The 72089-nt window shown below is 32.5% G+C and overlaps 2 protein-coding genes and 2 long non-coding RNA genes across 13 annotated transcripts; 1 reads left to right on the forward strand and 3 right to left on the reverse strand.

Moving 5' to 3' along the window:
- Positions 1 to 15225: 15225 nt before the first annotated feature.
- Positions 15226 to 16220, reverse strand: LOC105798767 (uncharacterized). The gene is made up of 2 exons (XR_001135332.2): positions 16056 to 16220; positions 15226 to 15628 (listed from the first exon to the last, which is right to left on the reverse strand). It is a non-coding gene; the product is annotated as an uncharacterized LOC105798767 (long non-coding RNA).
- Positions 16221 to 22042: 5822 nt separating this feature from the next.
- Positions 22043 to 22561, reverse strand: LOC105797876 (transcription repressor OFP12). The gene has a single exon (XM_012627766.2). The coding sequence runs from the start codon at positions 22559 to 22561 to the stop codon at positions 22043 to 22045; it is 519 nt and encodes a 172-aa protein (XP_012483220.1).
- Positions 22562 to 23488: 927 nt separating this feature from the next.
- LOC105798768 (uncharacterized) lies at positions 23489 to 27182 on the reverse strand. 5 transcript variants are annotated; one of them, XM_052620398.1, is made up of 11 exons: positions 26839 to 27182; positions 26624 to 26743; positions 26269 to 26317; positions 25780 to 25922; positions 25570 to 25643; positions 25385 to 25464; positions 24970 to 25051; positions 24742 to 24831; positions 24452 to 24506; positions 24151 to 24271; positions 23489 to 23709 (listed from the first exon to the last, which is right to left on the reverse strand). In XM_052620398.1, exons 4-10 carry the CDS (start codon positions 25872 to 25874, stop codon positions 24259 to 24261), a joined length of 489 nt encoding a protein of 162 aa, XP_052476358.1. In that variant the 5' UTR covers positions 25875 to 25922; positions 26269 to 26317; positions 26624 to 26743; positions 26839 to 27182; the 3' UTR covers positions 23489 to 23709; positions 24151 to 24258. The 5 variants fall into 5 exon arrangements, with proteins under 5 accessions (XP_052476358.1, XP_052476359.1, XP_052476356.1 ...); XM_052620399.1 differs by having other exon boundaries at positions 24151 to 24506; positions 24742 to 24818; XM_052620396.1 differs by having other exon boundaries at positions 24151 to 24506.
- Positions 27183 to 31840: 4658 nt separating this feature from the next.
- On the forward strand, positions 31841 to 35914 carry LOC105798769 (uncharacterized). Of its 6 annotated transcripts, none has more exons than XR_008188536.1 (4): positions 31976 to 32406; positions 32489 to 33448; positions 33792 to 34023; positions 34314 to 35631. It is a non-coding gene; the product is annotated as an uncharacterized LOC105798769 (long non-coding RNA). The 6 variants fall into 6 exon arrangements; XR_008188538.1 differs by adding an exon at positions 35701 to 35914 and having other exon boundaries at positions 31977 to 32406; positions 32489 to 34023; positions 34314 to 34418; XR_001135333.2 differs by having other exon boundaries at positions 31977 to 32406; positions 32489 to 34023; positions 34314 to 34418; positions 35555 to 35643.
- The last annotated feature ends 36175 nt before the right edge of the window (positions 35915 to 72089 follow it).

Below are 72089 nucleotides of genomic sequence, written 5' to 3' on the forward strand. Positions count from 1 at the left end.
TATCCATAATATACATTTCATGTCCCTTTTTAAGAATTTTAACTTTTTTATCAACTTATTCTCAAAAGGTGTAATTGGGTAAGCTCATGATTTTAAAGTGTTTAAACTGAACCAAATAAGCAATATCGTATTCTTGGTAGAAAAAACAATAGCTAAGAAAATATATGACAAATTAAAAAGGGTTAGAGATGACAAATAGAAAGTTCCTAAGGATTGAAAAGAAATTAAAGAATGAGACTGGTGTACCAAAAATAGACAAAATATGATACTATTAACCTTTCATAAACTAGTTAGAACCTCTACAAAACTCTTGTACATGTTCTTCTTCAGATAATTTCTTTTCACCTTCTTTCTTCCTTTCGACCCCATTTGTTACCTTGCAGACAGATGTTTGAGCAATAACCGAAGATTTCAACAAGAACTTGGGTCTGCGGGTGACCCATAAGGTTTGAAAGCCTTGTCACATTGTGATTAACTATCTCTTTTGTGCCTCTAACAACAGTCCTTAACATTTGTGCTTAGTCCATATATACACATATAGAAGTAAAATAAAATTAAGTGACAATATAAGAAAATCAAACAGCTTATTTTTTATGCTATCAACCTAAAATTTCAAACCGCATTGATCTTTTAAGAGATCAATTAACTTATATATGTGTGGAACATAGGCAAAGTCCTTCAAAAAGTAATGATGTTGCTTTTGAAGATCTAACTTTCGTGACCTAAAAGTTTTTAACTAAAAATGTTTACATTTTCCATTTATTTATTCAAGTAGACATTACTTATGAGTAATAAAATTTATTTGATCTAAAATTATTATCATTAAAGAAAAATTAACTAATTTTGAATAACTTACTATTGTTACAAGATAACTCTACCACAACCAATGTCCTCCCTAGTATATTACTAAATCAAGGAAACTATGATACTTATAGAGTATAATGATCATAAACTTCAAGAAGATTTAACACAAGGCCATATTTCATGGTGAGCAAATTTCTCTAGTTATCCTTAAATTCATATCACAAGATGACTTGATTTTTGAATTTTTATTGCATGGGATGCTTGTTTATATGTGATTTCTCTTGTTATCCTTAAACTAAACATATTTGTTTTACTATGTTTTCATCGTTTTACAACTGAAACAAATGATGGTTTTTTTTCTAAAATGCAAAAAAATCATTTATCTACCAAATAATTTTAATGATATTAATAGAAGTGATTTAATTTATTAACAATAAAACATAATGATTTAATTTGATTAAAGTAAACGTTTATGATGTATATGAAACTTGAATTTAAGTTTAGTGATTTAAATTGTAAATTACACTAGATAAGAAAACATCCACTCCTATCCGCCACATTATAGTACTAATACGTCTTATCAAATTTATTCAACACTATTTCCTTTTCGTTCGCATTGCTCCAACTACTAATTACAATATTCAAACTATCTATTGCAGGTTATTAGTTTATTAATCCACTCGTTCTATAAAATTTAAAAGCATAATGATATATTTAACGGTACATGATTTTGTCGAAATTTTTAAAATTTCAATTTTTTTGTTAGGATATTTTGTTTGTTGATTATTATCTTTTATTGAGGTTTGATTTATTTTGAACTCTTATTTTGAACTATTGTTAGCTAATTATTTCTCTACAAATACTTTAATTTCAATCAATAAAAGTATGCTTTCATTTTCCCTTATTCTCAGTCTTTATGGTAATTGGAGCCTTCAAAACTCAAACGAGCAAAATCTATTTTTTTTTCCTTTTCTTCTCTTCAAATTTTTTTTCTCTTCCTTTCTACTACCTCGGATAAAAATGATCGATACTATAGTTATTAATGCCGATAACACAACCAATACCAATAGCATTATCCAATTCAATCTTGCTTTTCAGCTATCGATCAAATTAACTGGCAACAATAATTTCACAATTTTGAAAGCAAAAGTAGAAATGCTAATTTATGGTCACAATCTTTTTGGTCATCAAGATGAAACAACACCTGCACCAACCCAAACTTCAACCAATTAAAACTGCATCACACCTAATCCCACATATCAATAGTGGTTTTGTCCAGACAAACTTATTCAAAATGCTACATTGGGCTCTGTTAATCCTACACTTGCTTCCATTATAGCTCTGTCTACCACTGGGATCAAGCTTGGTCTTTGCACACAACATTTGTTAGTAAATTACAAACCAAAATTATCAGCCTTTAAGATTCTCTAATTCGCATCACTAAAAAAAAAAGGTCAGATACTGACTATCTTTATGAAATTAAATCAATTGTCAATGAATTAGAAACTAAGAGGGAATTGATCACAAATATTTAGCTAGTTGTCTTGGCCCTAAGTAAAAAGATATATTTACTGCCATTTGTTCTCATGAAAGCACTATCACCTATAAAGAATTGCATGAAAAACTACTTCATCATGAATTTTTCTTAAAAATGGAAAGTGCAAACAAAAGTCTCCAATTACAATTTCAATTGCCCAATGGCTCAACTTAGGTCATTTTCGGCCTAACAACAATAATGGCCACTGATAACCAAATAAGTTCAACAATTTATCTCTAGGAAATCAACTGTGGCATTTTCCATCTCCTAATCGGAAATAATTAATGGAATCCTCATCAAAATTCGCAACAATTTTCACCACAATAGTTTTCATAGAATATTGTCTATTGTCAGCTTTGTAGCCATCTTGATCACTCTGCAAGAGTTTGTCACACAACATCACATAATCATTACCAAGCTTGAGATAATTATGTTGCTTAGTTCTATTCACAACCTAAACCTTCGGTTGTAGACTCTGGAGCTTCTCATCATATTACTTTTGATGCGTAATCACTAGCTACTACACAAGACTATCGTGGTCCGAATCACAATGGGTAATGATCACACTATTCCAATTTTCAAGCAATACTCATATAATTGCTTCTAATCATCAGTTTCAATTACAAAATACCTTTTATGCTCTTGATATTAAGTGAAAAATCATTTTTGTCTCTTAATTTTGCTATGATAACAAAACTTCCATTAAATTCAACCTCTTTGATTTTGTGTGAAGGATCTAAAAACGGGGAAAGTTCTAGCTCGTGGGACGGACTAAGCACAACTTTATGAATAACTTGGAAATATAAGCATACTTCCCCAAACATTTCGAGTGAAAAAAGACCCTTTGATGGACTTGTGGCATCAACGTGTAGGACACCCAAATAGTAGGACTTTAAATAAACTTTTGAATAATTGTTCGATTCCTTTTGCATCTTCTACAAGTTTAATTCCTTGTAACTCATGTCTTTCTAATAAGCTGCACAAGATTCCCTTTTCGAAAAAAAAAACTTTACAAATTCAATTTCCACTTAAAGTCATTTATAGTGATTTGTGGGGACCTTCACCTATTCTGTCAAAAGATAAAAAAAACGATATTATGCTATTATCGTGGATCATTTCTCTAAATATATGTGACTATATAACTTAAAAACCAAAGGTATAGTTCAATATGTGGTAAAAGGTTTACATCCCTTGGAAGGAAATTTCAAACAAAAATTCTTTGTTTTTATAAAGATGGTGGCAGGGGAATTTCAATGCCTAAACTTCTACTTTAGTACACACTAAATTGAACATTTATTTTTCCCTCCTTATACACCTGACAGATTTTCCTAAGTTGAATGACAACATCGTCATGTTGTTAAAAAAATCCAAAACATTGATGCATCAAGCCTCATTACCCAATGATTTATGGAGTTTTGCTTGCCAGTAATCTACATATTTAATAAACAGATTACCTACTTCAGTTTTAAAAAATAAAAGTCCTTTTGAAATTCTTTTCAAAGAATAAATTGTGAATTCAAGTGCATCTCCAAATCTACTCTGTGTGTCTCCTTAGGTTAATCTAATAAAAATTACTACCATATTTGCTTCGATCTAATAACGTCAAAAGTTTATTTTTCATGGGATGTAATATTTTTTTGAAATTTATTATCCTTATCAACCTATATTTTCCCATATAAAATCAATATTTAGAACTGTCTTGAGAATATGTTGAAAAAGATCAATACTCAAAACCATTATACACAACTTCAAATCTTATTCTAAAACTTCCACCAATTGCTTGTCCACTAAGACAGTTTGTTGCTGCCCACCACTCACTAGCTCTTGCAAATTCAAGTACATCTTCAAATTTCAATTCTTGTGAAGTTGTTGTTCTTAATATTTTTTCTTTATCTCCCCCTTTTAAACAAAAACAAACATATCATCATTGAAATTTACAAAACAAAAAATCAATGGGTTCTAAACAATCCATTGATGCTCGCACTACTACTCACCCTTTATACTTTCATATGTTGTGACACCCTTTACTCCACCCGGTTCTTGGATCTGAATGTGTGATGTCAGATGACATTGCGTAAGTAACTCAAACTATCTAATTCATTACATGACTAAATTGGCATACAATCATATTAAGTCCCGTAGATTCTTATTTACATGCATAAACATTATTAGTTAATGTTATATAATCTTATATAAAATGATTCAGAATTGAACACGACCAAATATGGAGCTAGGATGCGAATCCAAACTAAATTTTAAAATTCAACAATGTGTCTCAATACATAGAAGTTCATGTCTCGAGACTTGGTCTTTTATGTCTCGAGATATATCTCTCTTGTTTCAAACCTCTAACTGCGATGCCTTGATAAAAAAGGGTTCTTGTTTCGAGACCTAAAACACGAAAAAATTTATTTTAGGTTTAATGTTTAGTAGTCTCGAGACAAGGTATTAATGGTCTCGAGACATGGAATGTATGTCCTAAGACATGTTCAACATGTCTGAAGACCATTGCTTAGAAATAATTGGAATGGTTATTTTGTTCTTAGCGTCTCAAGAAAATGGCCTCCTTGTCTCGAGACTAAATGCTAAAATGCCAAATGTGCAATATCTCAAGCATGAAAATGATGTCTAAACGCAACCTACTTCATACCAAAGTTGCACCAAATCACACCCATTCAACATGCAAAAACTCATTCAAACATCTTAAATCATGGCATTCAATGCATCGAAACTTAACCTAATTGAACCAACTATCAACTTGTGCGAAATTAATCATTTAACTAAAGATACTTATATATGTATACCATTGGATAGGTAATACCAAAATCATCCAAACATTCAACACACGCATCATTATGATAATTAAAAATCAAACATCATAAGGACCTCAAAATACTTCCTAACGACTTAGGTACATGTCGTATATAACTTATAAAAATAATTATATTACAAAGGAAAGATAAGTTAGAGAGTTGATGGCTTGGATGTTGTCGAACTTGCGATCACCTCAAGTACCTAATTAAGGCTTGTTCATGGAAATAAACAAATTAATACGTTGAGTACTGTATACTCAATGGTACTAACATAATTTAAATTCAAAATATAAGAAAATCAAACTCATAAACATGCTACTAATACTTTATATCAAATCATAAAATCAATTATACTATCTAGCATTTTATCAACAACATGATATCATATTCCTTTGCCCATCTCATTATCAAAATAGATTTCAAATTTGCTATCTGTACGACCAATTTCACATATCATTCTTCATAATAAGGATGACATTTGATTATAGGATCATCATGACATTTCATCGTCAAAATCAAAATGACATGTCATTTTTAGAATCAAAATGACTTGTCATTTTCAAGATAAAATGACATTTGATTATAAGGATCAGAATAACCTTTCATTACCAAAATCAGAATAACATATGTTTATTTACTATTAACCCCTATTAACTGTATGTAGATACAAGTAAAAGTACGTGGATTAATCCCCTTACACTCCACAATAAGCATTGAATGTAACGCCCTATACCCGACCCAATTTACTAGATCCGAGTATAAAACACCACAGATAACTTACACACTTAACTAAAATTTTCAATCTACTAAAAAATATACTGACTATACCTCTTATTTATTAAAATTCCTTCCAAAGATAATAGGTTTGAATAATACATTTACTTAAATAAACAGACACATTGTGGAAGGTATTACTATTTTTCATTTGAAAACATGTTTCAGAAAGGGTTCCTCTATATGCATAATATTGCCCTCGATCTACTACCATGACACATCCCAGGCTTGGTCCCTCTCAACGGATTAGTCTAAATCACATACTTGCATACCAAAAACATGTATATAAGTTTCCAAGGAACTTAGTGTGTCTCACTCATATTTACCTTTTAAAGGAGATATAGATTCTTTTGACTCAATGAGTTTAGGTTCCCACTCAAATACTGGCAAGTAAAGTTCTGATTCTTGGTTAGCGAATAACTATACATCAAATGTTGTGCTTAACCATCATATGCTCCTTTCACTTAATTGGCGGATCCCAAACATTACACCAAAATTTTGAATCCCATTATTCGATTCCTTTTCAGTTCATATTTGGATCCCAAACATGCAACTACTTAAACGATCATAAGATTTTCATTAGAATCCTAATTACATACATTTTATTAATATTTCAACTATAAATTACCCCCATGCAAGGCCTTCCTGTAACACGCTTTACTTCTATACTCGTAATGTGCAAAGCTATAGGACTTACTAGAAAGTTTAATCATCTATTTTAGTTTAACCTTATCGAATAGGAAGAAAAGGATGTAGAGGATAGAAAGAACCTAAACATTAAACCGATAGCCCCCAAAACCATTTGAAATGTTCGCTTCCCATAAATATATTCTCGATCCCTTGATTTCCATACCGATTCCAAGGTAGGTAAAAAAATTTGGTGAATATTATCCTTACTGTTGACCAGTCATGAGGAGGTCAAATCAATCTAATTTACTCTTATTGAGAAATGGCCAACCATGTTACTTATGAGGATTTATTTAGTTTTTTTGTTTTAGTGTACAAGTAATCTCTCATTCATTTTGCTACTCTTTTCTTTCCTCTGATCTCTACCTTCTATTATTGCAAAATGCCAACAACTTCCAATTAACCCAATATGAGATCCAATCTGAACAATACTCATACAAATCAGACATACTATATCTTGGCAGAGACTCTCGTTCGGAGTGGTCTTAAAGACAATTAAGTCTCCTACAGTTTCTTCATACATCTAACAGTCTCTTAGGGTTCAAACAAACTCTGGGTCATACCCCCTTCATAGGCCCACATCTTTCTTCTCTTGGAAATATCCTGCGACCAAATCCTTAGCTACCACAAATGGGTAGATGCTTTAACACTAGAATGCGCCAACACTAACTCACCAACTAACAAGCTGAGTGGTTGATTAAGTTGTCATAGTGTGCCCAAAACACAATTAACATACATTATCTCACCCCTACTTGGATTCGTAAATCCTAGGGTATGACACTGAAGTGCTAATTAGGCATAAATGCATTGATCTCCCTAACAATCTACAGATGAATCGCACTGAAGTACCAGAATAAATCATATTGAAGTGCCAGAATACTCCTACTAACAACATATACAAATCCTATGGCATGCCAACAATACCCTGACCATGCCTAGCGTCATTTAATAGGGCGATCTCATTATTTCATATCATTGTTACCTATAATAATTATAGCTTCAACTTATTATATCAAACCACACACGTATCAATTTCTCAATATCAATTTCTATTTATTTATTTAACAAGAACATGATATTTCACATATTTCTCATCAGTAATCAACATCATAATATCATAGTGAGATTAATATATACATACGTGGAAACTTGCCAAGTATATCAAAATTCAACAAGGCATTGTCAAACATATTTAAAGTGTCATTTATCATTACACTTTAATAAGCTTAGTTACTTAATTAAATTCGTGAAAGAATGACAAATTATGGAAGTACAAACTGATCTTGCTAATTCTTGACGACTTTCGTCTTTTTCTTTGTATTTCGATAGCCTGGCTTTGTCTTTAGCTATGTTAAATAATTTAAACACAAGGAATATGTTAGAATAACACAATTAGACATTAAAACATTCAAATCAAATATGTTATGCGCTTATTTAATTTGGCCCTTAAAAATCCTATGTTAACTCAGAAGGATTAACTTGAGATCAATGATAGGGAGGTTGAATCGGCCTTTGAGAAATTGTGGTGGAAGCAACAAAAATTTTGCAATAAAGAACACAAGGATTTATAATGGTTCAGCCCGAATTGCCTACTTCACTACCTTAGCTTTCCACAACTAACAGCATGTTTGGTTGGGGGAATAGGAATGCATTCCCCCTATTCCCTGGGCTCACCACCAAACAGGCGTTTGGTTGGGTGTAGTCCTATTACACCTCTATTCCCTTCTGTGGCTATTACTGATATTGGCTGTAATAGCCATTCTAAGTTTGAAGCGGGGAATAGAGATTCCCCATCAATTCCCAATTTTATTTTCCTTTTTCTGCCTCATCCTCTCCTGACGTTTCCCAATTTTTTCCCTTCCAGATTTCTACTTCTTCTTCTGGTACAATACGCTTCTTTTCTTCTCACATTTCTTTTCTTTTATCCATTTTCTTTTCTCTAGATTTCTACTTCTTCTTCCAAATTTTTTCCCTGTTTTTCTTTTCTTTTCTTTTCTGTAAAATTGATTTTGATTTTTTTTTATTTTGGTTTTGCTTGTGCTCAAATCTGGAATATTTCTTTTCTGTAATGTTTTCATCGCTTTATAGCTTTATTAATGTACTATATTTTATAATTTTTTTAGAACGAAAGTTCTTTTTTTGTTGTGTTCTAGAATAGTCCTTCAGGAAAGCTAGTTCAGATCGAGCACGCCTTGACAGCAGTAGGATCGGGTCAAACATCTCTTAGAATCAAAGGTTTCTTTATTTTCTTTTTAAAAAAGGGTTTTGGGATTTTATAAGTAGTAAAAAAGTTGCTGATGGTTTTGATTTTTATGCTAATAAATGGTTTTAAATTACAGCTGCTAATGGGGTAGTAATTGCTACTGAGAAGAAATTGCCTTCAATCTTGGTTAATGAAACCTCTGTGAGTATATTATTTAGTACCATACACTCACACTTTCTATCTGCATTTGAATTTCTAGATTTTCCCATGTTACATCGACCTCAGTGTCAATATGACCTTAGGTATTGGGTTTACCAAAAATTAGGGAATGGTTGAATGCACTCACTTCCTAGCGATAGAAACATGCAATGCTTGTACTTGCTTAATTACATTTAGTTTTTGTTTTGAGAAAATATGTGAGGCTCTATGTTATCATGTAAAAAGATAATTGATAATTGATGATGCTTTAGTTTTCTTTTCCTGGTAGAATTAGTTAGTTCTTTTGAAGCAATTCAACTTTATAATGTATGAAGATTAAAAGCCTAGGGTATTCAATTTCTAGTTCCATGCTGATGATTTTTTGTTAATTACCACAAAATGTGGACATTTGATGTTTGATTTTAGGTTCAGAAAATACGTTGTCGACACCAAATATTGGAGTTGTTTATGTGTTTCTTTTCATTCTGCAATTATCTGGAAAGCTCGGTTATTCTGTTCTTTTAGTTGGAGATATATTGGATCTGATTAACATGCATATTGCATTAAACTGCTTGAAAATCAAATCTGCAATTATCTCTGTGTTTCGCCAATGTCTTGAGCAAGTACTAGTTCATGTGCATCTATGACATTGTTGACTTACCAAACAGGGAGTTCAAAAGGAGCACCCTAAGTTACTAACTTCACGTTTCATAAGTTGGTCTATCGTAGAATACTCATTTTCTAAATATCGATTATCCAGTACATGACCATTTTTTGTTTCATGGAATTTATTCCTTTTTTAAAAAGCTTTCCTTTCTTTTCTTTTTGTTCTATGCCTTGATTGATATATGAAGAATTCATTTACTCATATCCTATTTGTCAGAGAATTTTTTATTTATGATCTTCTTTGTCTTGTTATGGTTTTTTGTAAGGAAGCTCGTAAGTTGTTAACCATGTAATATAGTTTTTTTATGGTTTAATATTTTGTGCCACGTATTGCTATATCCAACAAAAGAAAGGAGACTGTGCTTTTGATTTTGAAAGACGGATAGGCATGTAGAAAGGTGAAATGTGTTTCTTTCAAAATACGTAGGTTTGATTACTAGGCTACTAAGTAAGTAGCTCATCACCATTTCTATGTTTTAATACGTTTTTCTTTGCTAATATAACTTCTATATTTCTTGATATATAGATTCACATAAATCTTCATATTGTTCAGTAGTGGTATGGGCCCCGATTTTTGAGTTTTGGTTCGAAAAGTAGAAAGCAAAGTAATAAAGATCATAGATTGTATAAGGTATTGATAGCTCTTAATGACGCTTAGTTTACTTAATTTCTAACCTATGTGCATCTGGGAAAAAATTATGTCAGATCAAATCATGGTATTGTAGCTTTGGTTTGTTCTATTGATCAAAGTATATATTTTGGCCTTAATATTTTTGCATTATGTCAAAGCTGAAAGTGGAATATGAGAAGGGAACTTCAGAGAAAAATGGCAATGTTGTAGATCACTATTTTTTCACATGCCTTATGATCCATAGCCTTGCTGCTATGTTTTGAGTCCGTTTGAATTGGACCAAAAAAGTGGAAATGCTAAATTGTGCAATCCTCTTGCTTTGATGGTAAGTTTGATTTATCTTTCTTTCTCTTTGTAGTGGTGTAAAGCCTTTTGGTGTATCTCTACTGGTTGCTGGATACGATGACAATGGTCCACAATTGTATCAGGAATTTCTCATGGATAATAGTTGATTATATTTCTCATAGACCAAAATTAATGGTCTTCTTCACTGCTCCATTTTTGGGCATTATTTTTGTATCTCTTTTATATTATCAGGGTTTTGGATTTTTCTAAGCTCGGGTATATGTGCACAAGTCATAGAATTTTAAAAGTTTTCCCTTGGATCATGTTTAGGACGTGAAAGCAATTGGATTAACACAGGGTGATGCGACTATGGAATCTTCCCCAGTTTCTCAAACAACAGATTTGAGGCCTACTTTTTCAGATAATGTACCTAATCTAGGTAATGGTGGAAATGTTCCGGCAATGAATGTGAATAATAAACTGCCCACATTATAGATTTGTAACATTCTATACCCGACTCGATTGTCGAATTCGAGTTACGAGATATCATACTTGTTGTCGGAACAATTATGATCATTTTCAATTCAATTTAACAATTAGTACATATTATAAAGTTCAAAATATCATTTTGTCATGTTATACAATCGTATACGAGACTTGTACAAGTTTAAGGAGGCTCAATAGATAATTTAAGATTGAATAAGGATCAAATTGTAAAAAATTTAAACTATCGAGTTGATGACATGATTTTGGGGGTTCTAGGTCAAGATGTAACTCATTAACTTGTCCTCATTGTGACATTGAGAGCTTGACATCATGATGCTTGTGCAAAGAGTAAACAAACCGCACGCTAAGTGAAAAAGCTCAGTGGTACTTTCAAGGCTCAAATCATATAAATTAAAACATTAACATAATAAGCATATAAGCGATGTATAATTCAATTTTACCAATTCAAACAATGTATTCATGATTCATATGCTAATTTCATTCACTATCTCATTTAGCAATTCAATAAAAACATGATATGACAAATTTTCTACCATTAAGGATGTATGTGATACCATTTGATTATACCAATATCACATTTCTTTATCGAATCTACTGATTCGCTAAGTTTCCATATCGACCCTCCAAGCTTTTATAAACCGATTTGCATGGTCTTTTACATGCTACTGATAATCACATATCACATATATGCATTAGTAGTACTATTTCATATTATCAAATCAATTCAAATATCATTTAATCGATTCAAATTTTATTATTTTAAATTATATTTTATAGTATTATATATTATGATTTTAGTAAATTCTAAGAATATTTAATATTAAGAGTTTTATTAAAATATATATATTTTACTAAATTATATTTTTAATAATTATTATTTTAAATTATATTTTATAGTATTATATATTATGATTTTAGTAAATTCATTTAAGAATATTTAATATTAAGAATTTTATTAAATTATATATTTTACTAAATTATATTTTTAATAATAATTATTTTAAATTATATTTTATAGTATTATATATTATGATTTTAGTACATTCATTTAAGAATATTTAATATTAAGAATTTTATTAAATTATATATTTTATTAAATTATATTTAATAATAATTATTCTAAATTATATTTTATACTATTATATATTATGATTTTAGTAAATTCATTTAAGAAAATTTAAATATTAAGAATTTTATTAAATTATATATTTTATTAAATTATATTTAATAATAATTATTTTAAATGATATTTTATAGTATTATATATTATGATTTTATTAAATTCATATAAGAATATTTAATATTAAGAATTTTATTAAATTATATATTTTATTAAATTATATTTAATAATAATTATGTTAAAATATGATTAAATTATTTATTATTTATATTAATAAGCTTATTAAAATTTAATAACAATAACAATAATCATTTACCTAAAAAAAATTCTGCTAAGGGTATTTTAGTCATTTTAGTTTTTTCCTTATGCTATTACACCTTTATTCCATTCAACCAAACACAAGAATACCATTACGCCTCTATTCCATTCCATTCAACCAAACAAAAGAATTACCTATTACACCTCTATTCCATTACGCATCTATTCCATTACACCTCAATTCCAATACAGTGAACCAAACGTGCTGTAAAGAGTTTGCCAATAATTTGACAACCTTTGAGGACAAGGTTTAACCTTACAATCTCTCTTAAGACTTATATCTCAAAATATTAATGTACAACGCCCTTAAGGTTTCTACCCAAACCTCAAGAATAAACCATTTCTCAAAGGAGATACAAATAAGTAAACAAAAAAAAAACAATCCTCACAAGATCAGGATGTTTTCCAATTAAGCACTAAGATAAAGAAGAACACTTGATCTAAATGAATATAATGAAAGCTCAAAAGTGTTTACAAGAAAATGTATGAAACAATTAAGCTCTAGGCTCTTTTGATTGATCTTTAAGCTTTTCACATTGCTATTCTTTTTGCTAGACCTTTGGAAGATGGTATTTATACCATCTAATTGATTTCCAACCGTTGTGGTTATTGTAGAAGCGAATATAGCCATTGGGTATGAAATAGAAGGTCATTAATTGCACCTGCAGCAACGAGTATCGATACCTAATAAAAGGGTATCGATATTTTTTGTATTTAATGCAAATTTCAGTGATTGTTGGAGTAGGAATATTGATGCTTTTTGGAAAGGTATCGATACTTTTAGTGAATATTGAAAATAAAATGTCAATTTGGTATCGATTTAAAGAGGGGTATCGATATGCTGTAAATTACTAATACTTGGACAAAGAGTATTGATACTTTTTTTATCTTAGAGCAATTCTGACTTGTTTGAAAATGGTTAAAACATAATAGAAAATGTTTAATTTAATTGAATCAACTTGATTTTATCAATTTGCCCAACTTAACTTTTATTCAAAAACACTATAATTAGTTATATCAAAACATATTATCCAATAAGGCTTAGTTTAACATCCTAATATCTGAAATGTTGGTTTTTTATAATCCACCCAATAAAAATCATGATCCGACCTCATATTTTCACTCTAGGGACCTCAAGCTATCAATATATAACAATTTCATCCAAAGTTCTCATCTCATCTCTCTCTCTAACATTCTTTATCAAAGTTCTATCACAAATCAAGAAGAAAAACCTTACCAATTTTTTATTGAAAGCTACAATAATGGAGGAAGAACGAAAGCCAATTTTCCTTTCTTTCTTTCTTAGTTCGATGGGAGAGAATATAAGAATGAACATGAAAACCAATATTTTAAAGGCTTTTCTCTTTCCTACTATATTTTATTCATTCAATTTAATATTAATTAACAAATAAAATTAAAATAAATCAATGGCTATTATCACTTTAATTATGGTTTAGTGGAAATCAATGGTCAAAACCATGTTAATCCACTAAGCTATGTATAATCATGGTAAATTAGATAATGAGGCTCCATTAAATAGTAACCTACTTAATTCTTGATCAAATCTTATTAGTTTAATCACCTTGCAATTTAGTCCCTATGCTATATACTTAATCTTTTAATCACTAATTGACTCTATTTCTTAATTCCATATTTAACTTGTGAACTTTTTTATTTAACTTTTTGAATGGCTCGACTTAACAAATTCAGTCTCAAACTAATTTTTCTAACACCGATGAAAATCAAGTCGTTGCATTTATCACCTCAGTAATACCAACCCAAAGTTACATCGAGCCAAATCTACCCATTCCTTGATTACACGTTCAAAAGCCAAAACTTAAGTTGATTATATCATTCCTACAATACCTTCCTACTCCCCTTCAACATAGCAACCAAGCCAAAAAATATCTGCATTGGGTTGATGCTATGAAATCTGAATATGAAGTTCGTATGGGAAATGCAAATTTGGTATTGGTCCCTAATGATCCCTTTCAGAACATAATAGACTGTAAGTGGTTCTTTCACATTAAATACAAATAACATGGCACACTTGACAAGAATAAGGTAAGACTTGTGGTGAAGGGCTTCACTCAAAGACCATGTCTTGATTATGGTCCTACCTTTAGCCCTATTGTAAAGCCCACAAAAATTAGATTAGTCTTAACTATTGCGACTCAGTATGGGTGGCCTATTAATCAACTTGATGTTAACAATGTCTTCCTTCAAAATCATCTTAAGGAAAGATCGCACTCACCCTTCTTATGTTTGCAAGCTAAAGAAAGAAATTTATGGCCTTAAATAGACTCCTTATGTTTGGCACACTAAACTTAAGAATTATCTAGCTGTTGTGGGCTTTTCTAGGTTCAAATCTGACTCATCCTTATTTCTTCTTCATAATCATGGATTTATCATCTATGTGTTAGTATATGTTGACGACATTATTATCATTGGCAATACTTCAAGTGGTGTCAAATCTATTATTGATGGTCTTGCTTGTTGATTTTCCCTTAAATATCTTGGGTGTCTTTCATACTTCTTAGAAGTTGAGGTAATTTACTCCTCTACTGGGATTCTTTTATCCCAACAAAAGTATATTCGAGATATTCTCAATGAATTTCATATGGTTTCAAGTAAGCCTACAACCATTCCTATGAGCTCTACCACAATTTTTACAACTCCTACTGGTGCAACTGTTGATGGATCTTATTATTGACGCATCCTTGGAAAGCTTCAACATCTTTCATTTACTAGACCTGACATTGGTTTTACAGTAGAAAAGAAATCTCTCAATACATTCATTCTCCTAAAGAATGATGTAATACCCAATTTTTGCCCAGCCCGTTAAGGCCAAATAAAACCAAATGTCCAATTCCAAATTCCATTTACATTTGTCCAAAAGACCCAAATTACATCAACCCAAATACTAGACCCTAGTCCAAATACAATATGACCCAAAACAAGCATTCAGAAACCCTAGTAGTAGCACACGACCCCTAGCGCCGCAGCGGCCAGAGTTTCCTTCGCACGAGTTGTGCCTTCACGCGCGTGTGCACCTCCGTCCGTTGCTCCAGGTTGGCCTTCAAATCTACAAACAAATAGCAACAACAGAAAAAGGCAGCAAATAAACGCAAAAAAGGGAAACAAGATCAAAGATTGCAAATCAAGAAGAAAATCAAACATATTTTTTCCTTTTATATTTTTATGGCTATAAAAGGGCCATTGAACAGACTGTAAGGGGGGATTTTGGAATGTAAAGAAAAAATACAGAGACAAAGAAAATAGAAAAAAAATATTTTGGAATGTAAAGAAAAAATACAGAGACAAAGAAAATAGAAAAAAAATATTGATAGGAAAGAGATATAAATTTTTTTGAATACAAAATGTGATTTTCCATTTTATTTACTCAGTGTTCATCATTCTCAGTTTCGTTTTGTTATTTTTTTTCTTTTTTTCCCTTTTAGTTTTTATTTTATTTTTCATTTGAAGTATAAAGAAAGGAAGAAGAGACTTACCTAGTCGTCGGAGTCATCGAGCCGGTGTCTTCTCCGTCGAAATCGGGGCATGAGCACTAGGCTTGATCGGTGGCGTAAAGAGTGGGTTAAAAAAACCCTAGCAGAGCCACTGCTCTCTTTTTAGAAAAAAGAACAAAATGATTTTATAATGTTTTTCTTTCTGTTTTATTTATTTTTAAGGAAAGACAAAAAGACGCCATTCAGTTGGGGAAGGCATTTCCACCCTAAATGGGAAATTTTCTCATATGGTCCCTCCGTGTTTTCAATTATTTTAATTTAGTTTTTTTTTATTTTCTTCAATTGATTCTTTAAATTTTAATTAGCTTCTGATTTGGTCTTGATAAAACGGTGCTTTTCAGGGGGCTGGGATAATTCCCCAGTCAGTCCCTTCAAATTTTTGCGCCTTTCAAATTGGGTCCTTATTTTAATTTATTTATGCTTTTCCTCTAATTTTGTTTTAAGTTCATTTTAATCTTTTCTAGTTCAATGTTTACGGTTTCTAATTTACTTAAATGTATATTATTTCATCACTCTTTTTAAAATATTTTTTATCCAATTTAGCAAATAAATTTAATTACTAATTTAAATTTACTTATTAACCCTTTTTTGATTTACCGTATATTATTAATGTCCATTTATTGTTTTATATATTTTTTATGCGATATAATTTGTCTTTGTAATTTATATTAAACTATTTTTATCATACGTATATCTATATATTATTGATTTAACATTTTTCCGTATACATATATTTTCAAAATATTTTACAATGTATATACGCACCTATATATATATATTTTCTTTGCTTAACGAATATTCTTTTATATTTATATAAACACGTACATGTTTATGTTTTTTTATTTATCTTGAAAATGTTTAATTACCTACTTATATTTTTAACATATATTTTATGATTTAGGTAGATATGCATATATTTATATTTTCCTTATTTTCATAAATGCATTACGTGTATATATATATATATATATATAAATTCTATAACCCAAAAATTTGTTTGTAAATTATATGTATATTTTTAATCTTCATAATTTCCATGTGTATATTATGTCTTCGATCTTTATTTATTTTGTTTGCTTTTCTCATTCATTGTATAATTGTGTTTACATTTAATATTTTGCATGTCATGGATTATTGTTTTTATTTCGTTTATTCATTTGTTTATATTATTTTTATGTTATTGATGTATTTATTATTATAGCATTTGTACGTACAATATAACGTTACATCATCTTTTACTCAAATTTAAAAATAGAAAATTTTCAAAATTGAGATAATGCTAGTATTTAGGATTTTCAAGGAAATTGAGCCCTAACGTATTGGGTTTCGATTTTCTTCGTTAAATCTAACGATCGAGCATTTCTCTTTAATCAAAAAATAAGATTTCATTATTGGGAATTCAACACGTTGTGTCCTAACGTATTGGATGTGACGCATTGATTTCTCGAAGTGAAGATTTTTTTAAAAAATAATAAAGGAAATATTTCGAGTTTGAGATTTTAAAGGAATTGTGCCCTAACGTATTGGGTGTGATTTCTTAAATCTTGGATAAGTGGATGTTCTTTTAAAGTAAATGAAATATTCCGAGTTTGGGATTCTAGAGGAATCGTGCCCTAACGTATTGGGTGTGATTTCTTAAATCTTGGATAAGTGGATGTTCTTTTAAAATTTTATTGTACAAGTATTTTGGCCCAATTCATTTTGGGGAAAATTAGAATGCTGTGCCCTAACGCATTGGGTGTGATATCTTCTTTCTCTGAAATAATAAGGGTCTTAATACGTAGCCTTTTAAGTTTTGCTAAGGATTATGTTTTTTTCAAATTCTCGACCTTAAGACACTAATTAATTAACTAGGTACCAATTTTGGGCGTTACGAGGGTGCTAATCCTTCCTCATACGTAACTGACTCCCGGATCCGTTTTTCTAAAACTCGTAGACCAAAGCCCTTTTTTTAGGTGATCCAATCACACCCTAATAATGATTGGTGGCGACTCCCAATTTTAATTTTTTAAAAGGTCGACAACCTAAAATATTTTTGTTTTTCAAAAGATGGTTTCGACAAATGCCATTGGAAAACTATAAAGAGAGTTATTCGATTATGGTCTTAACATTTCCAATGACCTTATAGTAACTTGCTCGTCTATTCTCATTCTAATTGGGCAGGTGATCCCAATGATTGTACTTTTACCATTATGTGGTTTATCCTGGGAATACACCCATTTCATGGTCTTCTAAAAGACAATGATATGACTGTCGATCATCTATAGAGGCTGAGTATAAAGTAGTTGTTTCTTGCAGAGACCAATTAGATCACAAATTTGTTATAGGAACTTCGTTATAAGCTTACTAGTGCTCCTCGGATACTTTGTGATAATGTTGGGATTGTTTATCTTCGTGAAAATCCATTCTTTCATAGTAGGATGAAGCATATTGCAATTGATTTTCATTTTGTTCGTGAACAAGTTCAAGTGAACTGCATCGGTATTGCGCATCTTCTTGCTGCAGACCAAGTTGTAGATATTCTCACGAAATCGCTTACAGCTCCTACCTTTGATAAATCCTTTGTCACGTTGGGAATTGTTCCAATCAATCCCAACTTGAGGGGGCATTACAGTATATGACTTTGTCAAAATTTTTAAATTTTGAACTTCTTTTGTCATGATATTTTGTTAGTTGATTATTATCATTTATTATGTTTTGATTTATTTTGAATTTTTTTTTGAATTCTTGTTAATCGAGTATTGCACTATAAATAATCTAATCCCAATCAATGAAACTATGTTTTCATTTTGCCTTATTCTTTTTTTTAATTTAGTCCTTAATATTTACATTTTTTGTCTTTTTGGTCCTTATTCTTTTTGTTAGCTAAATTTGGCCTTTAATCTTCTAAGAAGAGTCAAATTTAAGCCATCAGGTTTTCAAAAAGAGTCGAAATGTTGTTTTTTTAACGAAAATATTGTTTAAAACATTGTATTTTTTAACATGGTAGCTTGCTAATTTTTGTTAATCGTGTACTTCTTGCTAATTTTTTTTTTGAATTTTTATGAATTATTTATATATATACATATATTTTGAATCTTTTATAATTTTATATTATTTGTTGATGTAAAACAAAAAGTGTCATGCCAGCATGAAGTATACGGAGACTGCCACGTAAGTTGCCATGCCAACATCATTAAAAAATGTTTAAATTTGGCTCTTTTTGAAAAGTTGAGAGTCTTAACTCAATTGGTATCGGCATTCTTGCCTATGCAGGAATATGTGAGTTCAAGTACGTTGAAGCGCATTTATCCTCCTATTTAAGAGTTGGAGATGGACTATGGGTAGTTCTAGATATTTCTATTAAAAAAATTGAGAGTCAAACTTAACTAAAAAAAAGATTAAATAAACAAAAAATATATATAAACATTAAAGGCTAACTTTAGCAGATTTTTGTTTTTAGTGAAAACTTTAGCCGAAAATTTAAAACTTAATTCTAACCATTCAAAGTTTTAGCTAAGATCAGCATTTAGTTAAGGAGTGTATATAAATACTAATTAAAAACTAATAATTTCCATTTTATAATTAAGGATTTACGGTTGGTTGGGGCTGAGCTCATATCAAATATGGATAATCGTTTTTAGATAATGGTATGATTCATGGAGATTTTTATCACTGAATCATTTCTCCATGTAAAATCGCCGTAGTTGTAGACTCAAAATAGTCCCAATCTAAGGGATTATTTTCCTTTAAACTTAAATTTCTTTTTCGGGATGTGATTGAAAAAGTCTTTAAATTTACCCTTTGCCACCAAATCTCCAACTTGGGTTTAATCTCCGTAAGATCAAAATTAGATCGCAACACTTCATTCCCCTTAATACTAAAAGCAAAGAAGAAAAAAACTGGTCACATCACTTTAATCTCGGAGCGATTCTTTGATAAGATTTTTAGTAATTCGGATCAATCTAATCCAATCCAAATATTCTTTAATTAAAATATTTTGAATCTTTATTATTAAATAACGATTTCTATTTTATAATTATATAAATTATAGGTATGAAAATCGCTTAAATCCCTTAACTCAATTTGCATTTCAATTAAACTTTTGACATTAATAAAAATATCAATTAAATCCTTTTGTTAATAGTTTTGTTTTTAATTATGTTGACCTTAATCAACTAAAACGACAATTGAATAGCAACACCTGGTAGCCCTCATTTTAATTTTTCATTTTCTCATAAAAATCATAAATTATAAAAAAGCATTAAAATATTATTTAAACTTATAAAAGTTATAGAAATTTATAAAAAAATCATAATAAATATTATAAAACAAATAAATTTGTAAAAAACATGAGCAAGCAATAAATGGATTTTAATGCTAAGTTTAATTTCCAAATGGAAGTAATAAATGGTTTTTAAATAATTTTATAAATTCTATATTTTATAAATCATTAGAATTTTTGAATTTTATAAGTGTTTATAATGTTTATGATTTTTTATAATTTTATAAGTTTATATAAATTTTAAATATATTTTTATATTCCATATGTTTTATTATTTTATAATTTATTAGAACTTTTATAAGTTTTATGACTTATTTATAAGTTTTATAAGTTTATATAAATTCCATGATTTCTTTTTATATTTTATGAAAGAAAATAAAAATTTATGCTAAGGATTGTTATATATCACTATCTGATTAATCTTGTAATCAATTTTAAAAGTCAATGTGAATAAGGATAAAATTGTTAATGAAATTGTTTAATTATTATTTTAATTAACTGTAATGCGAATTAAATTAATGGATTTAATTGATTTGTTTTGAAGGGATATTTATACAACCTAAAAGATATACTTGTTAAATCAACCCGCGGCGCATTAATAGATTTAGTTATAATTAAAAGTCAATCTCTTGGCAAAGAAACAAAAAACACTTCACTTTGAATTTGAAGTGGAGGAGATATTGATATGTAAAATTTGGTTGGGTTTGCATTCTCTGTCCTTTTGTTTTACTACTATATACAGTGAATAATCACAAAACTGCAAACTATATCCTTATTTTTTATCCATATTTTGCATTCCTTATAATTAAATATCTAAATTGCACTATAGGAATACTTTCTTTTTTCTTTTTAACTTACAAGCATAAATATAGTATGACCACAAGCAACAAAATTACTAATACAGGTAGTGACTGTATAGGCCAGAACCAAAATAATAAAAATACAAACAAATGAAAAATCAGATTATAATCATTAAAACCTATAAATATATCAATTGCCCAACTTGAATATTTAATTACTCATGACTTTAGTTTTTGTCAATAATATTGTCAAATTCTCATTGACTTACAAAAATCGTTTTTAATCATAAGAGTCATAATATTATTTTTGTCATTGGATAACAAATTGGTTTAGATTTATCATAATAACTAATTTAAGTATCGTCTGTGAATTTTCTCTTTGGTTCTAAGTTTAAGTCTTATTATGATCTATCTATTTTTCTGTTTTATGTCAAATATATTTTAGATTTCAACCTCATATTTAATTTTATTCTGATTATAGTTAATTAAACATGTATTATTTATAATTGTTAAAAATTAATAAAAATCATATTCAACTCCTAAAATTATTTATATTAAATGTTTATCATATGAGATAAAAATATGTAAAAATAAATTTATTAAAAGTTTATGTAAGTATTAAACGAAGCTGATGAAATTTTATTTACTTTATAAAAATATTAAAAAAACAATGTAAGTTAACTAATAAAAGATATGATTTATAATGTATTATATAGGCGTAATTCATAATAATGAATTATTTCCGATCATCAATCATTTGCAACAAAAACAACTAAAACAAAAGGAAATGAAAATATGATAATTCCCAAGAAAATAAATCCTAAAAATAAAAACAACAGCCAATGTTACCATTTTTTTGCCACAAACTTGAAAGAGAAAGAGAGTATCAGCAATGGCGGCGGCTTTCAGATTCTAGAGTTACACAAAGATGATGAAAGTAAGCGAACAATAATATCAGCAAAAACCCTAATGATAATGTCATGGGTATTTTTAGGGTTTAAACTAAGGTAACAAATGAGAAGTTCATGGAGGAACTCCCAATCTTTCTTCACGTCACTTATATTTCTTGCTTTGATCATTTCTCTCATCGAAAACGTGAAATCTTTGTATGGATCCCGCGAGTATTTCTTGATCGCAACCGTACCATCCAACAATGCTGGTGGTGGTAGTGGTGTCGTCTTAAGTGACTCGATGATGGAGTCGGAACGGCCTGGAGAAGAGAAGAAAAATCGCTGGGAAGCGAATGCTGCGGCCAAATCAGGCTGCCAGTCGGCGTCGGATTCCGAGTAGTTTCCGGTATCAATGAAGGTTGGTGAAACGGCGATGTGTTGTTTAGTAGGTGATGGTGGTCTGATCGGAGACTGAGGATCCGATTTCTGCTTTGTGAAGCAGATATGAATTTTTTTCAAGAATATGTTCCGCATTTTTCGTGTGAAGAATCAGCCAGAGATTTGAAAGGGAAGGTTATAATTGTGGATATTCACATATACATATATGTATGTATATATATGGTAGTATACACTATATATTTGGTAATATTATATATAGAAATAATATTTGATACTCTAGTGGAAGGTTTGGAGTTGATAAGTATTACACTAAAATATTAAAAAGGAATAAAAAAATATACTTTTTTATATTAAATACTAATCCTTTTATATATATATCACTACACCAAAACAGGCTTTTAGCGCCGCTAAAAGTATTTGCGGCGCTTTGAGAAGCGTTGCAAAAAACGCCGCTAATGACAGCGTCGCTAACTTTAGCGGCGTTTTTAGAAACAAACGCCGCTAAAGAACAAGACCTTTAGCGGCGCTTTTCTCACAAACGCCGCTAAAGACCATGACCTTTAGCGGCGCTTTTCCAACAAACGCCGCTAAAGACCAAGAGCATTAGCGGCACTTTTCTCACAAACGCCGCTAAAGACAAAGACCTTTAGCGGCACTTTCCCCACAAACGCCGCTAAAGACCATAACCTTTAGCGACGTTTTTTGTCACAAATGCCGCTATAGATCAAACCTTTAGCAGCGCTTCTCGCAAAAACGCCACTAAAAACATAACCTTTAAAAAAAATTATTTTAATCAAATTATATTTATTTTTATGATAAATATTATATTATGTTTTATTTTCTAAATTTGAACTTTAAATATACTTTTAAGGATAAATAAAAATATTATTTAAATTAAATTTTCTATAAAATTTTAACTTTAAAACTAAATATAAAATTAATAAATTTAGTTTTAGAATTTAAAATAATAAATTAATAACACAATTAAAATCCAAAAGTTAGAACTCTTAAGTAAAAATAAAATTTAGAATCAAAACTAAAATAAATAATACATATGCAAGGTAATAAAACATACAATGCATTTTCTTAATCAAGTAAATCTTGGTAATAAAAGATATAATACATTTATTTAATCAAGGAAATCTTGTAATGAACTCAAAGCAATGAGCATCAGAATTGAGAAGAAAAAAAGAATCACGATACGCAAACGAGATCCAAAACTTCTGTTCCTTTGGACGCCCACACTGGATAGTCCCCGCTTCAACGCCATTGGCTATCAGAGCCTAATAACAACAATAGCAGCAGCAAAATCACTCATCAAAAGGTGGAGAAAGGATAATTACAAGTTAACAGTGAGGAGATCGCATGAAACTCAAAGCAGCAGATCCGTATCAAAGCTAGTTGGAATGGAAATCCATGGGAAAGCAAGCATAGATAAAACTTCATAGAACTTTCTCTAAAAACTTCATAGTAAACTGCTTCAGTCTACTTTTTACTTTACTTGTACAACAATTACATGATATGCCAAAATAAAAAATATGGGTCTGCGCCACAGAATCCATAAAAAACTTCATAGAACTTTCTCTAAAATTTTACTTGCCAATGTTTGTCAACCTTTTTTCCAGGAATTTGGAGCATGCAGAAACCATATAATTTAGCTATCCCATTGTACAGTGAAAGCTAGGAACACACAAGAAACAAATGAAAAAGGATAAATCTAATACCCGTAAAGCATCAGTAACTTGGTGTCCTTGTAGCCCATCTTTTTATAGAGACCATCTATTCTCAGCATTTTTCTTCTTTGAAAAACCCGTAAAATATGGGTTTTGGTGTTAAATAATGTGACTGCCATCAACATCATTCTTCCATGTTAAGAAAAGTATGCTAAAAAATGAGGGTTAGAAAATAAAATAATGCCTGGTTTGAGACATAGACCATTGATGTAAGAATAGGGTTAGAACTGTATGAACATTAAGAAAAATAAGTCTGGTTGAAAGAAATGGAACCAGGAGAGAAGAGAAAAACCTGTTCAGCAACGCTAGCTGCCTCACCATAAGCATCTTGGATGTTCTCAGCAAGCCTATGAAGAAATATATTAGATATGCCTCCAACAGCAACAATGAATGGACCAGTAGCTAGTGTTATGAGAACAATCTCCCAATAGTTGATAAAACCAATAATATGATCAAATTATAACCCCATACATATGATCAAATTATAAATCAATATAAAGGAAAATTATGCTTTGGTCCCCTCAAAACAATGCAGAAAACAACTAACATAGAAGAGTTCCTACTTGCTAAGAAACACTATACCTGAAGGCTGAAGAGATTTAGCATGGAGATAATTTTCCCTAGGATCTGTCTGTAACTGTGGACTAAAATGCACCTTCCTGCTGACAGAATCTGGCTTAGAAAAAATTTCAATAAAAGAGAGGCAAAGAAACAGGACAAAAAGGAAATAGAAATGAGAAAACATACAAAACTTCAACCCACTAATTAGCTTCCAGGAAAAAAAAAAAGGCCTCTATCAACTATTCTTACTCGGTAAAATGTAGTGCTTGTGATGTCTTGGGATAAATGCCAACAACTGCTGCTGCCTGATACCCTCTTTATCCGTGTATGTCTTAAAATGAAAACACGAGTATAGGTCTTAAAAAAATAATAAGATAAATAAATAAATATATTATATTAAACATTATTTTTATATTTTGGATAAGCTAGAATATATAATATCAAAAAATAAAATCGCTATAATAATATTGGATGCGCATTACTTATCTTTTGAGTTGTTAACTATGAATTATCTTGCAACAAAATAAGGTCTGAAAAGGGCAGAGACACATTATACCTTTATATTTTACGATATATTAGACAGTATAATTCATGCTTCAACTCTCCCCAGCACTTATATTAATTAAATCGAACTAAAAGTGATAAATAATTAATCCAAACATACCGCAGTTCCATTTTGCCTTGGATTTAAAGAATGCCTCATCCTTTTTGATACAGGCTGGGTGGTATGCCTTAGGACAGCCACTGTCAAGTAAAATGATACAAATGCAAAAAAGAAAAAAATAATAAATAGATACAAGACAAACAAAAGAAGAGAAGATTAGTACTAAACTAAAACTTCCTTCATACCAAACAAAGACAGTATATCGATACTGCTTTTGAGCTTCAACCTTCCTAACCAAGACATCAGGTGCCTTGCGATACTGCACAATAGGTTCGAAAATAACTTGAGTGGGATGAGCTCTAAACTAGCAGTTCAGCTTTCAACGTATGGAACAAAGGTTCATATCTTACACTCATTCACAGTAATATCTGATGCAAGAGACATAGGATACAAACCTTATCCCGGAAATGGACAAGATCATCATAGCGTTGATTAACAGCTTTGGTGGGTGGCAACAATGAGTTCCCATCGACGAATTTGAAGTTATCATTAGCAGGATTGGTACCCAAACATGTGAAGAGATTGTCCATGCTAATTCCTATATCACCAAATTGCATAACATGAGAGCCATATGCAGAATTGTCATTGATAGTCCTCCTTTTTACTTGTAAAGACCAGCACAGTGAAATTTCACCATATAACTCAACCGAGTAACCATTTGGATTTTAGCATAATACTGAATAAGACTCATTGGCACTTGAATTCAATGTCAAAGGAACTTAGACCGACCTCTCATTTTCAGTATATAGTTTCATATTTATTTATATCTATATAGCAGTAATAAATAACTACTATAGGAAGATGACATCGAAGTCGCCATTTTTTTTTCTCTTTTTAAGGAAAGGAAACAGCTCATGCAAAGCATAGGTTTAAAAAAGCCATACAATTTCATATTACTGGTGCAAAGTCTCCTTCCGCAGATTATGTATGTCACTGCTCAACAAGATACAGAACATTAAAAATACATACCAAGAGATGTAACTCAACTATTAAGAAAAAAGTTGATTCCTTAGTATTAAAATATATCCTAATTTAATCCAGGTGATATCAAAAGAATCAGAATATATCCACCTACTTTGCCTCTGATTTTTGTATTTGTTTACCAAATTCTTAGAGACATGAAATAAACTGAAAATGCTAAACTGAAATCTATCGAAAACAGATATAGGCAATAAGGCTTCAACTTCAAAAACCTCGCAGATTCAATGAACCGAAGGGTAAATAAAAAATTATATGTACCCGTCCTCCATCCAAGCAACACTGTACAAGTCTCCCAAGCAGGTTTCATACTCACAGTCTACTGAACTGCACCGAATCCACACTTTTTTCCTTGAAAACTAAATCTTCCTTTCCTTTTCACTTTAACCATAAAACCAAACTCAAATTAAAAAGCAACATGGAAAAATTTTTTGACTTTTTTTCTTTTTCCAGAAAGAATAAAATTGGAATGTTACCTGCAAAATTGGAATTAATGGAGTTGGATTGAGTAAATAAAAAGAAAATCTTGAGAAAGGGCACGTTGTGGGCATCGACCGATATCAAATGCTAGGTTAAGAGTGGGAAAAATAATGCAAATTTCATGCCCTTGACAACCCTCCCACTCGGTACCTTTCAATTTCCAATCCTTTTTTCTCTTTTTCTCATCGTTTCCTTAGTTTCCTGGTTTTGGGTTCTTTGATTTTGATTTTCCCTAGAGTTGAATAAGCTTCTGGGTTTCTTTCTTTGATGTGGGAAATAAGGAATTTTAAGGGGGAAAGTTGGGGATTTCGGAGGGAGGAGGGAGGGAATTTTATAAAATAGCACTATTTTTTTAAAAGTAATTTTTTGTGGCGTTTTATATGAAAATGCCGCTATTGCTTATCTATTGCGGCGTTTTTTATAAAAATGCCGCAAAAAATTATTTTATTTGGAATAAAACGACGCTGTTTGTTATATAAAATGGCGCTATTTTTTAAAATAAAATTATTTTTTGTGGCGTTTTTTAAAAAAACGCCGCTATTGATTAACTTTTGCGGCGTTTTTAAAAAACGCCGTAAAAAATTATTTTATTTAGAATAAAACGACACTATTTTGCTATGCTAAGAGGGCGCTATTTTTTTTAAGTAAAATTATTTTTTGTGGCGTTTTTTATAAAAACGCCGCTATTGCTTATCTTTTGCTAAAAATCTTTTATTTTGTCATTAAAATTATTAGTTAAATTGAATTTTTATTTCATTTATTATTATTTTTATAAATTGAATTTTTATAAAAAAATTAAACTCTTAAAATAAATATCGTATATTTTAATAAGAAAAAAGATTAAATGGCTGTAATTAATTATTAAGTTAGAATTATCCAATGTAAGCAATTAATCTATCACATATCAAATTTCTATTAAAGATTGAGACGTTAATAATGATTTTATATTATTCATTTTCGATCTAATCTCTATTTTATTAGAGATATTTCTTCCTAACTAAATTATAATTATTTTGCTACATGTTCGATGTGGAATGATTTTAGTTTTTGTATTTTATTTTATTTGTCATAATTTGGTCCTATATATCCAAAATAGATAGTTACCTATCCGTATCAATTTGTTACATTTTTATTAATTTTTTAAATCTAATATTTAAATATATCAAATGGTTTAGATTAAATATTTTTAGTCATAAACACCGCTAATGTCACCTTTTCCGCGTTTATGTAAGAAACGTCACTAATAAATTAAATTCTTGTAATGAAACGACACCGTTTTGAAAAATTCTAATACATATTAGCGGCGTTTTGCTATAAACGCCGCTAAAGCTCGTATATTTTATAATTTTTTATATTCAATTATTGTATATTGCATATCATCAATTTTAAATTAATAATCTTTACAATTTATTATTATCTCTTTTACAATTATATAAGAACTTATTTAGTATATAAATAAAAAAATACTAATTAATCTAAACCTTAAACCCTAACCCCGACCCCGAATCTCTAAACCCTGAATCACTAATTCTTAACCCCAAACCCCTAACCCCTAAACCTTATTTAATATATAAATTAAAAAACACTAATTAATCTAAATTCTAAACCCTAACCCGACCCAGAATCCCTAATCCCTAAACCCTAACTCGACCCAGAATCCCTAACCCCTAAACATTATTTAATATATAAATTAAAACCCACTAATTAATCTAAACCTAACCCCTAACCTCTAACCCCTAAATCCATAAACCCTAAATCCATAACTGATCTTAACATCTATCCCCTAACCCCTAACCCCTAGCCCCTAACACATAAACCTTAAATGACAACCCTTAAATTAGAATCCCTAATCCATAATCCCTAATTTCATAATCTATAAACCTTAAAATTGTAACTTTTAAACTGACCCTAAATCCTAAATTAACCATATATATACTCTAAACCATATATATTAAACCCTAAACTATAATGATAATTAAATTAAATATTTTAAAATTAATACTATCGTATTTTTTACAATTATATTTGAAATTAATACTTAAAATTAATACTCTAATTTCATTTGTCCCTTTTCATTCATTTTCAATTCTTACTATTGAGTAGGTACTATTAGGTCATTGTTGTGTTCATGTTTGATTAACTAAATATAAAATTATTTTTGGTAATAAAATTATCAATATATAATATTATTTATCACCATATTTGGTGTTTTATATTACTTTATTTGATTTATTTAATCGAACTATCAATTTAATTTTATGATATTTTATTTTACTCATAATTTAATATATTTTTCTAGTAAAGTAGTTTAAATAAACTGTGATTGAAAAATAATAATAAATAGTTAGGAGTTAGGACTTCTCTTTAATAAAAACATTTTGTATTAAACAATATTATTTGTTATCTTTTAAATGTAAATTTGACCAATATATAATAAATACAACGAAATATCAAAATTTTCAACTTATAATAAAAAATATAATTGAAACATACTTGAGAATATATCAAAGAATGAGATAATTGAAATGGTTTTAGATTTTATTATTAGCGCTTTTCAAAACGCCGCTAAAGATCCGAGCATCATGGCACTTCTTAAAAACGCCGCTAAAGGTTCGAGCATTAGCGGTGCTTATTCGAAAACGCCGCTAAAGGCCCGAGCATTAGCGGCGCTTTTTTAAAAACGCCGCTAAAGGCCAGAGCATTAGTGGCGCTTCTTCAAAAACGCCGCTAAAGGCCCCAAAAACTCAGAAAACGGTGTCGTTGGGCTTAGGCTTTTTGCGGCGCTTTTCAAAAAACGCCGCTAATGCTTATTTTTAGCGGCGTTTTCTAAAAAGCACCGCTAATGCTCTACCTTTAGCGGCGTTTTTATAAAAGCGCCGCTAATGCTCGATTTTTAGTGGCGCTTTTTGTCCAAACGCCGCTAAAAACGCCGCTAAAAGCCTGTTTTGGTGTAGTGTATATATGTATTTATCTTTTGAATGAAGCTTTAATATAATGAGTTTTTGAAATTCTGAGGGTAAAAGTTTGAGTTTGATTCAAAGTAAATTTTAGATGTGAATTTTCTTCCATATTATTTTAAGTTTAAGTAATGTTATGTTTAAATGAGAGTTTTATTTGAAGATATTCTGATTTTTAATATTCTATTAGGTGTTGTATTGATTTTACTTTAATTCTAATTGATTATAAATTATTAATTTTATCAAAAATATATAATTATAAAATAATTTAAATATAAAGTTAAGATATCTTGTAAATCTTTTTATATTTTTTAAATTTAATTTTTCTAATTTAAAAATGCATGTTCAATTGTTGACAAAGCCAAACTTGGCTAAAATCACTATTTGGCACACCAAAACAGGCTTTTAGCGGCATTTTTAGCAGCGTTTGGATAAAAAACGCTGCTAAAAATCGAGCATTAACGGTGCTTTTTGGAAATCGCCGCTAAAGATCGAGCATTTTTAGCGGCGTTTTCCCTAAAGCGCCGCAAAAAATCTAAGCCCAACGATGGAAACCCAGGACTAGGAGCAGAACCGTTCTGGAACTGATGGAGTGGTCCCTGTCCAAACGGAGGGAGCTGAGCTCATTGATTGATGGGTGTCGAGTTCACCAATATAAACCTACGCCTAATTTGCAATTTAAGCAGTATAGGGAGTAGGGTCGATCCCTCAGAGACTGGGTTTACTGCAAATTGTTGCTCTCTTGACCAGATTTATGTCAGGGCAGTTGTCGTGCCCAAGATATTAGGGGGGAGGATAAAATAGAAAACCTGGAACCTGAAATAAACAAATAAAACGCGTAAAAAGTAAAAGTTGAAAATGAAATAATAAAAAGCAGTTAAATAAATTTGAAGAAAAATTAATTAGAATAAGCTCAGCTTTAGGCACTGATTTTTCTCGTCTTTGAACCGATCCTCGAAATTAGATGAACTCCTCTTTCCAATAAGCTAGTTATAGCTACCAATGATGCCTCAAACATCAACTCTTCCTTGTGTAAATTAGTTATGGAACGTCCAATAACTAACACTTACCGATCGAACAACCACGAAACGTTCGTGATTTAGAACTTCGGCAGCTTTGCGTTCTAGAAGAGCCTAGCTCGAACCAATGCCCTCAACCACGTAGGACATTTAAATCCGGTTACTACTTCCCTTGACGGAACCAAACAACTATCTCCACTTGGCACGCCAATGTGTTCACAGAAAACCGATTAGAAACGTTCCTTCGAATTCCAATCAGACGTCTAACCACACTAACTCAAACGACGTCTTTTTTGACTTAGTGTTGATCTGACTTTATGAGCTGACAAAATCATACTCTTAATCCAGAGAAATAATAAGTACTGGAATTTAGGAGTTAATTTACTCGGGTTCGTAACTCACGGGTTTTGACGAGGCTAACTCCGACCTAAAGCTGAAAATGGATTTAGTTAACTAGGGTTTGGGACATGTTGGTATTGGGCATAATTGGATAAGGTAAAAATGGGTGGAAAGGATGGGTGGCATAATTAAGTATGGGGCTGGAATTTTGGTGGTGTATTAAAGTAGGGTGGCTAGTGGAAATGAAAAAAAAGTTTGGAAAAGAAGTTGTAAATGGTAAGTGGTAACAAGCTGGAAATTTAGGAATTGAAAGTAAAGGAAACTAAAGACAATAAATTCGTGAATAGAAAGGAGAGAATGTATTGAACGATGAAAGCTTGATATTTTAATTGATGATTAAAATGAACAAAATAAGCCACTATTTATACTAGTGGCTTTGCTAAATTAAGAGCCAACTAGTATAGAAAATCAAGGAAAAATATTCCATGATATAAAAAAATCCCAAAAGAATCTCCCACTAAGTCAACCAAAAATTTTCAGTTAATTAATCTTAGAAAAATTCTGCTTTGGCCCTCCTTCTTCGTTTCTTTTTTCAATTTAGCCCAATTGTTTCCTTTTTCTTCTATTTAGCCCCAAATTTCACCCCTGCACGAAATTCAATAAAAACATGAAAAAATTAGTGGTGCACTCTCATAAATTAACTAATTTAATTACATAAAATATGTAACTTTAGCATTTAATCATTGATTCTGTTCTTGATGTTGTCAGGGAAGAGGCTGAGAATTGTGATTGCTTGTAAGGTATAAACCCTACAACTTTGACCCTTTTTTTTTCTTTTCCCCAAGGCACTTTTAACCTATAGGTTTTGTTGAGATCTCTGTTTTTTCTTTCATTTTTTAATGTTAAATTTATCCTTTCACCCCCGTCGATTTTGGATCTCATAATTTATTTTTGGTTCTTGGGTTCAGTGAACTATTTTCGGTGCTTTCCAGGATATTTTCTTTCATTTTCCTTTCTCCTATTTCGGTGGATTTTAGGGAGGTCTTTTATTTCATTTTTAATGCTGATATATTTTCTCCTTAGTCTGGACTATGTCTTCTTGTCTGTTATACCTATTGAACACTTCTATTTTTAAGTAAAATTGTTATAAATAACATGGAGGTTTTATTGGTAGATCTTTACATTTATGACTAAAGTTAGATATGTTTCAAAGCTAGAAAGTAGAGTTGCAGCAGTGGATGAATCTATTGTAAGTTAGATATAGCTCTTATTGTGTTGCTTTCCAAAGTGAATCTTTTTGCTGCATCTAAATCTGTCTTTTCAAATTTCAGATGGCAATGGAAACTCTCCCACTTGAACTTGTTCGAGCAAGGTGAGCTCCACAAACTTTTTGAATATCGATATTAACCAGTATATCTGTAACTATGAGACACAAAAAAAGGAAGAAAGAAACTTATGCATATTTATGAGATTATCCTTTTGTATATCTGTAAATATACTTTTGTGTTTTATGAGATTATCCTTTGTCGAATTCCTAGTGAAGAGTACTAAAATTGAATAGAAAAGGTGAATAAATCACTAAACTTAGCTTGGATATTTCATTTGACATCTAAGGTTCATCGCTTCATCAGTTTGACTAGTTTCATTTCCTATACAATGACTACCCTCAAATGCATTGCCATGTTCTAATCCTAGTCGAACAAGGACTTATCAAGTTGAAAGCTAGCAAACTAACTTAAAGCAATATTAAGTTATTGTTGTTATTATGGATATTAGGGGATTTCTAAATCCCATAATATCATCTCTCGTCAAATCAAGAATTAAATAGGATATTGTGTTTACAATTTCGTAATTAGTGATTCTTTGTTTCCAGATTTTCCCTTGCTTTATGTGCTATAAATAAGGTTGTTTAACAATAGCCCTATGCAGAAAAATCAGAAAAAAAAAACACACAAATATATGCATTCTCTTAGCCTTTTTCTCTCCATTTCTTCATGGTGTCAGAGCTGTTTCTGAAACCAAATCCCTTTTTTTTTTCTTTTGTAAATTCTTAAATTCTTCTTACCTATTAAGTTCCCATGGCAACTAAAAGGAGAACTTCGCCCACTTATTCTGAAGTCACATCCAACCAAGATCCTGCTAATACAAACACCAATGGAGGATTTGAAGGGAACTTACTACTTGTCACCAGCCACAAATTAAACTGGAACAATTATTTGCAGTAGAGCCAATCAGCAATGTTGTTTATTTACGACAAAGGAAAAGATGATCTTATCACTGGAGCTGCTATGGTAATGTCATTAATTCTATGATTAATTCAATTGGTTCCGAAGATGTGGCATTTAGCAGGTTTGGAGTTTGAATTCCAGTATCTGCATCCCTTCCCTTTATCAGTCTGAGGCCTTTTCTTATACCAAACATAATAAATAAATAATAAATAAAACGTTTTTCAACAGGATATGATCATCCTATATATACTTGGAGGATAACTCATCTAATTTCTGACCCTATCCTCTCCAAGTAAATATAAAAAAGGGTTTAAAATTACATTATCCTATTCTTACACCGTTTTGTTGATTTTAACTTCCCCTTGAGTGAAGCTTTTATTTACTTCATTTGGATGAATTTGTACAGCTATATTCCCTTTAATCGTAAGCATTTTTGCTGGTAAGTACTGGGCTGGAACTGCTACTGCTACAGGTGATGTTTACATATGGGATGGCAAGAAAAGTATGGATAAACCACCTGTTGCAACTCAGTTACACGGAGTTAAGGGAAAAAAGATCCCTTAAAGAGTTGATTTTGAGAGTTGGTCATGAGAGAATGGGTCCTTAAAATCCTTAAGACCAGAGAGTTTCTGTCCACAGTTGAGTATTACATTTGAAAACTGAAAATTAATTATTCGATTGCTTTATTTTTTTTAAGAGAAAGATTGAGTTTGGATCTCCAGCTGCTTTATTTTTTTGAAAGAAAGAAATATGTTTATATATTTACGACTGGGAGTTGTCCATGATTTTCTTTGTGATTCACAGATCGTTATGGAACATTTGTTTAACTATTTATATATTGAATAAATTAAGTTTTTTCAAAGTGATCAACTTATAAAAATTTCAATGACCATGATATTGACTATAGGAATTCTTCTTCTTATGACAGACGGAATACAAATGAGGCTAACCAACTTGGAGGAACCTGACAGACGGATCACAAAGTCTTTGGCTTTGTACGCCAACCATTTGTAAGGCTCATTAGATATTGAAGGTACTAAAGTTATAATTTTCTTTATAATTGTTTCAAATTTGAACATTCACATTTCAAGTTTTAGGATTTTCATCTTCACTTCAATTCTTAGATTTACTTTTTTTCATTTTATTTCATTAATATTTTAAGTAGGAATTAAAATTATTAACATAATGACTTTTGAATTGGACGAAGATATGTATAAGATTGAGCAATTTAACAAATTTAAAGAAACTCGATTTAAGTTGGAATCAAATTGAAAGCTTTCAATCCTTTAAAGGTATGCATTTATATTTAACCAATTACCTAAATTCTTACATATAATTAAATTTTATGCCAATTCATTTCAGTGATGAAATTATATAAATCTTTTGTAGATGGTGGTAGAAAATTGGAGTTGACCCACTTGGAAAAGCTTAATTTAGATGAAAATCACTTCAATACTAGTGTATTTGCATCCCTTAACAAGCTTTCAAATTTGAAATCTTTGAGCATAAGTGACAATGAATTGAAAGGATCAATAGATATGAGAGGTAAACATATTAGTTTGTTAACAAGAATATAATAATGTTTTAAGAGAATATAGATTTGGAAACATTTATCAACTTAAGGGAACTAGATATGAGGGCAATGAATTGAAATATTTGGCGATCCACCAAGGTATCATTTAATTGAACTTTCATTTTGTTCAAAATTTAGAAATTTAGTTTCAATTCTTAGTAAAGGTTATTGTGATAGATATTAAAAAATTATATCATTTCATACTTGAAACAAATGGGTGGAAAAAAGAATTCAGTTTAAAAAAATTTAAGAAATAAGTGTTTGGTGAAAACATCTTCTAAATCCTTATAGTGTGTTTGGAATTTGGAATTTGAAGCAAAGAGAAGAAGTGTGTATGGAAAATAGTAAGCAGCAACATAACTAAATCACCATATGCTGATTATGAGAAGATTTATTGTTCCTATTCCCTTGGCTCCAATTTTTTTGGTTCAAAACATGATGTCTAAGTGTATGCTTGAGTATTTGTCAATCAATCTTGTGAAATAGTTTCTAGTTAAGGTGCCATAGAAGCATATAGTCCAGGCATAATCTGTTCCTATAATTTATGATTGTTTTTTGGTTTCTCCTCTCCACAAATTGTCTAATGTATTTGGCAGAATGAGATACATGCATTTCTCTCTGTGGATGGGTAACCTATATCTTTGATTTGAGGCATAGTTTGATGACAAGATAACTTATTCTTTGAAGTTATCAATGACGTTATTTGCATGTTGATGACCAGTTTTGACGTTTAAGATTTCAGAATTGAGATGGATTTCTAGCTTGGAGGATGTATAGAGCCTGGAGAAGGTTATGATAAATAATGTGCTTGTTGTTGCACTTATATTAAATATTGTACCCTTTTTTGCGAAATTGTTGTCTTTTGAAATATCTTTAAGATATTTCTAATATAATTCTAATATAGAATGTAAACAATTTTCTTATGTAATTCTAATATAGAATGTATCTTGTTTTAATTTTCTTAATTTAAATTTATTAATTTTTATATTTAGCTTTAAAGTTAAAATTTTAATAGAAATTTTAATTTAATATTTTTATCGTTAAAAGTATATATAGTTTAAAGTTTAAATTTCAAAAATAAAATAAAATAAAATATTTATGATAGAAATAAATATTATTTAATTAAAATATTTTTTAAAAAGTTATGTTTTTAGCGGCGTTTTTGAAAAAGCGCCGCTAAAAGTCTTTCTTTATAGTGGCGTTTGTGGTAGAAGCGTCGCTAAAGGTCATGATCTTTAGCGGCTTTTTTTTTACATAAACGCAGCTAAAGTTAGCGACATTATCAATAGCGGCACTTTTTGCGGCGCTTGTTAAAGTGCTGTTAATACTTTTAGCGGCACATAAAAATGCCGCTAAAAGCCTAAAAAAGCGTCGCTAAAAGTCTATTTTGCTGCAATAAGTATACCCATTTTCTCATTTTGATATCTAAACTTATTTTTGTCCCAATTTGGTATCTAAAGTACACTCAAATTCTCAATTTGGTATCTAAAGTACGCCTCTGTTATTTGTTTTTGGTCCAGTTTTTTCACAGAAGTTAAAAGTATTCTTATAGCCAATCACAAAGCGTCACGTGGCATCTTTATGTAAAAAAAATAAATATTTTCTTTTATTAAATGTATATATACATAAAAATATAAAAATTAAAATAAATAAATATATATAATCTAAAAAACATATAAGTTATAAAACAATTTATAAAAAATTACAGAAAAATACGATAATTGAAAATAAAATAGTTGATGTACAAGCCCAAATTGCCCGACCCAGTTAAAACAGGCCCAATTAACAGCCCAATACCCACTTAAGCCTAGAAACCCAAACAATTAGCCCAAAACCCCCAAAACAGAAACCCTAGCAGCAGCAAGTAGCGCCGCAGCCTCTTCGCCTCCAGCAGATGCCCAGTCGCTGCACGTCTTGGGGCCGACCTCTCCACGCGCGCTGTTTCTCCACGATTACCTGTAAAAACGGACTCAAAGCGCCCAAGGAGAAAAAAAAGCAAGAAATAGCAGATTTATTTATTTTCTTTTTCTATTTTCGGGCTATATATAAAGGCCATATTTCTGTAAACAGGGGGGAGATATACAAGGAAATAGAAAGAAAAAAAATACAAAGAAGGGACTGATACGAAATAGATACAAAATTTTTTGGAATATATAAGGTGTTTTTTCCATTTTTCATCTTTCTTAGTTTCGTTTTGTTATTTTTTTTTCTTTTAGCTTTTTTATTTTATTTTTCATTTAAAATATAAAGAAAGGAGGAAAAGGCTTACCTGGTCGCCGGAGTTGTCGAGCCGGTGTCTTCTCCGGCGAAATCGAGGCATGGGGCACTAGGCTCGAACGGCGGCGCAAGGAGGGAGGGGGTTAAAAAAAACCCTAGCAGACCACTGTTTTTTAACAAAAAAAACAAGCAGAATAATTTATTTTAGGGTTTTGACTAACTGAAAGAAGAAATGAAAACGGTGCCGTTTTGATGGCCAGACCCGCGCGGTGACCCGACCTAGAGGGGAGGATCTGCGCCTTCTGGCCGAATGGGAGATTTGCGCTATTAGTCCCTCCTTTTTGCAATGCGCTTCAATTAAACCTATTTTGTTTTTTTTTTAAATTGGGCAGCATATTTTATTTTTGTTTCAATTTGGTCCTTCGCTGCGCAGCGTTTTGGAGGGTGAGATTAATTTCCCTTTTAGTTCCCCCATTGTTGTTCGTGCATTCAAGTTGGTCCCTTTTTATTTATTACGAATCCGCCCCCTTTTTTTCGTTGTAGTTCAATTTAGTCCATTTTTCATTTTTTTTGATATTATCATTATACCATTATTATTATTATTGTATTATTTACTATCATTATTACTATTGTATTTTCTATACATATAAATACGCATTTTTTTATATATAATATATAAGCATATTTTTAATATATATATTTATAAGTACGCATCTATTTTATACATACATACTTTTTATTTTTATTTTTATTTTTATTTCCTAACTTTCATATACACATATATATACTTCTATATTTTTGTTTCAAATTTTTTATACATATGCATATCGTATGTTTTTTATATATTATTTTTCATATTATTTTTACAAAAATATATATATATATGTGTATACATACACATTTTAAAATACATATACATTTCCCATATTTTATAAAGTTTTTAAAACAAATACATTCATCTTCTATAATATATATATATATATATATCTTTACATTCTTAGCTTATTGCAAACATCTTTTGTTGTTCTATATTCCATTATTTTATACATATTGTACATATATACCTATATTTAAATGCACACATATTTTATGATATACCCATACATTTTTATTTTGTAAATATATACACATATCCATACATTTATATTTATATTTTATTTTCACGATTTGCAAATACATATATACATACAATTTAAATTAAAGTATTGGATTCATGTGGTACATTAGCATTGTTACTATACTTTTTAAAGAAAATATATATTTTGGTTGCGTCAAAGCATTAAAATCATCATATTTTATAAATTTCTAAAATATTTGGCATTCATGATTCTCGAGAAAGATCATGTCCTAACTTACTGGATTGCGATTATTTTTCGATGAATTTAGAAAGCCATGTATTTGTTTTGCAATAAATTCACAAATTTCAAATAAAGCTTATTATCAGGAATTCAAAAATGTTGGGTCCTAACTTACTGGTCATGACATTTTATTATCTCGAAATAAGAATTTCAAAAACAAAAGGCAATATTCGGTATTTTGAAGATTTAAAAATATTGTGCCCTAACTTACTGGGTGTGATGTTTTATTTCTTTAAAATAAGAATATTTTATTATTTTGATTTGTTTGTGAGTAAAAAGTTCTCTTTTAAAATCTTTTCAAACTTTCGATAACAAGACATTGAATAATCAATTTGGTACCAATTTTGGGCGTTGCGAGGGTGCTAACCCTTCCTCGTGCGTAACTGTCTCACGAACCTATTTTCTCAAATTTCGCAGACCAAAATTATTTTTAAGGTGAGCCGATCACACCTCAATCAAGGATCGGTGGCAACCCCAATTTTCGTTTTTAAAGTCGACAACTAAATTTTTGAGGTTAAAATTGGTTTCGACAGCTTGGCGGCTCCGCTGGGGACGTTTGAGAGTCGAGCCATGAATTGATTATGTTTTGTCTTCTTTGTCGAAAGTCAAAAGTTTTCTAAAATCATGATTTCCTTTCGCATTTATTGATTTTCATCGTAACTCATTTGCATGATTGAATCAAGTTGGTTGATCTGTATTTGCATTTTGCATTGCATGGTCCGTTTTACCCCTTTAAGTGGGAGCGAGAAACTAGTCCTTTGTGAGGTTTTCACCTCCGTGCAGGGTAGTGGACCGCTTTCGGGATACATCCGCACCTATGTCTTCGTGAGATTTTCATCTCCGTGCAGCCATAGGGAAATATATTCCCTTGAGCTGAACTCGATCCATATGAGCCTATAATGGGTGAGGAACGAGGAATCTGCTGGTTCGGGTCCCTTTACTCTAGAAACTAAACCTCATATAGTGAGCTTTAGGAACTTGCCCTAGGTAGAGCTATACCAAACCCTAGAGGAGTCCTGAATGGATGTTTTTATTTTCTGTGTACGTTGAATTATGATTTTGTACATAATACTGACCTTTTGTGTTTCACTTTTGACTGCATGGCATTTCATTATAGAAAAGAGATGTTGATTCATGTTTGGTTGTTAAATAGAGAGCTCGCCATGGAAAACGGGTTTCTTGATAAGGTGGAAGATAATACGGTTGCCCGAGTATAGTCTAAGAAAACGGGACGCGAAAGGTAATAGCCTAACAAGAGGAGTTACAACCTAGATCAAACAAAAAGGAGCTCAAATTCGCGAGATGCATCTTAATATCTGAGTGGTCGATATCTTTGCTTAGAGTACAAGGGCGAAGCTGTATATATATATCTGCTTTGTGTAAAGAGATTTGTTTTCTAGCAAAGTTTTTCTAGTAAAGAATTGAACTAGAATCAACGTCTCTTTTTGCATTCATTTTATGCATTTGCATTACATTACATCATATGCATTAAACAACATTAAATGATTCTAATTAATTAAAATCATTACTCTGTTAACCTAGAAACTATCCAACCAACCAAACACCGTTATAGCACTCGAGCAAAGACCAAAGACATGGATCAGAGATTGGAAAAACTTGAACAATACCAGAAGGAGATGCAAGACCGACTTCAGCTGCAAGTGCAGGAACGGTTAGAAAAAATGCAACAGGATATGTCAGAGAAGATGCTGGAATCCCAAAATGATATGATGGCAAAATTAACCCAACTAATAACTGGGGGAAGTGATAAAGGAAAGGGCCCCATGGCAAATGTCGAAGAGGGAAATGATGATGAACCTCTCAATCCTCCAGGCTTCAATCCTCTGCATGTGCGAACCCAAGTTGAAGTATACCCGCACAAATCTACTGTCACAATCAGGCCTCAACAATTCCAGGCCGGTGCTTCAAACTTCCAGGTTGGGTCGGGCTCTAACCCTGGAAACCACCCTGCTAACTCTGCCATTCCTGACTTCGATGAAGTGGCTGAAAAAGAAAGAATAAAGGAAGAGTTACAAAAGCAGTTAGAAGAAAGGTGCAAATGGCTTGAAGAGAAGTTCAAGGCTATGGAGTTCATAGAAAACTATCGTAGGATCGACGCTAAAGAACTGAGTTTAGTCCCAGATTTGGTACTCCCTCATAAGTTTAAGATGCCAGAATTCGAGAAGTATAATGGGACCAGTTGCCCTGAAGCCCACACCACCATGTTTTGTAGGCGAATGACTGGGTATGTCAATAATGATCAACTATTAATACATTGCTTCCAAGATAGCATAACAGGGGCAGCATCTAAATGGTATAATCAATTAAGCCGTACCAAGATTAGTTCTTGGAGGGATTTGGCACAGGCTTTTATGAGGCAGTACAGTCATGTATCAGAAATGATTCCTGATAGAATCACCCTACAGAACATAGAAAAGAAATCGAATGAAAGCTTTAGGCAGTACACACAGAGGTGGAGGGAGGTGGCCGTCCAAGTTCAGCCACAACTTTTGGAAAGAGAAATGACAATGCTCTTTGTCAATACGCTAAAAGCCCCATTCCTTACGCATATGTTAGGAAGTGCTACAAAAAGCTTTTCTGACATAGTTATGAATGGTGAAATTATCAAAAATGCTATAAGAAATGGGAAATTTGATGCAGAGGAGAGTAACAAGAGGTCAATCTCAAAGAGAAGAGAAAATGAGGCGAACAACACGAGTTACTCTAAATCAGTTACGGTAAATCAGCCAGGAATTGTGACTGTTAACCAACAAGGTTCATCGAGACAGGAAGCTAGTACAAGACAAAACACTGAGAGGCCCCAGTTTACACCAATCACAATACCGTATAGGGAACTGTATCAAAATTTGTTTAATGCACATGTAGTTTCTCCTTTTCCTGTGAAGCCTCTACAACCTCCGTATCCCAAATGGTATGATGTGAACGCACAATGTGACTACCATGTGGGAATTACGGGACACTCGATTGAGAATTACACTGCCTTTAAGAAACTAGTTGAAAGACTCATCGACATGGGTGTTGTCAAGTTTGGTGACTCGTCTAGCGCAGAAAATCCGCTACCCGATCATGATTGATAATAGAGGTGAGATTTTCACATCAACGCCGTATGTGCAGATGCAACTAAAAGGGTCCTTGTTAGATATTCACCTGGGAGGTGCTATAAATAATGGGACTGCAGAGGAAATCCCATAGTGTTTAGAATCTATTAGAGTAATGTTCAGAACACACTTGTTGCTTTTAGCCTAGAAGCAATAAGAACTTCTTTGTGAAATAGGCTCATGTCTGAACATTATTATTTTAATGAAATACATTATTGCAATAATCTTTGAGCAAATATTCTTTCCTTCTTTACGATTCTTTCATTCTTTTAGATTTTTTTCTGCCAAACCGTTCATTCATTCATAATCATATTATCTATAAATTTATACATTCTTTGTGTATTCTTTAAACACCTACAATAGGTCCCTGGATATCAATGACATGAGTGACGCTGCTACAGACTCAGAATCTCCTTTTGAGTGAGACATGTGTTTAGAGGGATCTCACAACTTTGAAGATGACATAGATTGCAGCTTATCTCTAGACTTGTTGATGATGGTAGAATAAGAGGATAGACAGATCCTACGTCACAAAGAATCATTAAAAGATGTGGGCTTTGTGAAGATTGGAATTGACATGACCTCAAAGACAAAGCAAGAAATTGTTGAGTTACTTCAAGAATTCAAAGATGTTTACGCATGGTCATACCAGGATATGCCCAGGTTAAGCACAGTCATTGCAATCTGAACAATAGCACAATATCAAAAATTTGCAGTATGTTCAAGATTAATATCATGAATGATGCAGTGAAAACTCTACCGGAGCAGTGCCTCTCTCTTTAGTTCATCACGATTTTTTTCTATTGAAGTTGAAATTCTTTCTCTCCTAGTATTGGCTAAGCAAGTTGGATGAAGCAGAACGGATCCAATCGCAATGTGATCAATTGAACTTGATAGAAGGAAGAAGGCTAAAAGCTATTCATCACGGTCAGATGTACCAGAAATGAATGATGCGAGCCTATAACAAAAGGTTCATCCTAGAGAATTCCACGAGGGTGACCAAATGTTGAAGATCCTCCCTCTACAAAAAATATTTTGGAGGGAAACAGATGCCAAATTGAGAGGAACCTTATGATTATAGATACGGTTTTTTTTTCCAAAGAAGCTTTGATTTTGAGTCAGATGGATGATAAACCTGAAAAGTCCTGTAAACTCAGATTCAATCAGGAAATACTCCGCTCAAAGAAGGAGAGGACCAAGGTAAAAACCCGCAAAGGGCAGTTTGAGTCCAAAAAAAAAAGGAAAAAGAAAAAGTGATGTGAAAAAATGAAAAGATGAAAATGAAAAATGAAAAAGTAAAAATGAAGAGGCTAAGGCGAAAACTCGCAAAGGGTGCCTTAGACCAAAGGGGATTTGAGTTGAAAACCCGAAAAGGGCGGCTCAAATGTTGATCAAAATGGCACTTGAAATTTTTAGAGTAGCTCAAATACTGATCAGAATGGGGGCATGCAGTGGTCTTACTATACCTGAATCAATAGGAAAGGGTAGGTGACATTTTGGGGTATCAACAAAGTACTGTAGATCTCCTAAACACATGTTAAACTCAGAATAGTCTTCAGAAAGTCTGTACAGAGAAGTTCAAGCTGCAATATCTGGGGCACCTAATCCTTATACTAATTTTGTTATTCTTGGAAAACTTCATTCATTTCCAAGATACGAATTCCTAAATCAATTTCTTTGTTATCCATCTTTATTATCCCTGACAATTTATTCATTTCGAGCTGTGCTTAGAACCAACTCTATTCTTATCCATGATCTTTTTACAAGCATGTTGCATTAGAATAATGGTTAATAGACTTATAAAACTTTCACAAGGGAAGTTTTGCATATTACTCTAGAAGTTTCTAAATAATACAGTAACCTGAAACAGGACTATTGTTTAGAACGCACCAGGTTAAAGGTTGGAAATCTAATAAGGAAGAGTCTAAATTAAGACTATCCCTTTGAATTTTGTTGTCTAAAACATCGATTGAATAAAATGGCAATGTGTAGTGTTGGTGACAAAGCTTAAAAGAACAAGCAAGCAATGATCACCGAATAATAATAAGAAGTTCATCTTGGAGAAGAACATTCTTCATTTGTGCATGAGCATTTGGTATGACTCCCTAGAAATGGTGAAAATGACAAAAGAGCTTCACATTCTGTATCCTTGAATAGTGATAGTGGAGGATTGAGAAAAGGTCGGATCTTTTTACGCTTGAGTTACCCCGAGAGAAAGATGATACAGATTTTGCGTTCTAGTGGATTGAACTTTGAAGTTCATAGTGGGGGGCAATTTGATTAAGTGTTTTTCGGAGATGCTAGCTGAGCAAGAAGGTTTTATAGCACATTAGTGAGGAAACCTTAATAAAATTTGAGTAATAATAACTCAAGCATTAAAATATCGTTTTTATGACATTTTGCATTCATTTAAATGTCATTCATACACGTCTAGTTAGGAGCATTTGATTCATTCAAATCATGACATCCTAATCTCTAGGCATAATTAGGTTCATCATACAGGTCATGTTTCACAGAAAATAGATCAGTGAAATCATAAAGCCTTATCCCCCTAAGCAAAACTGGAGCTGGCTAAAAAGCAGCAGATCTTGTCTTCCCATACTGGTGATGAAGTAGATCGAAGATAATGGATCTTGTCTTCATGTATTGATATGAAGTAGATCAGAGATAGCAGATCTTATCTTCATGTGTTGACATGAAGTAGATCGAAAGTAATGGATCTTGTCTTCATGTATTGACATGAAGTAGATCAGAGATAGCAGATCTTATCTTCATGTATTGACATGAAGTAGATCGAAGGTAATGAATTTTGTCTTCATGTATTGACATGAAGTAGATCAGAGATAGCAGATCTTGTCTTCCTATACTGGTGGTGAAGTAGATCGAAGGTAATTGATCTTGTCTTCATGTATTGACATGAAGTAGATCAGAGATAGTAGATCTTATCTTCTTGTATTGACATGAAGTAGATCGAAAGTAATGGATCTTGTCTTCATGTATTGACATGAAGTAGATCAGAGATAGCAGATCTTATCTTCATGTATTGACATGAAGTAGATCGAAGGTAATGGATCTTGTCTTCATGTATTGACATGAAGTAGATCAGATATAGCAGATCTTGTCTTCCCATACTGGTGGTGAAGTAGATCGAAGGTAATGAATCTTGTCTTCATGTATTGACATGAAGTAGATCAGAGATAGCAGATCTTGTCTTCATGTATTGGCATGAAGTAGATCGAAGATAATGGATCTTGTCTTCATGTATTGGCGTGACATAGATCAGAGATAACAGATCTTGTCTTCATGTATTGGTATGAAGTAGATCGGAGATAATGGATCTTGTCTTCATGTATTGACATGAAGTAGATCAGAGATAGCAGATCTTGTCTTCATGTATTGGCGTGAAGAAGATCGAAGAAAGCAGATCTTGTCTTCATGTACTGGCGTGAAGTAGATCGAAGAAAGCAGATCTTGTCTTCATGTACTGGCGTGAAGTAGATCGAAGAAAGCAGATCTTGTCTTCATGTACTGGCGTGAAGTAGATCGAAGATAGCAGATCTTGTCTTCATGCATTGACATGAAGTAGATCGAAGATACCAGTCTTATCTCCCTGAAGTTGCAGTGGAGCAGACAGAAGAAACCAATCCTGTCTCCTTGAAGTTGCAATGGAGTAGATTAAAACCACAGATTTAATCTCTCTGAAGTTGTAGCAGAGCAGATCGCATCAGATTTATTTTTAAGTTGTAGCAGAACAAGTTGAAGCTATAAGTCTTATCTCCCTAAAGTTGCAGTCAAACAAATTAAAGATAGAAAATTTTGAAGCTACAACATACGAATCCTATCTCCCCAACATTCTAGTGGAGTAGATAGAAGCACTAATTCCTGTACCTCTGAAGATGCAGTAGGAAGGAATGAGGCTACCTGAAGAAGAGAAGCATTGAAGAAGTTGAGGCTCAGTAAGACCAGGCACAATTGGGCCTTGTAGTATTTGCTCTGTTCCCGTTACACGGCAATGAGCAAAGAAGGGCAGCTGTACAAGCCCAAATTGCTCGACCCACTTAAAATAGGCCCAATTAACAGCCCAATACCCACTTAAGCCTAATTACCCAAACAATTAGCCCAAAACCCCCAAAATAGAAACCCTAGAAGCAGCAAGTAGCATCGCAGCCTCCCCGCCTCCAGCAGGTGCCCAGTCGCCGCACGTCTCGGGGCCGACCTCTCCATGCACGCTGTTTCTCCACGATTACCTGTAAAAACGGACTCAAAGAGCCCAAGGAGAAAAAATAGCAAGAAATAACAGATTTATTTATTTTCTTTTTCTATTTTTAGGCTATATATAAAGGCCATATTTCTGTAAACAGGGGGAGATATACAAGGAAATAGAGAGAAAAAAATACAAAGAAGAGACTGATACGAAATAGATACAGAAATTTTTCGAATATATAAGGTGTTTTTTTCATTTTTCATCTTTCTTAGTTTCGTTTTGTTATTTTTTTTCTTTTAGATTTTTTATTTTATTTTTCATTTAAAATATAAAGAAAGGAGGAAAAGACTTACCTGGTCGCCGGAGTTGTCGAGCCGTTGTCTTTTCCGGCGAAATCGGGGCATGGGGCACTAGGCTCGAACGGCGGCGCAAGGAGGGAGGGGGTTAAAAAAAACCTTAGCAGACCACTGTTTTTTAACAAAAAAAACAAGCAGAATAATTTATTTTAGGGTTTTGACTAACTGAAAGAAGAAATGAAAACGGTGCCGTTTTGATGGCCAGACCCGCGCGGTGACCCGACCCGGAGGGGAGGATCCGCGCCTTCTGGCCGAATGGGAGATTTGTGCTATTAGTCCCTCCTTTTTGCATTGCGCTTCAATTAAACCTATTTTGTTTTTTTTAAGTTGGGCTGCATATTTTATTTTTGTTTCAATTTGGTCCTTCACTGCGCAGCGTTTTGGAGGGTGATATTAATTTCCCTTTTAGTCCCCCATTGTTGTTCGTGCATTCAAGTTGGTCCCTTTTTATTTATTGCGAATCCGCCCCCTTTTTTTCGTTGTAGTTCAATTTAGTCCATTTTTCAGTTTTTTTTTTGATATTATCATTATACCATTATTATTATTGTATTATTTACTATCATTATTACTATTGTATTTTCTATACATATAAATACGCATTTTTATATATAACATATAAGCATATTTTAATATATATATTTATAAGTACGCATCTATTTTATACATACATACTTTTTACTTTTATGTTTAATTTTATTTCCTAACTTTCATATACACATATATATACATCTACATTTTGGTTTCAAATTTTTTATACATATGCATATACGTATTTTTTATATATTATTTGTCATATTGTTTTTGACAAAGGTATATATATGTGTATACATACACATTTTAAAATACACATACATTTCCCATATTTTATAAAGTTTTTAAAACAAATACATTCATCTTCTATATATATATATATATATATATATATATATATCTTTTACAATCTTAGCTTATTGCAAACATCTTTTGTTGTTCTATATTCCATTATTTTATACATATTGTACATATATACATATATTTAAATGCACACATATTTTATGATATACCCATACATTTTTATTTTGTAAATATATACACATATCCATACATTTATATTTTATTTTATTTTCACGATTTGCAAATACATATATACGCATAATTTAAATTAAAGTATTGGATTCATGTGGTACATTAGCATTGTTACTATACTTTTTAAAGAAAATATATTTTTGGTTGCGTCAAAGCATTAAAATCATCATATTTTATAAATTTCTAAAATATTTGGCATTCATGATTCTCAAGAAAGATCGTGTGCTAACTTACTGGATTGCGATTATTTTTCGATGAATTTAGAAAGCCATGTATTTGTTTTGCAATAAATTCACAAATTTTAAATAAAGCTTATTCTCGGGAATTCAAAAATGTTGGGTCCTAACTTACCGGTCATGACATTTTATTATCTCGAAATAAGAATTTCAAAAACAAAAGGCAATATTCGGTATTTTGAAGATTTAAAAATATTGTGCCTTAACTTACTGGGTGTGATGTTTTATTTCTTTAAAATAAGAATATTTTATTATGTTGATTCGTGTGTGAGTAAAAAGTTCTCTTTTAAAATCTTTTCAAACTTTCGATAACAAGACATTGAATAATCAATTTGGTACCAATTTTGGGCGTTGTGAGAGCGCTAACCCTTCCTCGTGCGTAACTGTCTCACGAACCTATTTTCTCAAATTTTGCAGACCAAAATTATTTTTAAGGTGAGCCGATCACACCTCAATCAAGGATCGGTGGCGACTCCAATTTTCGTTTTTAAAGTCGACAACTAAATTTTTGATGTTAAAATTGATTTCGACAGTTGAAATTAATAATATTATTACAAATAACGTAAAAAATTTTAAAAAATTAAAAAGGTTTAAAATTTTTATATAATTCTCAAATTCTAAAAAGTATTTAAATTTCAAGTTTTTTTTTTGCAATTACTTGAAATTTAAAATATTTTTTAAATTTTTATATATTATTTTGAATTTTAAATTTTACAATTATACATTTTATTATTTTATAAAAAATATTTTTAAAAATTTTAAAAATTCTTTATATATTTTATATTTTTAATCAATATAATATATATAATACTAAAAAATTAAAAAGGACAAGTAACATGTTCTAATAGCGCCACGTGGTTGGTCAATGCTTGATTAACAGTCGGTTAAAGTTAAAAGTGTTATTTAATATTTAAATATTTTAATATTATAATTTGCTATTTTTAAATTAAATTTAATAATTTTCTTTTAAATAAACTTAATTCCCACGTGACATTTTTTCATTGGTCAAAACATATCATGTGGTGCTATTTCATTAACCAAAGTTTCCTAAAAGTTTTGTTTTTTTAACATCTGTTACAAAATGGACCCAAAAAAATAGAGGAAATTAATACTTTAGGTATCAAATGGGTATACTTCAGGGGCTAAATTGTAATTAAATCTTAAAAAGTTCTGTTAAATTCAATTTTTTTTTACATGGCTATAGAGTGAGCATTTCTTTCGTTTCAAAATGTCATACTAGCAAATTTAACTCTAGGGTTTTAGCAATTGACATGAATTTTCAAATTTAAAAAGTAGAAAGGCTAAATTTCAAATGTATAAAAAGTACAGGGAGTAGGAGCAGATTTTAACCTAAATATAATAAATGGTATGAATACTCAAGTTTAACCGTAGATGACAAAACGGTATTTTACAGTGATTAGATTTAGGAGAAATTAAAGGAGATTTTATTTATTTTCCTTAAACGAAGGTGAGGCTATTTTAAATTTTGTATCAACTCGTCTCTATGTGGAAATACGGATTTAGTTTGATTTTTATTAAATTATTATTTTATGGTATTATATAGAAACTATATCAATTAAAATTTAAATTAATAACTCGTCATCATATAAATTTATAATTGTAACGATGAAATAATAATAATAATCAATTATAACAAATATGGTTTTCCAACTGGTTAACTAAAATCCTCTATAAGTTACTTATTCCTTATATTTATAATATTTACTATAAATAAAATATTCTACAATTAATAAATATATATTTGCTTTCAGTATTTGAAACAATTATATATTTCCAATCATTTTATTTTGCATATTATTATTTGGAAATTTAGATTTTTTAAAAAATTTTCGTAAGTTAAATTTATATTTGAAAGTTTTAGATTGTGTTTTTATGTACATTGTAGTCACGTGTGTATATATATATATATATATATATATATATATATATATAAATTTTTATTCCATGCGATGCATTGTATATATTAATATTTTTACAAATTTTATTTTAAAATTGTACTTTTCACATAAAATAATGTATTCTAAACACTGTATAAAATATTGTATAATGTATACTATTTAAAAATATATTTTCATATTGTAAAAAACTACATATTGTACACTATAAAAATTTTAAAATTGTATAAATGTTGAGAAAATTTTAAAAATATATAAAAATTTATTATAAATTAATTGATAAAATTTAATTTTGACATAATATATTTTAAGCAACTTTTACGTATTTTATAAAATCATATATATACTATTTATAGCTTGATATTGATTTCACAATATATATTATTCTTTAAAAAATTTACTCTCCTTTTATCTCTTTTGTATTTGAAAGGATTCAATATGTTTAATTTTAGTTGAATATGAATGGTATTTTGATAATTTAATGTGTATAAAAGGTAAAAAAAATCACTGCTATTTTATATGATTATTGTGTAGAAAACAATGATGTTTATACAAATTAATATGTATTGTAAATTCTCCATGCACATGTTTTTGTGACAAACAATTTTACCAAAGATATAAAGCTAGTTTTATAGTTCCAAACTTTCTATTTATAAAATAAGATTTGATTTGAAAGCAAGTGGTTGATGTTTCTATTTAGCAATGAAACATTCATGATCTGACTATAATATCTAGATCGGATATATGGTGTTACATTTGGTGGTATCAGAGCCAGATTCAAAACTTGAGTTGTAATTTTTGGGTTCAAAAATTTTCTCATAAAAAATATTTTAAATTATTCAAAATTCTGATTAAATTTGATATTTGGGTTTATAAAAAGTGAAACCGAGACTATAACGCCCCAAAAATCCTTTATATATCTATTTTTGTATGTTTTTGACAAATATATGTTTGTTCCAGTGGTTATGTGTTTTGGAAGTGTCTGAGAAGTCTTGGGTTCAAGACTTGACTTGACAAAAATTTTTTGTTTTAATTGAATAAACCTCTATCCCTAACCAGTAGGCTTATAAATAAATAGTGGTGAAAAATGTCAGAATAGGCCTGCTAGTCTAGTGGTTAAGTGAAGTGCTAATGTTGCAAGAGGTTTGGAGTTTGAGTCCCTGCATGGGCAAAGGGGATAATTTTTGCTCTTTGTTTTGGCAATAGGTTGTTTTGACTGAGTTTTTGAGTAGTAGTGGCGTGGTGGGGGAATGCTGGAGTGATTTTAGGAGAAAAATATGAGATTGGAGTGTTGGAGTGACTTTAGGAGGAAAATATGGGATTGTGGAGTTATCCCGATTTGGTGGACTGATAATTTCGGTTCTCACCTCTCTTTCTCCCAATTCCGATCATTTGGCATAGTTTCTTCCTCTTTTCTTTTTGCTATAACATTTCTCCTCTGTTGCTGCCGACTTTCCATTCGTTTTCCCTCTCCTTATTGTGCCAAAATCTATCTCTTCCTACTCCATTCTCTGTCGATTTCCTTTGTTTTGCCTTTCGTCTTCTTCTTTTTGCTTTTGTGTTGAATACTAACTTCGTAGTTTCGTCCCTCCTATATCATTCGTGTGTTATAGGTAAGTTGGTGAGTTTCAGCCTTATTGTTTTAAACGTTTTTTGGTTAAATGGTTAAAGAGGGGTTTTACGTTTGGTGCTAGGAACTAATCAAGGGGTTGTTGATCATCTATCGACGTTCTAGGCGTGTAGAATTCTTGTGCTTGTTCGAGGGTAAGGTTTCTGACGGCTATTTGTTGAATAACTCATGGTAATTTCTTTTAAGGTCTATTAGTATCATTAAATCGGGCTTTGGTTTATAGATTTTAGGTTCTGGAGTACTCGTGGTGGAGTTAGCAGTGAAATCGTATCAGGTGTGTAAACACAATTTTGAAAACAGAAATCGGCGAAATGTCGAAGAATGTGATTGCTGACGCCACACGGGCATGTAGTCACCCATGTGGTAGGACATGTGATCGTCGAGGCTGGCCATGTGCGATTCATGGATCGAGCCAAATTGGTCCATATGGGCCACACGAGCGCGTGGTCCCCACACGGTTAACCACACAAGCATGTGAGAATATTGGGCCAGACCGTGTGAGCCACACGGCCAAGGACATTTTAGGCCGTGTGGGCCACACGAGCATGTGGGCTTACATGGGTTTGCAACATGGACCTATGGGCCCATTTTCACTGTTTGACTGCTAAGGTTGTACGGGTCGCCCAAGTCGACTACCTACTGTAGGGTCGGTAAGTTTACCTAGACCCCTAATTAATTGAAATGATTGAAAAGACTGTTATATGCCTATATGAGATAGATATGTATGTCTGTATGATGAGCACGCTAAATACCCTATATTGATTATACATGATATCATGGCATGTCTTTATGATGCATTGCATTGGGTGGGGATTGATATTGATTGGAGGAAGTGTACTGAAAGGCTTCAAGCCTAACTTACTGGCAGCTCAGCTGTAAGTACTGTCTAGTGCCGCATTCGCTACTATTTGGAGTGTAGGGATGGGTAGGTTGATTATATCCCCACATGGAGTGTAGGGTTAGACGGAGATGGAGTGTAGAGGCTGGTTGGGTAGGATTTTATAACGGCATAACTGTCACTGTTACTGTACTGTGATGGGCTAAGGCCCTAATGCTTACTGATACTGAAAATGGTTTAGGCCCAAAATGACATTATCTATTCTTGTTTGTTTGTTTGCATGGAGATTACACCCTGAGTTCACTTAAACTCACCCCTTCTGTTTAATCTAGACAGGTAATCCTTAGACATAGGTGGATCGGTGCGGCGGAGGACCCAGTGGTGGCCACACGACTCCTTTTTGCTATTTGATACTTAGTTACGATTTTAAGTTTTATTTTGGGGTATTTTTCTGTAATAATGGTCTCTCTGGATTTTTACCTAAAATTTGGATTTTATACTCTTTTCTGTTTATATCTGCTAGAAATAGGAGAAACTCGGGTTTTCAAAAGTGATGAATGTTTTATCAAAATACCACGTACACACAAATTATTTTTAAAAAGCTTCTGCAAAGTATCGCATTTTAGAAATGAATCACGATTCAAGAATTGATGAAAGATAATGATAAGTTCTAAACGTAAAACAGTTTTAACAATGATACGATTTTCAAATGCACTTCCATATGACATCGCCAGATTCGGCCATAACATCCAAGCCAGGTTTTGGGTGTTACAGAGACTCTAGCGCTGATCTAAGTAAGGAACTTTGTACTTTAGTTACACTTACTTTAGTTACTTTAGTACTTTTACTTTGGTCACTTTAGTAAAACTGTTCGACTTGAGAGACTGTAGAAATAAAATATTCTCTACTTTAGATTAGTTGTTACTACTAGAACTTAAGACTTTATAATAAACCTAAGCTAATTCATAAAATTTTGAAATTGTAGATAAGAGATAATAAGTTCTCGTGGAACACGTGGACGTGGTACTCAAGGGTGTGGTGGACACTGTAAAGGGGCTCGAGCTGAGGTTGATTCTGAAGTCGATTCTGTGTGCTAAATGATAGAGAGTTGAGGCAATCTATTTTGCGGGAAGTGCATAGTAGCCCTTATGTTTTGCATCCCAGCGGTAATAAAATGTACCGCGATCTTTGAGAGATGTATTGGTGGCCCAATTTGAAATGTGAGGTGACAAATTATGTATCTTAGTATTTGACATGCGAGCAGGTTAAGAATGACACCAACTTCCTTCTGGTTTGTTACAACTTGTCAAGATTCCACAGTGGAAGTGGGAACGGGTAACTATGGATTTTTTCAGTTAGTTGCCTTTGACACCCACTAAAAAAGATTCAATCTGGGTCATTGTGGATCATTTGACTAAGTTTGATCTCTTCCTTCTAGTTCAGACTAATTGCTCGTTGCAGAAGTTAGCTAACTTGTATATCTCTAAGATTGTTAGACTTCATAGGGTTCCTATATTAATTATATCCGATTAAGACTCTCGTTTCACATCTTAATTTTGGAAGAAACTACATGAGGCTCTAGGTACTTGGTTTGACTTCAGTACTACATTCCATCCATAAATTAATGGGCAATTCGAGAGGGTGACTCAAGTAGTGGAGGATATGCTATGAAGTTGTGTATTTGATTTCTATGGTAGTTGGGAGGAGTTCTTGCCACTGGCTAAATTTCCTAATAATAATAGCTTTCAATCTAGTATTCAGATGACATCTTAGGAGGCTCTGTACGGTCGTAAGTGTCGTACTTCACTATATTGAACCAAGCTAGGGGAGTGGAAGATTATGGGTTCGGATATGGTTGCTGAGACTAAGGATAATGTTAGATTGATTCAGGATCGACTTAAGGCAACTTTCAACAGATAGAAATCCTACATAGTTCTTAAGAGAAAGTATAACGAGTTTGATGTAAAGGATTAGGTTTTTTCTTAAGGTTTCTCTATGGAAGAAGGTTTTAATGTTCGACCTTAAGGGCAAGTTGAGCCCTTGGTTTATTGGGCCTTATCGGATTCTAAGGTGTGTTGGGTCGGTTGCTTATTATTTAGAGCTACCTCCAGAGTTAGATCATATTCATGATGTCTTTCATGTCTCGATGTTGAGGCATTACCGGTTTGATCCATCTCATGTGATTTTAGTTAAGGAGATTGAATTGAGGCCGAATTTATCTTTTAAGGAGGAGCCGGTTCAAAATTTAGATCGCAAGGTGAAAATTCTGTGGAGGTTAAATACTCTTTTGATTAAGGTTCAATGGCAGAATCATGGTACTAAGGAAGCCACTTCGAAGCAAAAGATTCGATCCGTCAGCAGTATCCCTATATTTTTGAATTAGGTAAATTTCGAGGACGAAATTTCTTTAAGAATGAGAGAGTTGTAACACCCCAATTTCTAAGTTTGAATTGCTAAAATATGTTAAGTGACTTAATTTGTTTAAGTGGTTAAGGGTCTTGAAGGTGTACATGAGGTCCTGTGCTCAAACCTCTTCCTTTGAAAATTTTGTATTATTTTTATTTTTATTCCTTTTCCTTGCTCTTTTTGTGTAAGTTATAATCTATTCTTGTTAGTTTGTTTGCAAAACTGAGCCTATTATTTTAGTGGTAAGGCTTTAGCTTACCCAGAGGCCCCGTTTTTGAATCCTGTATGTGCGAAATGAAAATTTTTTTTGCCTAGTTCTGCCCACCCAAGGGGTTAGAGTTTCATTCTCATTCAATTGCTAATTAATCTGGTAGGTTGAGATTATATCAGATTTAATTTTTTTTATTTGAAAATATTAGAAAAGTAAAAATATCCCTAAAATCCCTCCCCGCTTTTACTGTCCAATTTTTCCACATTCTTCCCATTCTACTGTTTTAATTTTTCTAAGTCTGATTTTTCTCTCCCTTCTTTTTTTCCCATGTCTAAGTCTCTTTCAATTTCTTTTGTTTTTTTAACTAAAATCTTCTCTGCTAAATTTTTCCTATTCTTTTCCCTTTTATTTTGGTTTGGTTTTTCATAGGAGAATATTCAATCTTTGATCCTCTATTTGTTGTTTTTGGTTATTGTTTTTGGTGTTTTGTCGAGGTGGTATTGTGTTTTGAGTGAGGAATTCGTGTTTTTGATTTAATGTAAGTCTTGTAAGTGTGGTCTTCAGTGGTAAGATGGTTTAATTCTATTTTGTGTTAATGTTAGGAGATTTAAGTTGTTCACAAACATTCAATGTTAATCATCTTGGGTTTTCCTAGGAGAATATTGTGAGACATTAACTTCTCCAATGGCTTAGGCACAATTTAGGGTTTGCAAGGTAAGTGGTTGAATCCTTTAGATAGGGGCTAGTGGTGAGTTTTGACAAGAGCCGAATGCCCTTTTGTTGTTGGCTAATTCAATAGTCGAGTAAAGGACTATTGATTGTAATGTTTGTTAATTGGTTGTTGTTGATGTCATTGTGTAGAATCTGGTGTTGTTGTTCTGCCGACATTCTAGTTCCGATCAGGTGTGTGTTTCTAACCCAAAAACACTGAAAATAGTCACGAAAATATAGAATTTCATGAAAAATTTGAAGCTGGTAGACTGTATCACACGGCTGTGTGGCAAACTGTGTGGGTTACACGGCTATGTGGCTGATCGTGTGGGTTACACAGTTGTGTGGTAGACCGTGTGGGTCACACGACTGTGTCGTTGGCTATGTGGTAGACCGTGTGGGCCGCACAGGCGTGTGGGCCCATTTTGGTCGGTTTGTTGGGATTAGTTTGGGCTAGAAATAAGAATTTGAAATCAAATTTGTAGTTACTCTATAAGCATGAAATCCATAAAAATTAAGCATTTGTATTTTAATCAAGCATGACTCTTATTAGTAAAACTCTATGTAGGCTCTGTGACATAATCTGTTTTGTTGACATTTAAGTAAGCCTATCATAAATCTGTTTTTGCTATGATCATTTGTAACATGAGATGTGGTATATTTTTACATGTGCATTTGGGGTGGGATGTGATATGTGATGGAGGAAGTGTGATCTGGCAGTTTTACTGCAACTCTAGCGGTATTTCTACAGTATATGTGTATTCTGGCAGTACAGTTGCAAACTTTCTCAGTGGCATATGACTACATTCTGGTGTGATGGTTGGATGGGTTCTTGTAGCCCTATTTGGTTTGATTGGTTAGACGGAGTGGTGTGTAGCGGATGGGGGTAGGATTAATTCTGTTCTGAAATGTGCATCCATGCATGTGAGATATCTGATCTGTCTATTCTAATATATGCATTGTTGAAACGCCTGCATGCCTACGGCGCAGTGGAAAATTAAAACATTCTCTGATCCTAGCCATGGATCCATGTCTGAGGAACGAATCAGAGTGAAATAAAGGTTTCAAAATTACCGAATCTTTATTCTGAGTAGACAGCAACGCCTCAGCAATGAGTAATCTAATCTACTATTGACCCAAGCCGCAATCTATCGTGACTCCGGCCTCTACATAATCCACCCAGTTGACAATAAACAGAAGGAATCCTCAAAACTGTTTTGGAAAAAAAAAACTTTGCTTTGACGGTTGCTAGACCCCAAGCAAAAGAAAAAATAGGATTTTTATATCTACCTTTAGGGTTTCTAGAAATTAAATAAATATAACTATGTTCTAAACCAAAAATTATAATTACATTAATTATAATAATGATTTGATAAACTATATATTTATTTTAATTTATATACTAACCAAATTCATGTTCTCATTATGCATACAACAACCTTGTACGTAATGTGTTCGATATTTGATTATCACATTAAATTAATTCTATAATTAATTTAATTCAAGTGACAACCAAACACAATATCAACTATGTTTTATTCCGTTCATTTCAACTATAGGGTGTGACCCTGTAGGTTCTTGTAACGTTAGCAGTAATACTAGAACGGTTCCAATGTTACAAACAATGAGTGGCACCTAGCATTGCATCATTGCTACCTAAGTCACAAGAAATCATGATTCGATATAACCTTTTTATGATTAACCTTTCATGCAATAATCCTTAAGTCCTTTATCTCTGGATTGGACACAAGTCATGGAATAGTCACACTTGCATAGTCCATTCCAAGTTCCTTGATATCTTAAGTAGACTATGATATACAAATAAGTATGACATCTCATATCAGCTTATTTGAGCATGGCCATACATTTCTAGTCTCACTCAATCAAGTGGCCTAAGATATTACTCCCATTATGTAGGAGGGACATATCCCTCTACATAGATCGTGGTATATCCAACATCAGCCTTTATAGAACAACCAGTTACGGTGTATGTTTGAATGTATCAAAATATACAACTCATGATGTTGAGATTATGGTGATCTCAAGTCTGAGGATCATATACATATTAATCACTATGAGTAATGTTGTGACAATTACATAATAATCCAAGAAACATACTCATAACGGGTCAGTCCAATATGTTGTTCTCAAACACACATATTCATGCATCGATTTTGACATTCCATATCAATGACAACTCTATATCATCAATCAACTACATGTTAGTCTTAATGCATTATTGTTGTCCTATCCAATAAAAATACTTGACTAAGGACCTTTTAAGAATAATCATATTACTCACAGGACATTATTACAAAACAGTTTATTTATACACACAGAAAAGCAACTGAAATAATAATGGTAACACCTTATATTAATAAACATGATAAATCAAGTATGTTATTACAACCATCTCATAATTGATCTTTGGGCATACTCTAACAATCTCCCACTAGCACTAAGACCAATCACTTATATATCTAATACCAAGAGACTTAGTGTGACGATCATACTTCTGCTGTGTCAGAGGCTTGGTTAGGGGATCAGCAATGTTATCATCTGTAGGTACTCTGCATATCTCTACATCCCTTCGATTGATAATCTCTCGAATAAGATGGTAGCGCCTAAGTATATGATTGGATCGCTGGTGAAATCTAGGCTCTTTAGCTTGTGCAATGGCTCCATTGTTATCACATTGGAGTTTTATAGCATCTGATATGCTAAGTACAACCCCTAGTTCAGTAATGAACTTCTTGATCCAAATTGCTTCCTTTGCTGCCTCACTGGCTATAATATACTCGGCCTCTGTTGTAGAATCGGCTACTGTACTTTGCTTTGAACTCTTCCAGCTCACAACACCACCATTATGGCAAAACACAAAACCTGATTGTGATCGAGAATCGTCCTTATCGATTTGGAAGCTGGTATCAGTGTAACCTTTTACACTTAACTCTTCCTCACCTCCATATATTAGGAACGTATCCTTAGTTCTTCTTAAGTACTTACGGATATTCTTAACTGTGGTCTAGTGACCTTTATCGGGATCTATTTGGTACCTACTTGTCATACTTAAGGCATATGAGACATCTGGACGGGTACATAACATGGCATACATGATAGATCCAATAGCGGAAGCATATGGAATTTTACTTATGCGTTCTCTCTCTGGTGGAGTTGAAGGACACATTTCCTTCGAGAGTGAAATATCATGTCTCATAGGTAGGAATCCTCTCTTAGATTCTTCCATACTGAACATTTTCAGTACTTTATCTATGTATGTACTTTGGCTTAGACTTAGTAGTCTTCTTGATCTATCTCTATAGATCTTCACTCCTAAGATGTAAGTGGCTTAGCCCAAGTCCTTCATAGAAAAACAACTTCCTAACCAAATCTTCATAGACTGCAAGGTAGGTACGTCATTTCCCATGATAAGTATGTCATCCACATACAGTACCAAGAATGTTATAGTGCTCCCACTAACATTCTTGTAAACACATGGCTCATCTTCATTTTTGAGAAAACCAAACTCTTTGATTGCATCGTTAAAACGAAGATTCCAACTTCGAGAAGCTTGCTTTAATCCATAAATGGATCTTTGTAGCTTACATACCTTTCTAGCATCCTTTGAATTGACAAAACCTTCAGGTTGTGTCATGTACACATCCTCGTCAAGTTTCCCGTTAAGGAAAGCTGTTTTGACGTCCATCTGCCAGATTTCATAGTCACGAAATGCAACTATCGCGAGAAAGATCCTTATGGATTTAAACATAGCTACAGGAGAAACGGTTTCATCATAGTCAACACCATGAACTTGGCGAAAACCTTTAGCGACTAATCGCCCCTTGTATGTTTGTACATTACCATCCATGTCAGTTTTCTTTTTGAAAACCCACTTGCACCCTATGGGTTTAACCCCTTCGGGTGGGTCAACCAGAGTCCATACTTTGTTCTCATACATGGAATCCATCTCAGATCTCATGGCCTCAAGCCATTTCTCAGAGTCTGGGCTCGTCATCGCTTCTTGATAAGTCCTAGGCTCATATTGATCTATAAGTAGAACGTCACTATAAGTTGTAATGAGAAATCCATATCTCTCAGGTGTTTGGCTTTCTCTTAAAGATCTAATCGGGTGGTTGTGTTTCTACAGTAGTTACTTGTTCCTCAATTCCTTGTGGAACCTGCTGTTGTTCTATCTCTGGTTCAGTGATATTTTGTGATTCTCGAATTTCTTCAAATTCAATCTTTTTCCTACTTCCTTTTCTAGAAACAAATTCTCTCTGTAGGAAGACACCAGTCCAAGCAACAACTATTTTGTTCTCAGTGGGATTAAAGAAATAATATCCTTTGGTTTCTTTTGGATACCAACAAAAGCACACTTTTCAGATTTGGGTAACATAAGCTTCGCAACCCCAAATTTTCATAAAATACATACTGGGACATTTTCCAGTCCACATCTCATATGGCGTCTTTTGAACCGATTTAGATGAAACGCGATTTAGTGTGAAAGCAACTGTCTCAATACACCAGTCCAAGTAACAACTATTTTGTTCTCAGTTACGGTGTATGTTTGAATGTATCAAAATATACAACTCACGATGTTGAGATTATGATGATCTCAAGTCTGAGTATTATATACATATTAATCATTATGAGTAATGTTGTGACATTTACATAATAATCCAAGAAACATACTCATAACGGGTCAGTCCAATATGTTGTTCTCAAACACACATATTCATGCATCGATTTTGACATTCCATATCAATGACAAATCTTTATCATCAATCAACTACATGTTAGTCTTAATGCATTATTGTTGTCCTATCCAACAAAAATACTTGACTAAGGACCTTTTAAGAATAATCATATTACTCTCAAGACATTATTACAAAACAGTTTATTTATACACATAGAAAAGAAACTAAAATAATAATGGTAACGCCTTATATTAATAAACATATAAATCAAGTATGTTATTACAACCATCTCTTAATTGATCTTTGGGCATACTCTAACAATCTCCCACTAGCACTAAGACCAATCACTTATATATCTAATACCAAGAGACTTAGTGTGACGATCATACTTCTGATGTGTCAGAGGCTTGGTTAGGGGATCAGTAATGTTATCATCTGTAGGTACTTTGCATATCTCTACATCCCCTCGATCGATAATCTCTCGAATAAGATGGTAGCACCTAAGTATATGTTTGGATCGCTGGTGAAATCTAGGCTCTTTAGCTTGTGCAATGGCTCCATTGTTATCACATCAGAGTTTTATAGCATCTGATATGCTAAGTACAACCCCTAGTTCAGTAATGAACTTCTTGATCCAAACTGCTTCCTTTGCTGCCTCACTGGCTGTAATATACTCGGCCTCTGTTGTAGAATCAGCTACTGTACTTTGCTTTGAACTATTTCAGCTCACAACACCACCATTATGGCAACACAAAACCTGATTGTGATCGAGAATCGTCCTTGTCGATTTGGAAGCTGGCATCAGTGTAACCTTTTACATTTAACTGTTCCTCACCTCTATATATTAGGAACGTATCCTTAGTTCTTCTTAAGTACTTACGGATATTCTTAACTGTGGTCCGGTGACCTTCATCGGGATCTACTTGGAACATACTTGTCATACTTAAGGCATATGAGACATCTGGACGGGTGCATAACATGCCATACATGATAGATCCAATAGCGGAAGCATATGGAATTTTACTCATGCGTTCTCTCTCTTGTGGAGTTGAATGACACATTTCCTTCGAGAGTGAAATATCATGTCTCATAGGTAGGAATCCTCTCTTAGATTCTTCCATACTGAACATTTTCAGTACTTTATCTATGTATGTACTTTGCCTTAGACCTAGTAGTCTTCTTGATCTATCTCTATAGATCTTCACTCCTAAGATGTAAGTGGCTTAGCCCAAGTCCTTCATAGAAAAACAACTTCCTAACCAAATCTTCAGAGACTGCAAGGTAGGTACGTCATTTCCCATGATAAGTATGTCATCCACATACAGTACCAAGAATGTTATAGTGCTCCCACTAACATTTTTGTAAACACATGGCTCATCTTCATTTTTGAGAAAACCAAACTCTTTGATTGCATCGTTAAAACAAAGATTCCAACTTCGAGAAGCTTGCTTTAATCCATAAATGGATCTTTGTAGCTTACATACCTTTTCTAGCATCCTTTGAATTGACAAAACCTTCAGGTTGTGTCATGTACACATCCTCGTCAAGTTTCCCGTTAAGGAAAGCTGTTTTGACGTCCATCTGCCAGATTTCATAGTTACGAAATGCAACTATAGCGGGCAAGATCCTTATGGATTTAAACATAGCTACAGGAGAAAAGGTTTCATCATAGTCTACACCATGAACTTGGCGAAAACCTTTAGCGACTAATCGCCCCTTGTATGTTTGTATATTACCATCCATGTCAGTTTTCTTTTTGAAAACCCACTTGCACCCTATGGGTTTAACCCCTTCGGGTGGGTCAACCAGAGTCCATACTTTGTTCTCATACATGGAATCCATCTCAGATCTCATGGCCTCAAGTCATTTCTCAGAGTCTGGGCTCGTCATCGCTTCTTGATAAGTCCTAGGCTCATATTGATCTATAAGTAGAACATCACTATACGTTGTAATGAGAAATCCATATCTCTCAGGTGTTTGGCTTTCTCTTAAAGATCTAATCGGGAGGTTGTGTTTCTACAGTAGTTACTTGTTCCTCAATTCCATGTGGAACTTGCTGTTGTTCTATCTCTGGTTCAGTGATATTTTGTGATTCTCGAATTTCTTCAAATTCAATCTTTTTCCTACTTCCTTTTCTAGAAACAAATTCTCTCTGTAGGAAGACACCAGTCCAAGCAACAACTATTTTGTTCTTAGTGGGATTAAAGAAATAATATCCTTTGGTTTCTTTGGGATACCAACAAAAACACATTTTTCAGATTTGGATAACATAAGCTTCGCAACCCCAAATTTTCATAAAATACATACTGGGACATTTCCCAGTCCACATCTCATATGGCGTCTTTTGAACCGATTTAGATGAAACGCGATTTAGTGTGAAAGCAACTGTCTCAATACACCAGTCCAAGCAACAACTATTTTGTTCTCAGTTACGGTGAATGTTTGAATGTATCAAAATATACAACTCACGACGTTGAGATTATGATGATCTCAAGTCTGAGTATCATATACATATTAATCACTATGAGTAATGTTGTGACATTTACATAATAATCCAAGAAACATACTCATAACGGGTCAGTCCAATATGTTGTTCTCAAACACACATATTCATGCATCGATTTTGACATTCCATATCAATGACAAATCTTTATCATCAATCAACTACATGTTAGTCTTAATGCATTATTGTTGTCCTATCCAACAAAAATACTTGACTAAGGACCTTTTAAGAATAATCATATTACTCTCAGGACATTATTACGAAACAGTTTATTTATACACACAGAAAAGAAACTAAAATAATAATGGTAACGCCTTATATTAATAAACATGATAAATCAAGTATGTTATTACAACCATCTCATAATTGATCTTTGGGCATACTCTAACAATCTCCCACTAGCACTAAGACCAATCACTTATATATCTAATACCAAGAGACTTAGTGTGACGATCATACTTCTGATGTGTCAGAGGCTTGGTTAGGGGATCAGCAATGTTATCATCTGTAGGTACTTTGCATATCTCTACATCCCCTCGATCGATAATCTCTCGAATAAGATGGTAGCACCTAAGTATATGTTTGGATCGCTGGTGAAATCTAGGCTCTTTAGCTTGTGCAATGGCTCCATTGTTATCACATCGGAGTTTTATAGCTTCTGATATGCTAAGTACAACCCCTAGTTCAGTAATGAACTTCTTGATCCAAACTGCTTTCTTTGCTGCCTCACTGGCTGTAATATACTCGGCCTCTGTTCTAGAATCGGCTACTGTACTTTGCTTTGAACTCTTTCAGCTCACAACACCACCATTATGGCAAAACACAAAACCTGATTGTGATCGAGAATCGTCCTTGTCAATTTGGAAGCTGGCATCAGTGTAACCTTTTACATTTAACTGTTTCTCACCTCCATATATTAGGAACGTATCCTTAGCTCTTCTTAAGTACTTACGGATATTCTTAACTGTGGTCCAGTGACCTTCATCGGGATCTACTTGGTACATACTTGTCATATTTAAGGCATATGAGACATCTGGACGGGTACATAACATGGCATACATGATAGATCCAATAGCGGAAGCATATGGAATTTTACTCATGCGTTCTCTCTCTTGTGGAGTTGAAGGACACATTTCCTTCGAGAGTGAAATATCATGTCTCATAGGTAGGAATCCTCTCTTAGATTCTTCCGTACTGAACATTTTTAGTACTTTATCTATGTATGTACTTTGCCTTAGACTTAGTAGTCTTCTTGATCTATCTCTATAGATCTTCACTCCTAAGATGTAAGTGGCTTAGCCCAATTCCTTCATAGAAAAACAACTTCCTAACCAAATCTTCATAGACTGCAAGGTAGGTACGTCATTTCCCATGATAAGTATGTCATCCACATACAGTACCAAGAATGTTATAGTGCTCCCACTAACATTCTTGTAAACACATGGCTCATCTTCATTTTTGAGAAAACCAAACTCTTTGATTGCATCGTTAAAACGAAGATTCCAACTTCGAGAAGCTTGCTTTAATCCATAAATGGATCTTTGTAGCTTACATACCTTTCTAGCATCCTTTGAATTGACAAAACCTTCAGGTTGTGTCATGTACACATCCTCGTCAAGTTTCCCATTAAGGAAAGCTGTTTTGACATCCATCTGCCAGATTTCATAGTCACGAAATGCAACTATAGCGAGCAAGATCCTTATGGATTTAAACATAGCTACAGGAGAAAAGGTTTTATCATAGTCAACACCATGAACTTGGCGAAAACCTTTAGCGACTAATCGCCCCTTGTATGTTTGTACATTACCATCCATGTCAGTTTTCTTTTTGAAAACCCACTTGCACCCTATGGGTTTAACCCCTTCGGGTGGGTCAACCAGAGTCCATACTTTGTTCTCATACATGGAATCCATCTCAGATCTCATGGCCTCAAGCCATTTCTTAGAGTCTGGGCTCGTCATCGCTTCTTGATAAGTCCTAGGCTCATATTGATCTATAAGTAGAACGTTGCCATACGTTGTAATGAGAAATCCATATCTCTCAGGTGTTTGGCTTTCTCTTAAAGATCTACGCGGGTGGTTGTGTTTCTACAGTAGTTACTTGTTCCTTAATTCCTTGTGGAACTTGCTGTTGTTCTATTTCTGGTTCAGTGATATTTTGTGATTCTCGAATTTCTTCAAGTTCAATCTTTTTCCTACTTCCTTTTCTAGAAACAAATTCTCTCTGTTAGAAGACACCAGTCCAAGCAATAACTATTTTGTTCTCAGTGGGATTAAAGAAATAATATCCTTTGGTTTCTTTTGGATACCCAACAAAAACACACTTTTCAGATTTGGGTAACATAAGCTTCGTAACCCTAAATTTTCATAAAAGACATACTGGGACATTTCCCAGTCCACATCTCATATGGCGTCTTTTGAACCGATTTAGATGAAACACGATTTAGTGTGAAAGTAGCTGTCTCAAGTGCATGTCCCCAAAAGGAAGTCAGCAAATCAGCATGACTCATCATGGATCGAACCATGTCTAACAAAGTTTGATTTCTTCTCTCAGAAACTCCATTCCATTGAGGAGTACCAGGAGGAGTAAGTTGTGAGACAATCCCACATTGCTTCAAAAGATCATCAAACTTTAAGCTCAAATACTCCCCACCTCGATCAGATCGAAGTGTCTTGATAGTTTTGCCTAGTTGATTTTGTACTTCATTTTTGAATTCCTTGAACTTTTAAAGGGACTCAGACTTATGGCGCATGAAATAGACATACCCATATCTACTGAAATCATCAGTGAAAGTAATGAAGTAGTGAAAGTCTCCTCTACCTTGTGTATTTATTGGCCCACACATATCAGAATGTATTACACCCAATAAATCACTAGCTCGTTCACTTTTACCAGTAAAAGGAGATTTAGTCATTTTTCCCAATAAGCAAGATTCACATACTTCAAATTCTTTAAAAACAAATGAATCCAAGAGACCATCTTTATGGAGCTTGGATATGCGTTCCTCACTTATGTGGCCCAAACGACAATGCCATGGATAATTTTGATTTGAGTCATTTATTTTCGATCTTTTAGTATTTATGTTGTAAATGTGATTCATTTGATGTAAAATATAAAGGTCATTAATCAATTTTGCCGAAGCATAGAAAACATTATTGAGATAAAATGAACAACAATTATTCTTAATAATTATCTCAAAACCAATTTTGTCTAAACAAGAAATTGAAAGAATGTTTTTTGTCAAACTGGGCACATAATAACAATCCTCCAAACATAAACCAAGTCCACTAGGCAAAGATAAATTATATGTTCCCACATCTAATGTAGCAACTTTTGCTTCATTTCCAACTCTTAGGTCTTCATCTTGTCTAGCCAAAGTCCTACTCCTTTGTAGTCCCTGTACAGAAGTACAAATGTGAGAACCACAACCAGTATCTAATACCCATGAAGTAGTAGTTGATAAATTAATAGCAATAACATAAATACTTGAAGCAGACATTCCACTTATTTTGGCCTTCTTGACTTCCACAAGATAGATAGGGCTGTTCCGCTTCCAATGTCCAGTCACACCACAATGAAAACAGTTTCCTTCCTTAGCCACCCCACCTTTAGGTTTCAATGCAACCTTTACTTTTCCAGGCTTGGGCCTACCTTTGCCCTTGGGCTTTGTCTAAACTTTGGAATTTCCCTTGCCCTTGTTATTACAGACCATCAGTATAGGCTTGGGTCCAACCTTTTTCATGTTGCCTTCAGCAGTTTGTAACATACTGAGCAATTGTGGCAGAGTCTTATCAATTTCATTCATATTGAAATTGAGGACAAACTGGCTGTAGCTATCTGGCAACGATTGCAGAATAACATCAGTGGCCAACTCTTGGCTCAATGGAAACCCAAGCTTAGACAGGCTTTTAATATAGCCAATCATCTTAAGGACATGAGGTCCTACTGGGCTTCCTTCAGCCAGCTTACATTGGAATAGGGCCTTAAAGATATCGAACCTCTATTGCCGTGGTTTTCCCTGATAAAGTTCTTTCAGGTGCTCAATCATTTCATAAACAACCATGTCCTCATGTTGCTTTTGAAGCTAAGGATTCATAGTGGCAAGCATAAGACATCCAACGTCTACCATGTCATCAAGATGCTTCTTGTAAGCATCTCTATCAGTCCTCGAGGCATTAGCGAGTGGTTCGTTAGGAACCGGTTGTTCAATGACATATAATTTTCGTTCTTGTTTGAGGACAATCCTCAAGTTACGGAACCAGTCAAGAAAATTCAAACCATTCAATTTGTCCTTCTCAAGGACCGATCGCAATGAGAGTGTATTAGTGTTTGAAGCCATAATGTATCTACAACAATAAAACATGCGTGTGTAAATTTATCAAATTTATATCAATCATTTAAAGGACTTTATTAAAAGATGTTCCCACTATTTTATTACAAAATTAATAACCTTCATATATTAGTTTTGGAAAGACTTTCTCGAAAAGTATTTCAAGTGGGTTAAGGATCCATATTTCACCTCCTTTTAAGTTAGCTTTTGCTTTACTCTCAAGATTATGGTTATCTAGGTAAGTAACACTTGCTAATTACATCATATGTAGCTCCTAAAGTTTGGTGAACAACTCTTGTTTAAATCATCTTATGATTTATCCGAATTACTTGTCTCTAGGTTTCTAATCCTATTAGAATAACCTAGTTAAGTCATTAACAAATTTTAACCAGTGAATATCACTTGTTTATTCTTCGCGTTTAACCAAGATAAATACTAGTACTTCGCTTTAGCAGAACTTATACAGTATTGATCGAGGCCTTAACGAGGGAAAATTAGAAGGCTATATTAACTTAATATTTTAATAGAGGGATTTTGTTAAGGTTGTTCCATCTCACCAATTATGGTTTACCTTAGTCCATTTAGCTATTTAATTGATCTCATCAATTAATGTGGTTCATTATTATCAAATTTTAACATATATTAAAATTTGGCATGCTTTCGACATCCATAGCATCTCATACATGAATAAATAAAACAATAAATAAATGCAATAGTTATAGCCCATAAACTAAGGTGGTGCAACCCAAGCCAATGGGAGAACCAAAAGGAAACCTAAAGGTGTAAGCCGTTTCACAAGCTATTGATCCACACTAGTTGGCCTATTTTCCTTCTCGTCTACCCACAAAAACTTTTGCAAATTACAATATGCAAAAACTTGTTTTACATACGAGGGAGTAAGATGAGAAGAGAAATACAAGAGAATAGTAGTAAGGCACGACACGTAGGCCGTATTTATAAAATTACAACATTTTATCAAATGGGTCATTGGGCTATAACTATGCATTTCAAACACCGTGCATGCCAATAATATCATACATAATACAATGTCTTGTTAAGGTGAATTATAACATATCCTTTCAACTTTTATGGCCACCAAGTTTAATTTATTATAAAACATACTTTAAGAAGATGGGGTTTGAGGCGGTCGGAGGAAGCGGGCCATGGTAGGAGGAGAGGGTATGGGGGCGGAGCCCCCGCGGTACGGACCAGGGGTGCGGGGCAGAGCCCCCGCGGTAAGAACCGTATACCCTATTCAAATGAAACCTCACGATTTGATAACTTTTATCAACAGAATCGTGCTTTCGGGATTTTAGTCCTTGAGGTTTCTTGCCAGAACAACCCTTGTTCCACTAACCAGTTAACTTTAGTGGAAACTGTAAGCACTACCATCGCACCATTACAGATCTGTTAACACTTAACAATAATAACATTAAACCGAATAGGCCATAACACCAAGATTAACATTTAATCCATTGTCAAAAGGAACGGTTATCAGGTTACTTTTAAACGATTTCAATAGTCGGAAAAGTAATAAAAATTGAAGCATGCATCTTATACAATTGCATCACCTAAGTATTTAAACCCGAGTACGTATCACACAAGTGGCTCTCATACCACTGTTGAAATGCCGACACCCCTACAGCGTAGCGAAAAATTAAAACATTCGGCGATTCTAACCATGGATCCATGTGTGAGGAACGAATCGGGGTGAAATAAAGGTTTTGAAATTACCGAATAGTTATTCTGAGTAGACAGCAATGCCTCAGCAACGAGTAATCTGATCTATTATCAAACCAAGCCGCAATCTATCTTGACTCCAGCCTCTACATATTCTACCCAGTTGACAATGAACGGAAGGAATCCCCAAAACTGTTTTGGAAAAAAAACTTTGCTTTGACTCCTGCTAGACCCCAAGCAAAGAAAAAACAGGATTTTTATATCTATTTTTAGGGTTTCTAGAAATTAAATAAATATAACTATGTTTTAAACTAAAAATTATAATTACATTAATTATAATAATGATTTCGGTAAACTATATATTTATTTGAATTTATATACTAACCAAATTCATGTTCTCATTATGCATACAACAACCTTGTACGTAATGTGTTCGATATTTGATTATCCAATTAAATTAATTCTATAATTAATTTAATTCAAGTGACAACCAAACACAATATCAACTATGTTTTATTCCTTTCATTTCAACTATAGGGTGTGACCCTGTAGGTTCTTGTAACATTAGCAGTAATACTAGAACGATTCTAATGTTACAAACAATGAGAGGCACCTAGCAATGCATCATTGCTACCTAAGTCACAAGAAATCATGATTCGACATAACCTTTTTATGATTAACCTTTCATGCAATAATTTTTAAGTCCTTTATCTCTGGATTGGACACAAGTCATGGAATAGTCACACTTGCATAGTCCATTCCATGTTCCTTGATATCTTAAGTAGACTATGATATACAAATAAGTATGACATCTCATATCAGCTTATTTGAGCATGGCCATGCATTTCCAGTCTCACTCAATCAAGTGGCCTAAGATATTACTCCTATTATGTAGGAGGGGCTTATCCTATATCTATCAACCATATTCCTCTACATAGATCGTGGTATATCCAACATCAGCCTTTATAGAACAACCAGTTACGGTGTATGTTTGACTGTATCAAAATATACAACTCACGATGTTGGGATTATGATGATCTCAAGTCTGAGGATCATATACATATTAATCACTATGAGTAATGTTGTGACAATTACATAATAATCCAAGAAACATACTCATAACAGGTCAGTCCAATATGTTGTTCTCAAACACACATATTCATGCATCGATTTTGACATTCCATATCAATGACAACTCTTTATCATCAATCAACTACATGTTAGTCTTAATACATTATTGTTGTCCTATCCAACAAAAATACTTGACTAAGGACCTTTTAAGAATAATCATATTACTCTGAGGACATTATTACAAAATAGTTTATTTATACACACAGAAAAGAAACTGAAATAATAATGGTAACGCCTTATATTAATAAACATGATAAATCAAGTATGTTATTACAACCATCTCATGATTGATCTTTGGGCATACTATAACATGCATATAAGCATGTTTTGGTGTGATTTTGCTTGTGGGCCAATGCACACACTGGGCTTTAGCTTACTCTGTTTGTTTAATATTTTTTAGGTGATCCTCAAACTTAGGATTTGGCCGCAGTTAGGAGCTCAGTTCGGTTCACTGTTTTTATTTCTTTCAGAAACTTCTATTTTAAATTTTACAGACTGTCAAACTGTTTTAGTTTTTGGACATTAACTTTGGTTTGAAACTTGTTAAATGTTTTTAATTAATCAATAAGTTTTTTTTAATTCGAATGATTTCTTACGAAACGAATCAAATAAACATTTTTCAAAGACAAACAACTCTAAGAGATTTTCTACTGCAAATATTTAATCGGTATAAAGTGTTTTACAAAACAAGTAGCTGAAGCGAGATGGTTTTATTAAATTAGTTTTGTAAGCAAATATTTCAAGACGCTCTCACATGTTTTTGTGACAAACAATTTTACCAAAGATATAAATCTAGTTTTATAATTCCAAACTTTCGATTTATAAAATAAGATTTGATTCGAAAACAAGTGGTCGAAGTTTCAATCTAGCAATCTAACTTTCACGGTTTGGTCATAACATCTAGGCCGGGTATAGAGTGTTACGCGGTCCCTCCACTCGCTCGTTGAAACCAGAAATGAATTGCATGTTTGAATAAAAATGAATGTAATGAATAGAAAAAGAAAAATGTGAAACATTCAAGAATAATAATGATTTTCTCTGAAATGGAGAAATAAAATTATTTGGAAATGAATATAGGTTTTATAAAATGGAAATAAAAATGAAAACGAAAATTTACAATCCTATATGGGATTATTTAATAATGATGGAAGAATGAGTTTATGTTTTTTTGACTATTTTGATGCCCAAAAATGAAAATAAACTATTTGGTCATAGTGAAAATGTTGAGTTGTGACATATTGAACGAATTTTCTCCAAATTTTATCGAGGGTAAAATTGTCAAAATTTTACTGAGGGTAAAATTGTTAAAAAATTTATTGGGGTAAATTTTGGATGAGAAAATTATTTAACATGTAAATATTAAAGTTTATTTTGGGAAACAAAAAAAACTGAATCAAGTTGGATCATATTACAGTGTACTGGGTCAAAAAGGCATAGGAATTACTCGTAATTTGACCTAATGTAAGGGAGGCCCAAAATTCCTTATGTAAGGAGGTGGGATGACAAAACCCTAGTATCATTAACTAGGGTTGCCGCCCCCTATATCCTAGTTAAACTAGGATATCATTTTTCTAGTGGAAATGAACTTTTACAACTCTACAAGGGTTCTACCTTCTCTTCCTTTAAATAGATGTCTCTGGAAAAGCTATGAACACAACTTTAAGAAATTGTTATTCTACAAAAAAATAGAGAAAATTTATTCTCAACTGTTACATATATATTTTTCCAGAATAACAATTCTACTAGTTTCTATTAAAGAAGAAAGAATTTTCGTTTTCACCCAAAAAGAGAAACATTTTCTAGTTTTGTGTTTTGATTTAATTGGTTTGAGCCCACATTCAAAGCAGTTCATGGTACGAGAATAGCAGAGAAGATTATTTGGTTGAACACCAGAAAACATCATGGATCTGTTTATCAAAAAACACAAGTACGAATTCGATTACGGTTTATTGTTATAAATATCACAAACCGAGTCAGATTTCAAAATTTCAATTCTCCGCTGTGCAAGAAAACCGTTTTCAAACCGGATTTTTTCCAACACTCTCCACCTTATCCAACTCCGTTGATACTGTGTATCAACAAGATGCATTGAATCTATAACTACTTGTTGTGCCTCCAATATGCAAGTAACTTTTCTAAAGAATAATGTTTATAATTTTAAGTATAATATTTTCTAATTTGATAATTTAAAAATATTATAATTTTATAATTTTTTAGGATAAATTACCTAGTTGGTCACCAGACTTTTAGGGCGCCTTCATTTTGGTCACACAAAATGAAATCCTTGCAATTTCGTCACTCAACTTTTAGAGCACTTTCATTTTAGTCACCCAAGCGTTAAATCTCTAATGTCAATTAATTGTACACACCACATCATATTTACACTTTCATTTTGGTCACCTAACTTGTAGATTGCTTTCATTTAGTCACTTAAAAATTATATTTTTTTAGGTATTGATTGGGGTAAAAAAATCAAGGATTAAAGTAAAAAGGCGATAAAAATTGAAATAATACGCAATCGTT

Source organism: Gossypium raimondii, chromosome 9, assembly GCF_025698545.1.
Source record: "Gossypium raimondii isolate GPD5lz chromosome 9, ASM2569854v1, whole genome shotgun sequence".
NCBI classification, from domain to species: domain Eukaryota; kingdom Viridiplantae; phylum Streptophyta; class Magnoliopsida; order Malvales; family Malvaceae; genus Gossypium; species Gossypium raimondii.

Coding starts and splice junctions, on each gene's coding strand:
- LOC105797876 (XM_012627766.2), bottom strand. CDS start 22,561: ATGCGGAACATATTCTTGAAAAAAATTCATATCTGCTTCACAAAGCAG.
- LOC105798768 (XM_052620397.1), bottom strand. CDS start 25,874: ATGATAACTTCAAATTCGTCGATGGGAACTCATTGTTGCCACCCACCA. Junction 25,052..25,384: donor CAAGGCAAAATGGAACTGCG/GTATGTTTGGAT, acceptor TTTCATTTTAAG/ACATACACGGATAAAGAGGG. Junction 24,507..24,741: donor TAAATCTCTTCAGCCTTCAG/GTATAGTGTTTC, acceptor ATTTCTTCATAG/GCTTGCTGAGAACATCCAAG.